This window comes from Vigna umbellata, chromosome 10 (assembly GCF_029865625.1).
Source record: "Vigna umbellata cultivar VRB3 chromosome 10, Vumbellata_1.0, whole genome shotgun sequence".
Taxonomy (NCBI): domain Eukaryota; kingdom Viridiplantae; phylum Streptophyta; class Magnoliopsida; order Fabales; family Fabaceae; genus Vigna; species Vigna umbellata.
In genome coordinates this window covers 14,504,164-14,572,619 of record NC_142174.1, presented here as the reverse complement: position 1 = coordinate 14,572,619, position 68,456 = coordinate 14,504,164, and the positions used below count along the sequence as shown (strand labels likewise).

General features: G+C 31.7%; 7 protein-coding genes and 1 pseudogene across 11 annotated transcripts in view; 2 read left to right on the top strand and 6 right to left on the bottom strand.

Moving 5' to 3' along the window:
* MAP1D (methionine aminopeptidase 1D) overlaps positions 1-8,009 on the bottom strand; it is an 8,762-nt gene extending 753 nt beyond the window's left edge. The window contains exons 1-9 of the mRNA XM_088100501.1: positions 7,791-8,009; positions 7,613-7,682; positions 7,072-7,300; positions 6,587-6,748; positions 6,473-6,514; positions 5,976-6,047; positions 2,255-2,334; positions 1,150-1,247; positions 558-605 (exon numbers count right to left, since the gene is read on the bottom strand). Coding sequence (XP_087956627.1) covers positions 558-605; positions 1,150-1,247; positions 2,255-2,334; positions 5,976-6,047; positions 6,473-6,514; positions 6,587-6,748; positions 7,072-7,300; positions 7,613-7,682; positions 7,791-7,908 — 919 coding nt within the window. The 5' untranslated portion in view covers positions 7,909-8,009. The remainder of the gene's footprint in view (positions 1-557; positions 606-1,149; positions 1,248-2,254; positions 2,335-5,975; positions 6,048-6,472; positions 6,515-6,586; positions 6,749-7,071; positions 7,301-7,612; positions 7,683-7,790) is intronic.
* A 6,351-nt stretch (positions 8,010-14,360) lies between these two features.
* On the top strand, positions 14,361-17,150 carry LOC148191978 (cyclin-dependent kinase inhibitor 5-like). 3 transcript variants are annotated; one of them, XR_015782526.1, is made up of 5 exons: positions 14,361-14,772; positions 14,936-14,991; positions 15,289-15,459; positions 15,609-15,971; positions 16,828-17,150. XR_015782526.1 is itself a non-coding variant. In XM_088100140.1 (4 exons), the coding sequence occupies exons 1-4, from the start codon at positions 14,521-14,523 to the stop codon at positions 15,676-15,678; spliced, it is 549 nt and encodes a 182-aa protein (XP_087956266.1). In that variant the 5' UTR covers positions 14,361-14,520; the 3' UTR covers positions 15,679-17,150. The 3 variants fall into 3 exon arrangements, 1 of the variants encoding a protein (XP_087956266.1); XR_015782525.1 differs by having other exon boundaries at positions 15,609-16,753; XM_088100140.1 differs by having other exon boundaries at positions 15,609-17,150.
* Positions 17,151-27,564: 10,414 nt separating this feature from the next.
* LOC124834341 (uncharacterized) lies at positions 27,565-28,826 on the bottom strand. 2 transcript variants are annotated; one of them, XM_047309009.2, is made up of 2 exons: positions 28,074-28,826; positions 27,565-27,835 (listed from the first exon to the last, which is right to left on the bottom strand). In XM_047309009.2, the coding sequence occupies exons 1-2, from the start codon at positions 28,626-28,628 to the stop codon at positions 27,785-27,787; spliced, it is 606 nt and encodes a 201-aa protein (XP_047164965.1). In that variant the 5' UTR covers positions 28,629-28,826; the 3' UTR covers positions 27,565-27,784. The 2 variants fall into 2 exon arrangements, with proteins under 2 accessions (XP_047164965.1, XP_047164964.1); XM_047309008.2 differs by having other exon boundaries at positions 27,565-27,841; positions 28,074-28,822.
* A 5,121-nt stretch (positions 28,827-33,947) lies between these two features.
* On the bottom strand, positions 33,948-34,934 carry LOC124834329 (calmodulin-like protein 30 pseudogene; annotated as a pseudogene).
* Positions 34,935-38,536: 3,602 nt separating this feature from the next.
* On the bottom strand, positions 38,537-40,689 carry LOC124834344 (initiation factor 4A-like protein). Its single transcript, XM_088100126.1, has 7 exons — positions 40,533-40,689; positions 40,398-40,446; positions 40,188-40,325; positions 39,839-40,069; positions 39,554-39,593; positions 39,179-39,276; positions 38,537-38,936 (listed from the first exon to the last, which is right to left on the bottom strand). Exons 1-7 carry the CDS (start codon positions 40,586-40,588, stop codon positions 38,919-38,921), a joined length of 630 nt encoding a protein of 209 aa, XP_087956252.1. The 5' UTR covers positions 40,589-40,689; the 3' UTR covers positions 38,537-38,918.
* A 1,251-nt stretch (positions 40,690-41,940) lies between these two features.
* On the bottom strand, positions 41,941-44,143 carry HSF4 (heat shock factor 4). Its single transcript, XM_047309004.2, has 2 exons — positions 43,610-44,143; positions 41,941-42,928 (listed from the first exon to the last, which is right to left on the bottom strand). The coding sequence occupies exons 1-2, from the start codon at positions 43,811-43,813 to the stop codon at positions 42,278-42,280; spliced, it is 855 nt and encodes a 284-aa protein (XP_047164960.2). The 5' UTR covers positions 43,814-44,143; the 3' UTR covers positions 41,941-42,277.
* Positions 44,144-51,614: 7,471 nt separating this feature from the next.
* Positions 51,615-52,866, bottom strand: LOC124834342 (uncharacterized). Its single transcript, XM_088100828.1, has 2 exons — positions 52,295-52,866; positions 51,615-52,072 (listed from the first exon to the last, which is right to left on the bottom strand). The coding sequence occupies exons 1-2, from the start codon at positions 52,752-52,754 to the stop codon at positions 51,990-51,992; spliced, it is 543 nt and encodes a 180-aa protein (XP_087956954.1). The 5' UTR covers positions 52,755-52,866; the 3' UTR covers positions 51,615-51,989.
* Positions 52,867-59,389: 6,523 nt separating this feature from the next.
* On the top strand, positions 59,390-67,680 carry LOC124834334 (CLK4-associating serine/arginine-rich protein). Of its 2 annotated transcripts, none has more exons than XM_088100504.1 (13): positions 59,390-59,722; positions 59,861-59,899; positions 60,023-60,165; positions 60,381-60,456; positions 60,808-61,111; positions 61,206-61,315; positions 61,446-61,493; positions 61,626-61,823; positions 62,096-62,197; positions 62,484-62,611; positions 64,001-64,145; positions 67,273-67,404; positions 67,495-67,680. In XM_088100504.1, the coding sequence occupies exons 1-13, from the start codon at positions 59,526-59,528 to the stop codon at positions 67,517-67,519; spliced, it is 1,647 nt and encodes a 548-aa protein (XP_087956630.1). In that variant the 5' UTR covers positions 59,390-59,525; the 3' UTR covers positions 67,520-67,680. The 2 variants fall into 2 exon arrangements, with proteins under 2 accessions (XP_087956630.1, XP_047164954.1); XM_047308998.2 differs by having other exon boundaries at positions 59,391-59,722; positions 61,620-61,823.
* The last annotated feature ends 776 nt before the right edge of the window (positions 67,681-68,456 follow it).

The following is a 68,456-nucleotide window of genomic DNA, read 5'->3' as shown; positions in this document are numbered from 1 at the left end:
ATTAAAATTTCAACATATTTTTGTTATTAAAAGAAGTTGTAATATAATTGTATATCAAGGTGGTTGTCAAAATACATTTTTTCTGTAACAAAACCTATCTCAAGAAACTTGGGCCATGTTAACGTAAATTTTCATCAAACACTTGCAGGAAAATAAAATTAATTTTCACATAAATTAAAAACCAAATTCTAAAGAAACTAAAGCGAGAAAGTTTTTATAAATAAATTCAAACAAGCGAATCTGGGATTGGAAGTGGACTGTTAGTGAGCTCCAATGTCACTTTAGGTCAACAATTTCATTCCCCTCGTCCTATAATGTGAAAGTAAGCTGGAAAGAAGTGCTTTAACTGCAGTCATTTTCATCATTGTCTACAAGTTGAGTTTTTTTATACTCCATGTCCATAATTTTTTTAAATGTTGCACTAACGTATTCAGAAGGATACTAGAAGCCATTCCACGCAACATAATCAAAGGGTCGAAGGCATACACAGTTTATAATTCCTCAAACAACAAAACACAAAAGTCGATAGCGTTCCATATTGTACAAAATAAAATTACCAATTGTAAACGTTTGATTCAGCACCATTCGTCCACTTTCATTGTTTCCTGCAGAAATAACAGTAATTGTTACAGAAACCAATAATAGGTAAGCTGACAGAAATATTAAACATTTTAAATATAAAAAATAGGGTTGCAATAAAAAAACCTTCGAAACACTAATGGGTCATTAACAAACTCGTAGCTCAAAACTGAACAGGTAATTTAGGTAATATTTGCAAACAGTAACGGAAGTCAAGTGAAAGTGAACATGGACCTTCTGTTTTGGCATATTGTTTTACAGAAAGGGAGCAACAAGAACATAAAATATGTTTTATTAATTATATTGTTTACAACAAACTTTTTTGAAGAAAAAAATTAACTTCTGACCTGTTCAATTCATTAATCAATACACAATATAATTTGATAAATCCAAAATCTAAACTTAAGTTCTAAATAATTAATGATAATCACTTTTCAGATTAATGGACACAAATTGACTTCAATATTCCTTAAGCCGAAATGAGATTCACAAAACTAACCACAGGTTTGTTGCTTTGTAGCATCTACGTGGAGCTAATAATGAAAAAAGTATACAAATAAAGTTAATTACTAAAATGAAGAACAACTGGATCGGCATGAAAAACACGTCCAACTCCATGGCCAACAAACTCTCTGACAACACCATAACGATATTTATCTGCATGATCACTAAAAAGGAAAGGAGAAGACGTAAATTATGAATCATTATATAATTGAGAATAAACTTTTCTGAGTTACAATTGTCAAATACTAGCTCAAATTAATATAAATCAGGCAATAGCTTAGATACTGCTTGATGAAGGAGCAGTTCAAGGTGGATATAGCTTGAGGGAACCATTCATGGAGGAAGTAAACTCCTGCCAGCTTCTCGTTTTCTATCAGAGATATAAAAGATGTCACAGAAGACACGAACTAAATTCATTTATAGCTCATCTTGCAACTTTTTCTGATTCTACCCTTACTATTTAAATGTATTTCCCATTGGATCATATTTTTAATGATTTTTATGTTACGCTCTAACTGTTTTATTAAACTAGCTATTCGATCTTAAAAACTTAAAATCAATAAAAAAATATAAAAATAAAGTCATAAAAAATATAAAAATAAAGTAAAAATAAATAAAGTTAAAAAATATATAAAACTCTATTACCTAAATTGTTTTTCTACGAAACAAGTAGAATTTATACAAAAATCATAAAAAAGTAATTCTATATCGTTTTACATAAATCACCTACTTCAACTAATTTTAGCAAATACATGTAATAAAAAAAATAAAACTAAATTACCTATATTGTTTTTTCTACAAAACAAAGTAGAATTTACACAAAAAAACATAAATAAGTCCTTTTATATGTTTTACATATATCACCTACTTCAACTAATTTCACCAAATACTTCAAATTCAATCAGAGCTAGCTCAACTTTTACCTTCCAGTTTATTAGATTATCACCTAATTTCGTTAAACTAAGTGGAAAAGTGGCTTTTGGGAACCAAAATTATTCTTGACACGTTAAATTAAAATAAAAAATAAAAAATAAGGGTCACGAGTCTAAAGCTATGCAATAACTATTTTATTACATCGAATCTTATTGCCCAAAGATTTCTGGCTTTCTGCGGTATAGGGAAAATAAGGGAACAAGAGAAAGAACAAATGGAAAAGGGGGTGGCATCTTACTGAATTGTCTTGCCAATTGTCTTGAATTCCACTCCCGGTGCACATATTGATATTGCTTTATCTAAGCATTCTTTAGTTATCTGTATTAACATACAAACAATCCGATCAAGCAAAAACATGACGAGGACAATGTCGCAATTCTCAAGAACAAAATAAAACACTTCACAAAATCAAAGACACATAAGAGACTTCTAGAACACTACTCAACTAGAAGCATAACAAAATACGTTGAAAAAAGAAAAGTATAAACAAAATTCATAATAGTAGATAAATAATATTATGGGAAAATACCACTTATAAGAATAAATAAGTGGCATGTCATTAAGTGATTAGACAATTCAAAGCAATAAACAAATAATAGGGAGAGTCTTCCTTATGCATCTTGAATACAATAACATCAAAAGATAAGACTATTTGAGTTAATAGAGTACATTCTACTGGATAATTTGCATCTTCAATAATATGAAAAATTTAATAACGTGGGATAATCTAACATACAGCTTTACATCTTTGTACCTATGGTTACTGCTCTGCTATGGTAACACATGCAATGTCCTCAAATCCAGTAAAGTAGCTCTCTTTCTCTGCTAATATTACAGAGTTGTAAAGCAAAGCTTAACATTATTTCACCAGTTATCTGTGCCTAATGAAATCGGACCACTTCACAGTCAGTACTTTCTTTTATACAATGAACACCAAAGCAGGAAACAGTAAGCATTCCAGGCGAACCAGTTTAGAATTAAAAATTGAAATTCCAGTTTCCTACCTAACCCAGAAACACCAGAATCGAAACATGCAAGCTTCGGCCTTTGTTGTTTCTCACAACTCACATGTCATTTGTTAGATATATTAGTTTATCTTGTATATTTTGTTCTTATTCTTTATTTGTATTTTGGCTTTATTATAAATATAGAATTTTATGTGTATTTTCTACATAAGAGAAAATAATCTCATACATAGTTTTTCCTTATATTTAATATGGCATCAGATGCAAATTCCGATCCTGGGACCTAGGGTTATGGGCCCACAAACTTATGTCGCTCGTCTCAGCCAGGCAACTACCACGCTATCGAGATCGCCGCCATTGGAGTCCAAACGTGCTCCCACATGCTGGTTGAAGTTCGCAGACACCGTCTTTTCTAGCCGTGCATGGTGACATGTGCACAATCTTCTTCGGCTCCGATCACCCTGGTCTCCTCTCTTTGGATTTTGCCTAGTTGCCTTAATTGGAGAAACTTGGATTTTTAGAGTTTCTCTCTCTTGTTCATATTGATCCTCCCTCCTAATCACCTCTTTTGGATCCTCCTTCATCTGATATCATCGACAAATTTGTTATTATTATTAACTTTCTCAAATGGTATGAGGATCAACAACCTTATAGTTCCACTGCTTATGTAGCACACACATGTACATCATTTGTTGGTCTAACTCAGTCTTCTTCTTTTAGTCCTTGGGTTCTTGACTCAGGAGTTACATATCACATTACTAGTAACAACCATATCACATTACTAGTAACAAATCTTTGTTTCCCTCTTTTATCCTCTCTCGATAATTTACCTTTTGTTACAATGACTGATGGATCTAAGGCTTTAGCTTATGGTATTGGGATTGTCAACCTTTTTCCTTTTTTATCCGTTTATAATGTTCTATATATCCCTAAGTCTCCTTTTAGTTTATTATCCATTAGTTGTCTAACTTTTTCTCTTGATTGTGTTATTTCTTTTACCAAACATCATGTTTGTTTACAGGAACGGAGTTCAAGACAAGTGATTGGTATCGGATGTAAGTCTCATGATCTTTATCATCTCCGCCTTTTACACATGTTGGCGTTCATCTCTTATTCATGCTCAGTTAGGTCATTCCTATCTTGTCAAATTGCAACAATTTGTTCCCGACTTATTCAAGTTATCTAGTTTGGTGTGAGTCGTGTCAATTAAGCGAAGCATAATTGCAGTTCCTTTTCTTGTAGTGTCTCCCAACGTGCTTCGTCCTCTTTTGCCTTAGTTCACTCTAATATTTGGGGACCTAGTCGTGTTAACTCTTATTTAAGTTTTCAATATTTTGTTACTTTTATTGATAATTATTCTGAATGTACTTGGTTGTTTTTAATGAAAAATCGTTCTATATTATTTAAATATTCCAATATTTTTTTAATGAAATTAAAACTATGTTTGGTGTTTCTTTTCGAACTTTGCAAAGTGATCATGGTCACGAATATCTTTCCTATTCTTTTAAACAATTTATGGCTTCTCATGGCATTCTCCATCAAACTTCATGTGCTTATACACCTCAACAAAATGGGGTGGTTGAGCGCATAGACATCTTATTGAAACAACTTGCACTCTTTTAATTCATGGTAAGGTTCCTCAAGATTTTTAGGGTGATGCTATTCTTAGTGTATGTTATCTTATTAATCGCATATCCTCTTCGCTTTTAGATAATAAAATATCTCATTCTATTTTATTTTCTCATGAACCTCTTCGTCTCTTACCTCTAAAAGTTTTTGGGTCTACATGTTTTGTTCATAATTTTAGCCTTGGTCTTGATAAGTTATCTCCTCGATCACACAAATGTGTTCTTTTTAGGATTTACTAGATCACAAAAATGATATAAGTGTTTTTATCTTTCTCTTAATCGCTATTTTTTTTCTGCAAATGTCACCTTCGATGAATCATCTATTTACTTTAAAGTTCATTCTTCTTCTAATATGTCTTCATCTAATACCGTCAATATTCCTAGAACAGTCAATATTCCTTTTATTTGGGGTCTTCCAGTTGTGCCTTGTCCACCACCACTATTTAGATGTAATACAAAACAAATATAAAATTATGGCCTCAACCACTTGTGAGCTTGTTTAACTTAAACAATTGCTTAGAGAGTTACAATTTGGAGATGTCACTCAAATGACACTTGTATGTGACAATCCGATTGCTCTTCATATTAGTTCTAATTCTGCCTTTCATGAGAGGACCAAACACATTGAGATTAACGGTCATTTTATTTGAAAGAAGATTGTTTTTGGAGACATCAAGACTGAGTTCGTTAACTCAAGTGATCCATTAGCAAATATTTTCACTAAGTTTTCACGATGACAAAGAATTGATTATATTTTTAACAACCTTGGTACATACAATTTGTATGTACTAGCTTAAAGACGAGTGTTAGATATATTAAATTATTATATATCTTATTGTTGGAAGTCCCACAATAGCTCTGATACCATGTTAAGAAGTGGACTTTAAGCCTAACTCAACCCCACAAAACCGGCTTGAAAGATGAGGTTTGCATCCACTTATATATTATAAATTGGCCTTATCTCTAGTCGATGTGGGACTTCCAACACTTATCCTTACCTTTTATCTTGAGTTACTTTGTTATTATTCTTATTTATATTTTGGGTGAAGTTCATATTTCCTTTATTATAAATACAACACCCTATGTGTATTTTCTACACAAGATTAATCTCATACATAATTTTTCACTATATTCAATACCATTCATAGAAAATAGTAAATACAATAGTGTAACTTTTTTCAATCTTGGTAGGAAAGAAAACATAAATTCTACTTAAAAAATATAGGAACAAAGAAACAAAGAAAGAAGTACATTACATTGAGAATCGGATTGAAACAATAAAGTTCAGGATTACAAAGAGTGTATGCTAGTTGAAGAACAAAAGCAACAAATCACAGCGATTGATGGCATGAAAACAAATCGGTACCTGAACTAGTTTCTTAGCCTCATCATCAACACTTCCACAATAGAAAGTTGCTGATGTGTCCCCGTGATAGCCCTGCAATTCAAATCTTTACATTTCATTCACCAAGCTATAGCTTAAAATATACAAATATATTAAAAGATGTAATTGCAAAACAAATGGCATAATAACTGATAATGCAGTATGCTCAACAGCTCAAATATTGAGATGCAACACAAATTTAAATTTTCACATAAATTGATACAGTACAGAGTTAAGTTAAAGAAACTAATTATGTACGAGGGTATCAACATAGTAAACAGAGATGTTGAATGTACGAGGGTATCAACATAGTAAACAGAGATGTTGATGATATCATCCAGATGGCTTAATAAAAGAAACTTGTAATGGGAATAAGCCAAGTAGCAAATGAAATTTTATAGCTATTCCATTCTCACCATCTCACAAAAGCAAAATCAGCCCCATAACCCACCCCCTGGAAACAAAAACACAAAACTTACATTTAGATAAACAGTAACATCAATGTTGATTATATCACCATCCTGCAAATAAAGAATGCGTCAACAATTTTTTAACACAGGATTTTAACTAAGAAAAAAATTGCCCAAAAGGACCTCAAGGGGGCGGGAATCTGGTATTCCATGACAGATGCATTCATTTACAGATGTGCAGACACTCTTTGGAAAACTACCATAGCCAAGAGGAGATGGGTATGCACCATTGTCAACTATCATTTGGTGAACTGCTTCGTCAATTTCATCCGTTGTTATGCCTGGCTGTCAACAGAAGTACAACTTTCTTAGATAAAAACATAAAATAGGCATTATTATACAAAATTATGATTTCGTAGATTATGTTATACTACTCTCTATGGGACAATGTTTCATTCCTAACTTCCGTTGGTAATATGGACTTAGAATCCTCATAATATAAGCAAAGAGTAAGGTCAGGGAGTGGAAAGGACAATATATCATCCAAAAAGTATTAATAAATTTTTTCTTTACGTAAATATTTCATAGTAAACGGTCAAGCTTTTGTGCAGGATCTGTAGAATAAAAGAATGTGCAATTCAATGGACAAAAAAATGAAAGGAGCTCACCTTGACTAGGGTGCCAGCATATTGAAGAACCTGAGCTGCAAGCCTTCCAGAAGCTCTCATGCATTCTATTCCTTTCTTGTCATGCACTTGAGGTCCACTCACAAGCCCTGCAGGAATCATAGAATTCACATAAGGAGGCCTCGGTATATGCTTCGGCACCTGTCGCCGTGGAGAAACTTTTCCAGGCCTCAGTCGTTTACGATTGCTGTTAGGCACTTCATCCACATTTCTGCAAAGCCAGTCATCACCAAAAACTTCATAACCAAAAGGCACGCATTATGAATTGCACAAAATGTAAAAATCCTTTCATCCAAGAGTTCAATATATTAACTAGCATAAACTTCTGAATGGTATTACTATTCAAATTCTACAGCAAACAGAAACAGTAATCGAAAAACATAATAGCTGTTCTGTAAAGTTATGAAATAAGCAACGCACGACATGAAGGGAATAGAATCCTTAAACAATATGAATTATACTACAGCACAAACATCATCAGTTGCGTTCATTCCTTTTGCAGAAAGCGTACACGCGAAGATACCTTCTATTGAAAAAGAGATTGGTCAGGCCAGAAAGCGTTCGAGATAACTGCATCGAAACATGCTTGTTTCCTGTTAAAATAAATACACAGCGATGTTAAAAAAAAATAATAATAAACCTAGAAACCAAATGAAAATGAAAATGGAAGAAGAAGCAGGAGGTCAGGGAAAAGGGAGAACCAGGGTTGAAACGGAATAGTTGAGGAAGTGGTTGGTTTCTTGAACTCCGTAAGAATCGATCTCCGATGAAAGAGGATTTCAACCTCATTTGCAGTTGCGGTGACACGCCGCTCGTCATTCTTCCTCCTTTCTAGTTTCTTCCCCTGCTGCTCCTCTTACTCCATTCTTGTTATCCGTTACAATGTCTTTTTTGGTCCTTGAATTTTCTTTTTCACATTTTTCATCTTAATTTTATTGTATTTGATTGTCCTGAATAAAAATATCGTGGCTCAACCATTTTGGGGTCTCCGTATGGGGCCTTACCTTAACCTTAGGGCAAATAGGCCCTGCACCCCTTAGGAAACTGTAGGAAAAAGAAAACACATAAAGGCATAGTTTTTTCTTCTTGCACCCTGTTATTACTAAATACAACATTATATTAACAGGCTATAAAATTTTATTTGTACGCTGTTGTTTTTGTCGTCTTCGTCATTATTGTTATAACTTCGTTTTCTTCTATGAGTTCTTTTGTCAATTTAAAGATAAAATTTGTATGTTTCTTTAAAAGAATTTAAAAGTAAAAACAAATGAATTTAAAAATAAAATTTATAAAAATTTGTGAGTGATTTGATTTGATGTGATTTATTAAAAATAAAATTTTAATAAATTAAAATATAAGAATATTATTTTATTCTTGAAATTAATATATTATTATTATTATTATTATTTAATGATGATAATAATAATATTAATATTTATTATTATTATTATTATATTTATTATGGACTGGCTTCTTTTTCCTCAAGCCGAAAGATAGGTTGTGTCTTTTTCTTCCTCAAGCCAAAAAAATATTTATTATTATTATTTGTACTTTTACCTAACTTTTACCTGTAAGACTTTAAAACTTTATTCATAAATATAGAAAATTGCAGTTGGAAATGAGAAACGGAATATAGTGGTTTAACGGAGAGTATGGTCTGTTTGCATGAATTCTGGTAGTGAAATGAGGAAAGAGACATTGCAGTAAAGGACAAGGTGGTGAAGGTTAAACAGTTGGTAGTTTGAAGTGTATGAGAGTTAACAAAAACTTTTCTCCTTTTCTCACTAAGGTCCCCCGCTCAAAATGCGGCCAAGCCCATACAACAACGACAAGTCCTTTTCTCCTTCCTTTCCTTTCATGGCCACACTTTTCGGAATCCGATGCCCCTATCCTTTTCTCCATCTCTTTATCTCACCTCTATTTAACACTTGTAAACGCTTACGTGCACCAAAAATCGAATTGAGCATATTCCTTTAGGATTTCTTTACGGTATATTCTGTAAGTGCTGTGGGAGGTTACATAAGATCGATCATAGAGTAAAACTCAGAAACATACATTTCAGAGGAGAAATCAAACTTTTCAATGTAGAACGTGCCAAACAAGGCTATATGATCTTATAATAGAATAATCTCAATTTTCCGGACAAGTGTGTTTGGAACAATCGAGTAAAAATAATTTTTGTTTATGAAAAAAGACAATTGAATTTATTTATTTATTTATTTAAAGAAAAGTTTATCCATGAAAATATGATATGTGGGACCAAAGATGAAGATGATGATGTGCAGGGTTTTGAGTTTTGAAGTTCGTAGCTGCCTTAATTAGTGCGCACTTCCAACCTGAATGAGCCTTTGTCTGCATGCAACTGTATAAAAGTTCACGCACTATGCAACAATAAGATTTTTATACTCTTTTTAAAAAACTATGCTAAGTATCAATACGATCTTTGACATCGTAACTATACGGAAATCATTTTTTATCACATATAGAAATTTACTACAAGTCAACAAGAAAGAAATTAAAAAAAAAAACACGAGAGGCCAAATTCATGTAATATACATAAAAAAACAATAATAGAAGAATAAATAATTCTAAACATCGTAACTGAAACTTATTATGAATAAAAAGTTGCACCTTGGAAAACATTCTAACATATCATTTATACAAAATTTGATTTTTCAATGTCATAGTAGTCACCCTATCCGAACACTAATTATTTTTCTAATAAATATATAAATATTTAAAGTTCATGTTTCTACAATATTCTTAATATTTTCAACACTCCTTTAAAGACCAAGAAACAATTTAAGATGAAGAAACCTTTTATCATTTTATTATTACAAAGTTTAATAAACTATCCGAATTTTAAAACAACATTTATAAGTATAAACATATAACACTATATTGTGAATATATACAAAATAATCTTCAACTGATAGTTTCGAAATTTGTTTACGTGTAAAAAAATTAATGTAATTAGATAATAATGATTATATTAATTTAATTTTAAAATTTAATAAATAAATTATATTAAAATTTTAAATAATAATAATTTTCAATCTCGTGTTAAATTTTTAAACTAAAAACATTTGTTACATCCAAAACTGTTAACTATTAGTCAACATGATCATTTGTAATAAACACTTAAAACGATGATGATCATTGCTCCCAAAACTCTTGACCCTTCGTCTTTCGATGCATATGAGTCGTGAATATCTACAAAATCAAATACTCTATATTAAAAAGAAAGTACGATAATCAATCAATACTTTTAAAAACCATAAATAAATCTTGGGTATTTATTAAAACTTAGAAAATGTTTTTTAATATTAAGAAATATAAATTTCAGTGTCTTGTTTTAAGAATGATTTTTAGTTGGATGTATAGATATTACGTCCATCAAACAATCTCATATAAATTCTTGAATTTTTTTAGATGTTTTTTCCTTTCTCATAACTGAAAACTTATAGTACATACTAATTTTTTCATATAAAAAATCATTCTAATTAATTTTCTATCAAACGATAGACATAACAAATAATTGTTAATATTACTGAATAATAAATTCATATTTTTAAATTTATTAGAGATTTTCTCACACATATAAACTGTAGTCACCGAGTAATATTCATTTTATCAGGAAATTGCCGTCTTATGATTTGTAATTGTTCCTTGCATGTCATGGAGCCAAACACTCCACATGCTTCAACTTCAAACCAGATTAATGACAGTGCTCTAGAAATTAAAATGAAAAATAATTCAATTCAGAAGTTTTCGGAGAAATAAAGAATACGTGAAACAAAAAAAAAATGGTTGCTTTGATTTTTGAGGAAAATATGATTACCTGATGATGGAAGGACAAATTCCTTTTTGTTCCCTTGGGTTAACATCTGTTCCCCACTCACCAGCAGCATGCATAGGTTTTCAGAGCCTTTTATTTCAAACACAACTATACAAAAATTTAAATTATGTACTATATCTTATACACGTGTATATTAGTCAATGTATCGGTTGAAAAAAAAATCTTGAATAAAAACCAGTAAAATTTAAAGTAATTGAAGAACTTTTGCAATCTCAAAACTTTAATAACCAGATCATTAATTTTGGTTTCGGTTCACGGTTTGATGGTCATATAAAAATCATCTTATTCCATTTTGATTAGATGTTTAATTTCATTTTAATATCTGCAGTTTTATCTATTTTTTTTATAAAACTTTGGGATGAGCATAAATGTAGGTCCTAGATAGGTAGATCTGGACTGAGGGATTTGTGATTGTTTGGTTTAATTTCCAGTAAAAGTCATCTAAATCAATACTTTCTTTTATTCAAATTAGCTACGCAATCAAATCAAATAGTTTGAATTGGTTGAAATAATTTAATCATTTTAAAACCTTACCTTCGGGGTGGCTATCGAAGCAGAGTGTGCAGCGAATGGACGAGCCATCATTGGGCACAAAGAGAAAAGTGCAGAAGACACTACTGCTACGGGTAGTTTTTTTTTTTTTTTTTAATAGAACGAGTTAATTTGTTTTTCAAATTATTAATTTGAGTTTTTTAAAAAGAATTTTGAAGAAATCATCATGTTTATATTGATTTTGAACAATAAAAATAAGTTGCCAAAACAGACGATTTTTGCGTAATTTTTGTATAAATTAAATTTTGTATCCTGAACATTTAATTTAGTTAACGTTAATTGTATTTAATTAAAAAAATTGTCATTTTTATGACTAATTATTATAAAATTTGTTGAGTACTTAAATTGTAAACTGAAATCAGAATTTTATGTGACAGTTTCAATATAATTTAATTTATATTAATTTTGAACTGCAGTGGATATTTCTTTTAACAACTTCATAATCAATTACATAAAAATTGTCTGAATAACGACTTCATAGATTACAAATTCAATTCAAAATTTAAACTACTAAAAAAAATTAACTAAAATCATTATAAAATATATGACAATTTATTTTGATTACCATTAATTAAATTAGTTGATCACGAATTTTAATTTACATGAAAATAATATTATTTTTTTGACAACTTCATTTTCGTATTTCAAAGTCCTTCGTTTAATGATGACCTTTTTAAAATAAAGTCGTATTTACACGACATGACTTGACCTTCGAGATACATTTTTAAAAAATAACCTAATAATTTAAAAAAACAGATTAATCAGTTAGATTAAAAAACCAGTTTTACATTATGTACGAAAACAATTCCAAACAACCATTTTTTTTAGCTGCAGGTGAAAGTGGAAAAAGCGATGGATCAAAGTCAAACATTGTCAAAAAGTTGGAGCTAATTTAAAACATGTCATCCACCATTTTTTACGGCAGTTTTTCAACAGCTATCATCGAAAAATACTTTTAACGGCGAATTCTGCCCTACAAGAACACTCACAAAGAACTTGAGTAACAACTACAAAAAATTAAAAATATATATATAATACATGGTGAGATTGAATCCTATATTTCCAATTCTTAAACAGGTAATAAAATCAAACCACAATTTTCTGTAAATGCAATATGAACTTTGAGATTTTATATTTACGATTTTTTTTAATTCTATTTTCAAATTTTAAATTGGGTTGAATTGGTTTTGCACATGGTGATATATAGATGATGTATGTATACTTAGTTGCAATTGATCTTTCTGACCCACGTGTATGTGGATGGTCATTGATATTCCATCCTACATTCATATCTATTACTTACCTCACACATAGAAATCCGTATGGTCCTAAATTAAATTAAATGACCATGTGTGTCATGTCCCCTTGCTCTTTTCTCCTACCATAATTTCTTGTATGTCACCATTTCAAAATTTATTGTCATCAACTAAGAATGTAGCATTCGAAAGGAAACACTAACATCAAGAAACAAAATCCCCTCCCAACACAAGGAACCCAAAAATATCGAGGCAAAAAATTAAATTAGAAGTATTTTTTTATCTTTTTTTATCAACAAATAATATTATATATATATGTGTGTGTGTGTGAGAGAGAGAGAGAGAGAGATAATTAGCCAAATGTAGGTTAATTGTATGAATTTACTCAATAGCGGCCACATTTTATTTATCAACAAATATTTTATATACCGACTAGCATACTACGAAGTTGGTTGATAGAATTGAAACAAAACGCGGTGTATTCATGACAAAGTCTTAATTATATAGTACACACGAAGTAGTAATAAAATGCTAAACTACTATATTTTTTTATTTCTCAAATTAGCTTCAAGCAGTAAAAAGTTGAATCAAATTATGGTCAAAGTAAAAATTAATTAGTTCTGAGTTAAAAGTAGAATTGATTTGGATTAGGAAGAACTAGAATTAGTACCGAGCTCAATACATGTTTCTGCAACTTATTGTTTAAAGAAAAAACAAATATAGTAAATTAAATGAAGATAGAATGTCGTGTGATCAAAGACTTAGACGGAGAATATTAATCCAAAAACTTGCTTGAGATTCTTTTATTTAATATCTTTTAATTAGTGTCCGAGAACATGTACTTGGATATCTACATGTAGTAAAGATTGAACTTTTGTTTTTTTTTTCTTCTAGAAGAATTTTATTTATTTATTTTGGTATAATAAGTTGGTGTAGCATAGTAGGGAGCAGTGACCACTCACAATACGTACTTGACGACTAAGCCAAGGAGGTGAATAGATAAATAAATAAAATATATATATAAAATATGCATACGAATTGTTGAAGGAGGAGAAAGCGCAAATGGCAGTGTACTTGACACTCAAACAAGATAATGGTGGTGGGGAGTATTAAATGGCATTTTCTTGTTTCACTGTTTATAGGAAGGATATATCCGTAATTGGGTTTATAACACAATTATTTTGCTTGAGACGGTTCTCCACCAAACGGAATTTTGGGAAGAAACGCAGATGATGGTTTCATTAGAACCGCATGATTCTTATTTTTTACTACAAAATCAACGTTGCTTTGTTTGTAGTGAGTAATTTAGAGGGTAATCCCAGCTCATCCTTCATCTGTCTTAATCTTATTCCTGTTTGGAAGCATGAGGTGTAAGACGCGGATATGGCCACCCAAGGGCGCAGGGTACAAACTTGAATAACGGCGCGGTCAGATTCCCCGTCATTGTTAACAGAAACTAGGCCACCACCACACTTGCCAGCAGCACCACTAAGAAAAAGCAATTACCTAATCCCAACCGTTGAATCCCTTTCGTCGCTATCACAATTTCGTCGTCTCCGTACTACACGCGCGCACCAACTTACTACGCTCACTCACGCCACACCTCCTTCATTCCCTCACTCTCTCTCTTACATTACCAAACTAAACCCCAAAAAACCACACAACGCAACGCAACATCGCGCACACCAACACCTGAATAGGAATCACCTCGCGAGAGGACGCAACATTAGTTGTAGTACTTAAAGGGACTCACAGTGCACATCAATGCTTGCTCAGGTCGGTGTCAGGACACGCGCTCCAGCCGCATTAGCCATGGAACCTGACACTTCAGCTCGACCAACTCCCAAGAGAAAGACCATCACCCACACCAACCAAGACCCACCTAAATTCTCCAAGTCTCCCAAAACCACTTTACGCTGCCTCAGCCCTACCTCGGCTGAAATTCCTGCCTCTTGCTGCTCCAACAATGGATCCACCAGCCTTGATGAGGACATGATCAAACTCTCAGATCTGGAGGTAACCGATTTATTATTTCTTATCTATTGCTGTCTGTCATACAATTTCTGATTCAACACTCCTCTTAATTCCTTCCTTTCGCTAATTTAGTCTCTGTATAGCCTTTCATTCACTCATTTTTTATCACCTAAATTAATGCATCGCATTCAACGTTTCCTTACAGGTGGAGAGCGCGCGAGTTGAAACGTCGACGTTCAATGGTGCTGCACAAATTGAAGGGTCTTTTAATCAAACTCATTTTATTTAAATTTGAATTTGCTTCCAGCTATAGTTCCATATCCAGACGTTTTTCCTCCAACCCATTTTTTCTCCATAATCAAGCCCCCTCAGTTCAAAACAGCACGACATAAAAAATGTATCAACAGTCATAATAATTTCCTCAATTCAAAACTCAAACTCGTTCTTCTTCTCTCTCTATCTCGTGTGTGAGTGTTTGTGTTTTTTCGCGCACTACGCATTCTATTCTATCTATATATAATTCTGAACCGTAATAGTTTTCGTGTCCGAACATTGCAGGAAAGAGATGAATCGTTCCGGCAAGCTTCTCGAAAATTCGGAGGAGACAGAGTCAGTGGAGATGATTTCTTGTCGTGCCTCGTCAAAGGCTCGAACCATGCCAACCGAGTCGGAGCTGGAAGAATTCTTCGTTACCGCCGAGAAAGACATTCAGAAACGATTTCAAGATAAGTAAGTTATAATTGCTAGAATTTTCTTCTTACTCTCTCTCTCTCACTTTTTTATTTTTTCCTTTTTTTTTCTAGTTTTAGTTTTTGACACCAAAATTAGTATATGATGTAGCTCTGTCATTCCATTTTAATTAAAAATTTATTTTGCAGGTACAATTATGACGTTGTTAAGGATATGCCGCTGGAAGGACGTTATGAGTGGGTTCAGTTGAAACCATGAAGGTGTGGGTCTCGCCATAAGAAAAAAAAACTCCGATCAATTTGAACATGCCATTTTGGTCTCTTCAATTATAATATTGCTAAGTCCGGTCTAGGTCTTTGGTTTCTTCAGTGTTAATTATCATTTACACCAACCAAGACTCTTTTCTCTTGTGTACAACTTTTTTGTATTTGAGTGTGGTTAATGTAAACAGATTGAGATTCATTTGTTCCTTGTACTGAGAAGCAGCTTAATGCTCGCTTGTGCAGAATACTGTAAACTTCCTTTACGAAGAACTAACGCTCCCTTTACCGGTTCCAACTTCTCTCATTTTTTTCCTATAAGCGTTCCCCTAAAATCCCTGTCCATTTGTGTTTTTAAACTTCGCTTTTTAGTATAGAGTACACAGAAGTCAGTGACTGTATGATTGTGTCTAGTTTTTCTATTCTTTTGTATATTTTTTTGAAGAAAAAAATAAACAAAGAAAAATGAGAAGGAAGAAGATTAGCCGACTTATAGCGAAAATGGGGAAATGAAAGGAGTGGGAGTTGGTAGTAGGAAGAGGGGAGGCCATGGGAGGGGGCAAAGACACGCACCGTGCGGTGTAAGTTATGGGCACGTGTTAGTGAGGATGAGAAAGATGATCTTATTATCCCCGCCCCGCCCCACCATGTGAGAAATTGCAGCAAACACTTTCACAAGTACAACAAATATAGGGAAGGGAGTAAAAATTGGAATATTGTTTTTATTGTTGTTTCCACACGTTACCATTCTCGCTTCTTCTTATCCACCAAGATACATAAAACGGAAAGTATCTGGTCTTGATCAGAATTTGAAATCCATAAAGAGAGACACACGCATCATTAGTTAGTTTGGTAGTTTTGTTTAATCATTAGAATTCATGGCAAAAGTGGATTCATTTGAAAGAAAGCGAAGTTAATTAGAGAGAGGAAGAGGAAGTAGGAATGAGAACGGGAATGCGGTGAGGTGATGAAGATGAGAGGAAAGGGTTGAGGTAGCAGAAGAGTGGTGTATTGTTGGGTTGAGAATTTGTGGTCCCGATGCTGCATAGCCACAGTGGACGTAGAGATGGGAGGTAGGTAGTGTGACCTTATTCGGCCGTCGTTTGGTTTTGCAATTTTTAATTAATTATTTTGCCATGTTGCGCAGGAGGACCGTGTTTGTCACGTCGTACTAGGTAGGCCCTTATTAAAGCGCTGAGATAGTGCAACAGTACTACATGGTTGTGGATTCCGTGATGTGCCTTCCCACTGCTGCTTTCCGTTATGTTATAATCATTGCCCTGCAAATCAACACCGTGTTTCGGATGAGATATCAGAATATCAGAAAATCAGATATCCTTTGACAACACAGGATCTTCATTCTTACAAACTTTTCAATCTCCCATCGGGACGTTTCCCTTTATTCTCCCTTTTAACCCCTGTTAACATGTGCACATTCATATAATAAATACACTGCTGTGTTGTTTTCTCCTTCCCCCCAACGTGGAAACCAAACACACATTTATCTCATTTTTAATTGGAAGGTAATTTCAATAAAGCGGTTTATTTTATCAATCTAGGTCAATAATTTTTCAAAATTAAATAGATGGGTTCGATAATGTCAATAAGTTGTATCTCCTTAAGACGATTTTGTTGTAAATAAGTCTTCATTCTATCGGACAATTTCTTACCTCTTAAAATGAAAATTTAGAATCACATAACCACCTATCACTGATATAAAAATAACATTTTGTAACAATTTTTTATATAGTTTACAATATATTTGATATAAAAAGTAACTGAGATGACAGAACTATAAATATTGTAAAATATTTTATATCGATTGAAACTAAAATTTGTATAAAAAGTAAAAATTTTACATGTATTCTAATTATAATTAATATAAAAATAGGCATGGTATTCTTTTTGTAATAAAAAGATTTTTATATATCAGTTCTAGTTATAATATGGATATAAAAAGTAGTTTCTTATTTCTTTTATTTGTAAATATATTAGCACAAAATTTTCAAAGCCTTTTCTTTTAAGGTTTCTTCTTGTGCATTCTTTATCATGTGAGAGTCACCAAAGCCAAGTATTCATGTCTGTTATCGTTGCAAAATCAATAATCAAGACTTCCATTAACGATATCGTTTACTTCGTTAGCGCAAATGTTGACAGAATCATAGTACTAATTGTGTTTCAACCTAAATTTTTGTTCACCAAGAATTGTGCAGACGAATTAGAGAATTAAATCATGTTCGTTTATGAAGATTTGGAAGCAACATAAAAAACTGATTTGTGAGATACATGATTTTTCTTATCATGGCTTATGTGCTCAGATTTGAAGGTATTTTACACGAAATATCCTTTCTACCCTCCTATAATTTCATAATTCCAACTTTGATACTAAATGTAATCATACTATAATCAATTTCAAATTAAAAGTATTCTATTTAATGTTAAAACGTAATTTGTATTAAAAAAACGTAACTAATATGTTTTAATTAATAATAAATAATTATTATTATTATTATTATAATAATAATTATTATTATAATAATTATTATTATTATACCACGGTTAAAATATATTCTTAAAAAATAATATTTAAACAAAAAAATACATAAAGAAAAAATAATAATTTTCTAAAAGAATATTCTTTTAATTATTTTATTAATTTTTTTATTCTATTATTTAAAATTATTTTTATCAAAAAGTATTTTATTAATTTTCTTTAAAATTATATTTATAAACTTTAAAGTATTTTTTATATTCAATTTACTAAATTACCATTTTGTTTCTCCTTATAAATATTTTTACAATTAAATATAACCTTAACAATTATGATTTAATATTACTTTAATAATTAAAGGAACTTTAGTAATCTTCAATTTCTACCAATTAAATATTTTATTTATTTGTTACATCAATCAAATCATACACTAATTCTCATAAACATTACTTATAAATTCACTCTCATTTACTTCTAAATATACTCAAATAAATAACATTAAATTCCTTTCAAATCCATTCATTCATTCTTCCTAAATTTTCTTCCAAGTAAACAAAGCCTAAAGGCGGTGATATATTTCTTCGGGACAGTTTTCTTCATGTTGTTCGCGTCGATCTTGGCGTGAGAGGTGAGGCCACCACTGATTTTGTTGGGGTGTTAATAATGAGACTAGTGATGGAGATTGACTGGGAGGACATGAGAGAAGCGATATACCGACTTTCGTGGTTTTAGGTATGTGATTCTCTAATAATGTTCCCAGTTTCTTATTTGTATATCAATTTTACAACTTTCAATTCTTTTTTCAATACCAATTCTTATTTATATTGATGTATGTGTAAATGTTGAATTCGTATCGGTTATGAGCAATTTCAATTAATATTAATTACAAAAGTCCTAGAACTAATATATGACTTTATCACAAGTTTTTCAAAAATAAAAATATAGAAGTCGTGCATGGCTATGTTTTTAAACAACATATGCACTGCTATCGTGCAAGTGAGAACAACTTTGAGATATATTTTTTTAAGCAATGACTAATGAAATAAATAAATAAATTATAATTTTTTTACTTTATAAATTTGTTATAATTTTCTTGTATAAAAATATTATTTATTTTAAGTATTTTCTAATAATTAGATTATTAAAATTATAAATATAAATTTTATTTTTTAAAAAAATATATGAATATTGTAAAAAATATGGAATTTTTTTAATGTTTTAATTTTAATTACCTAATAAAATTGTCAAAATTATTTTAAAACAAAAATGTATATCAAAAAGTTTAAAAAATGGAATTTGTATATTCATATAATTAAGAACTTCTATAAAACAATAAAAAAAAGAAATTATTTAAAAATTAAGAAGGGATAAAAAATTTTAAAAATTTAATTAATTAAATTGATATAATAAATTTAAAATTAAAATATGCTTACATAATTTTATTATTATTTTATTTCTGTAGAAGTGACGCAGAGCACGACTTCTCTTTCTTCGTTCTTTTCCTAACTTTTTTACATTTTCTAAATTTTTGATACATATTTTTATTTTAAATTAATTTTTAATAATTTAATTAATTTGTTTTCAGCCTCGTCCATACATTAAATAACCCACTACAGCCATAGATAAATAATTTATGAATTTAAAATGATGTTTTTTTTATTTCTTTTATCTTTGAAATTTGTTGTGTTTTTTTTCTTTTAAATTTCATATAAAATATTTTTTATTTCAAAATTTTCAGATAATTTTATTTTTGAAATTATATTTACAATTTTCTTAAGAAAAATAAATATATGTACTTTTAATTTTAATTTATTAATGAAATCATTAAAAAGTGTTATTACATACATTTAATAATATAAATTTTAATTTCACATTTTTTAATAATTTGATGAATAATTTTATATGTTATTAAAGTTATATAATAATATTTTCTTAATACTTAGATTAGTAAGTTAAAATTAAAAAGATAAATTTTTATCCATTCAAATAAATTAATTTTGTAAATATAATTTTCATAATAAAACTATGAAAAATTTCAAAATAAAAAATATTTTCATGTAAAATTAAAAAACATAAATTCTAAGAACTAAAATAAATGAAAAGTAATACTTACAGTTCATTAGTTAAATTATTAACAAATATTTCAAAATAAAGAATATGTTAAAAAAATGTGATTGTATAAGAATTTAAAAAAAGATAAAAGAATTTAGAAAAAATCATTAATTATATTATTAATAAAGAATTTAAAATTAAATTATATGTTTGTTTAAAAATTTTAAAAGCATAAAAACTTAAATCTAAAAAGATATAGATAATAGAAAAAATATGGCTTAAATGCTTACTTAATCCTCGAGGTGAATTTTTTTTAGTACCCGGTTTTAAAAATGAAGACATTAGGTTCCGTGATGAAAAGTGTATGAATAAGGTCATGTCCGTTAAGTTGACAGCAACGGCGTTAAGTCCATGCTGATGTGGCTGTACTTTTTCTCTTCTCTCTTCTGCTGTGCAGCTTTTTCTCTCTCTTGTTCAGCTTTTTCTTTGATGATTTGCTTTGTGGACCTTATTCATCTTCATTTTTAAAACCGGGTACTAAATAGAAATTCCCCTGGGGGCGAAGTAAGCATTTAAGCAAAAAAAAAGAAGTCAAATATTAAAACAAGGACTTCTATAAGTTAAAATAAAAAATATATAAAACTGTAGTAAGTTATAAATATGAAATAGGACTTTCATGTAAAATAGTTTAGGCAGAAGTTGCCAAACTATGGCAAGACTTCGGTACTAATTTATTTTATATTGAAGTCACCTCTACCAAACACATTTTTATTTTAGTGTAAGTAATATTTAGACAAAAGTCAATAAGTATTAGTATGACTTTTAGTTTAATTTTTTTTTAACGAAGTTGTTCAATAATTACTTTTAATTAAAGTCGTCTAGTTCTGTAATGACTTTGTTTTAAGCTTAATTTATATTAATCTTTGCAAAAATCGTGTTTGACTAATACAACTTTAACATTGTTAAAAAGGTCGTTATCTTATTTGATGATTTTATCTTCAAAAATAAAAAATCATACATATATTTTACGAATTCTTCAAAATAAAATAGTACCCACGAAACTTAACCTTTGACTAGAAATGAGACCCATATGTAATTTTTGAATATGTAAAAAAAACACCTTAATAAAGTAGGTCCAACTTTCAGCGGATCCTAATGTATATACGAACATTGTGTGACACTCTTTATTTTTATATGTTAGAAATCTCAGTCGATAGTCGATCAATTCATAATTTATATAAATACACGACAACCTCATTCTATATGAACAAAAACCTTATTCTATAAATTAGTTTTCATAAGTAAGTTTTATAAATTGAGTTAGATTTAAAATTAACTTTTAATACTATCGTCGTTTTATACTGTTATTGTTAAGTTGTGCTCGTGCGAGTCTTTCAGAGCATACTTATTTTATATCCTCACCAATCATATATTTATTTAACAGTGAAATCATTGTAACAGGAAACCCAATCCAAATTAATGAAAGATACAACAACCCCTCTTTCTCTCTCGTGTGTGTGTGTGTGTGTGTATATATATATATATATATATATATATATATATATATATATATATATATATATATATATATATCTGTGTGTGTGTGATCAGTAGGTCCCCTAGATATTCTTTTATATGACACATGTCACGACAAGTGGATGATGCAAAATGTAATTCACAGATGAAATAGAACATTGCTTATCCACACTTGCAGTTCGTGTTAACCAATAATTAACAACACAGTTGGAAACCTCAGGTACAATGCACGTAAAAAACACATCACAAATTAGTAGCAGTACTGATTTACTTTTTCAACAAATCCACGGATACTAATTATTTTCTTGTCTCGGTGTCTTTATTTATGCCGAGAGAATGCATCTATATCATAACTTTTTCGGTTTAATTGGGATTTGAGGTTGTCCGTTTTCGATCCTAGCTTCTTCTGTCTGCAGATATAATCTTCACTATGTCACTTTGTTCGTTCAGTGTTTAAGTTGTCCTCCCAGTCAGGATAATCCTGCGGAAAATAACACTTAAGTCAGAAAAAACTGCCCCTTGTGTATTCTGATAGTAATTTGGAATAAGATGATTTTATCTGAACATTAATATTGTATTGGCCTCATAATTGTCCAGCCCATTAATTATATTAATTATTCATTAATACAATATATTTGTGTAATATAATATACCAATCACCCATAAATACCATATAATTGTTTTTGATATAGTCATTAAATATATTAATTGGCCATTAATGACATCCATCTGGCTCGCGATCCCTGAATTATCGATTGGTACGAATGACACTCCTCTCAAACGGTCGACTATCCGGATACAGTACAATAACAATCTAGACAACACCAATCGCTGGTTCAAGTAATAATATTTGGTGCAATTCAGGCATCAACACTGTATTGACATTATTATTTATAATGTCGATGAAAAGGGAGCGAGATTAGAGTTTCATGACATAGGATCCAATTATTGTATATGCAGAGAGAGAAGACAGTGCATATGGGTTAATATATATTATGTTTGAGTTGAATGGATCAAAAGACAGTCTTTAATAGATATGTTTTGGAAGGACGAGGCATATGTAAGAAATAAGAGAAGGAAAGTACGATGGATGTAAAGACGCAAAGTGTGGTTAAAATGGTAAAGCTAAAAGAAAGATTGAAGGTAAAAGTGTGAAAAAGGAAAGTGGCAATAAATTACCAGAATGATGAATCATAGAAAAGAGAGAGGAGTTAGGCTTGGTGGCCCTACCAGCATTGAATTGGGAGGTGTCTGTGAAAGTATAAGGAGAAGAATATGAAGTTGATGGAGAGGACGAAGATGAAGATGAAGAGGAGGAGGAGGAGGAGGAGGGTGATGATGTTTATGTTAGTGTCAGAATATGGTTGTGGGAGTTGAACGAGTGATGAAGAGAATGGTGGTAGGTGTGAGGAACAGGATGACGTGGGTATTAAAGAAGGAAAATGTTTTTTTTATTTTGTGATTGATCTATTTTAAATATACAGACTAATAACAGTGACACATAATATATTATAAAAAATTATTAAAATGATTAATAAAATAATAATATATAGTGTATTGTCAAAATATTATTAAAAAAGGTTGTTAACAAGATTAAGTTATCGTTGAAAAAAGAAGGGAAGTGGCAGAGTAGATCTATGTAGTATTATTCATTCTTCACTTCATTTAACTTCTGCTTCCTTCTTTTCTTCTTAGTTTTGCTCCCACGTGTAATTTTGACTCACCATTTATGCTCTTTAATTATTCTTCACACCCACTTTCTACAGTGTGACATTTCTTACCTATTATAAAATGCCTTCGATCCAAATTAGTGTCAGAGATAATAGGTCTTGCAACTTTACACCTTCTTTAATGAAAATTTGTTATAAAAGACAAGTTAATATTTTAAATAGTTTAAAAGCATCTTTTTTCCTTACTTTACAAATATTATGAAACTTTTCTTAAAGAGGAAACCTTCTCATTTGAAACAACGCGAATGCATTAATTATAATGCAACGAATTTAAAGCTTCCACAAAGGAATAATAGTTTTTATCATTTTTATTTGCTGTTATGATCCTATTAACTAATGAGTTAATACCCAGAACATTCCCTCAATTTAACTTTAATAAATCCAAAAGTTAATTAAAAATGTATTCATTTTATGTTTGTTTCCAAATCAAACATGCTCGCATGTCTTTTCCTTTTTTTAGTAAATGCAAGAAAAATAACAATTAAAATTAATCATTTTCCAAACCTAAATCATAGGAATGGGTTAATTTCATAAAAGATTCTTCCTACGTGTACACACTGTAGATAGCATTGATCAACATGTTTAGCTATTCAAATATGGGTCAAATGAGATTCTTTGTGTTCATATTAAAAAGGCCATTTCTAAACTTTTTTTGTTTTTCCAAATTTATACTATAAACTGGTGAAAATAACATTTATCGTACTTGTGTTTTTAATTAAAAATTTTAAATATGAAATTAAAAATAAAATGATATTTTTTCCTTAAATTTCATTAAAAACAAGAAAAAAAATATAAACAGCTTTTTTTCAAGCCAATGCGCCAATATATTACGGTCCATTACTAATAAGGGCTTCTTCTTGCACCCCACAAATTTCTTCCTGTACCCCAAACTTTCTTATGTCCCTAAATTACCCCTATCTTTCTGGGCAAACATTCTAGAATTCTTGGAATAAGATTTTGTGAAAGAAATTTTCCGAACAGAATTTTTGGAACATATGAAATGCATTTAGCAATAAGATTTTTGAAATAAACTATTCAGAACAGATATAATACCTTTCAAAACAAGTTTTCTGAAACATACTTACATGAAATATGTTTTAAAAGTAACTTTCCGGATTATCTAAAATGCAATTCGAAAAGAGCTTGTCGGAATAAGTTTCTTATGCCAATAGCAAGGCTCCTAGATCTTGTAGAGCACATTTGAGAAAAAAAAATTCTTCAATTTTAAGCTCTTGGTGGAGGAATTTGACCACATTAACCATAGTAAAAAGAAAAAAAAAACATTAACCATTACCAGAGCACAAAATAAATTGAATTTTACGAACATCATTTTCGTTTCTTCATGCACATTCATAATTTCTAATTACAACCCCATAATTTTTAAAATATCCAGTTTATCTTTCATAAAAGTCACTTTTGCCAAGTTTTCTCGAATTTCTAGAACGAATTTCAAAACAAACTTTTCAAAACACTTACATCTTAGAATGAATTTTTCAAAATAGAATTTCTAAACTAAGTTTGAACATATATGATATCTTTTGAAAAGATTCTGGAACATATAAGATATGTTATGAAACATGATTTCTAGAACATATAAAATGTATTATAGAATAAACTTCTCCTCTTATTCCTCTTTTCTCATAATGCAACGATTATAGCTAAAAAATGTGATTATGGGTATTCAAAGATAAAATTTATTATGAATATAGATACTTCAAACAAACAGATATTTTCAGACAATAAATAATACATAACTTATTACTAACTTATAAGTAAATTGGATTTAAGTATTATATTATTTGTATTCGAAACTATAATTATTTATAAAAAATTAAAATTAAAATTATATTTTATTGTATTAAATTTAATTAAAATTGCAATTTAATTTATATTTTTTAATATTATTTAAATTTTGTTTTAAAAATTTATAATTTATTTTAAAGTATTTATATATATTCAGAGAGTTTTAAAAAAATTATTAGATATTTTTTAAATAACTATTTAACAAAACTAAACAAATAACAAGTTAGATTTATTATTATGACAAGTAACAAATAAATATATTATTTGTGTCGGATTTAACCCGTTTTCATTCTAACCATAAAAGAAAAAATTTGTACAGTAGTAACGATGGAAACAGAGATAACAACATGGTTCAGCGAAAAAGATATTTAAGTCTTTTCAATATTAGAATAGGCGTGCAAGTACAAATCATAAAGGTACAGAAAGAAGAGAAAGCCCAAAACCAAATAACAGTATAGGCCTCTTGAGAATTTTAAGTTTACATTATTATTTTTATTTTTATTTTTAATATTTATCTTATTCTTATTTTAATTTTAAGATTATTACAAAACATAATACTATAATAAAAATTAATATCTAAAACATAACGCACTAAACTTCAAACATCAAAATATAACTACTTTATAAAAGATGTTGAATAACCCCTCATTTAAATTTACTCTGAAGACTAATGGTAATTTCTCATCACATTCTTGTTTTCATAGTCAAATTTTTTCTTTTCATCGTTTTTCATTTTCTCAAACCCAAACAAAGCTAGTGATGTAAAATTTACCTTACCCTCTACAATTTTTTTAGCCATAATATTAATACTAATTATTCTTCATATAAAATAGTGACTCACGTTATTTGAGACTTTGAATGTATATAAAGTATATTTAACATACTTTATAACGTATCTATATTAATGATATAGTCAGGAATCAAACCCTGCAATTACCTTCCCCTCTTCATAAACTACTTTTTACAATCTAATTTTATAACTCATGCTTTTATTTTTCTCTTGTCGCATGCTAAAAAATCTGTTATAAAAAATATATTAGTTGTTTTCACATTATATAGCATGTTAAATCAATTTTTTGTTTTCCAACTGGATACCAATATTAGTTGCTATTATTTAAGATAAAAGTTATTTAACTTTAACTTTTTCTTTGTACGTAAAATTTAACATAATATAATAAATGGGTTTTGACAGTCTTGAACTGATTGTTTCAGAAAAAAGATGCAGAATATTGCACATGTCTCTTTCACACTCAAAAACTACAGTTAAACACAACAAAATCTTGCAGCAGTAATGATTTTATATATTTCTACAAAAATTCTCGTGAATGAAAAACTAAACTGCAAACAAAAGCATTTCTTTGAAGTGAATAGAAAGGAGAGGGAGGAAACACTCTTGTGAGGAACTAAATTAAAGAAACAGTGTTTTTGTCCTTTCTTCTTCTATATATGCATCACTTAGCACAGCATACTCTAAATAAATTTTGATTTTGTTCATTTAAATGAATTTTGAAAGAGTGATACAAAGGATTTGAAGATAAATTTTTTTTGTTGTTTATTTGAATGAATTGGGAGATAAATGAGAGTAAATTTTTTTAATTTGTCACGTCAATCAAATCCTACACTAATTATCAGAAACTTTATTTCTAAATTCACTCTCACTTACATCCGAATCTATTCAAATAAACAATAACAAAATTTACTTCCAAGTTCTCTCACATCTCTTCAACCATTCTCTCCAAATTCATATTCATTCAAGAGTGAAGAAGGACTTAGCGAAGAACTTGGTGAATTTTCTTCACTGTTGGAGCAAATTTATAGAACAACAGTTTTTGTTCTACTAGTACATTCTACAAAACGTATTCCCCCTACGCCGACAGGTAAAAATAAAGTTTCCATTTCAATCGAAAGAAAGAAAAAACAAAATATCAATAATGATAACTGAATCAAATTGGAGTTATATATATATATATATATATATATTCTAACATTTTTAATTTGTAACATTTCTATAACACTATTTTCTTACTCTTTATCCCATTATACAGTGCACTTCTTTTCTCTCTTCCCCTTGTAGACATTTATTACAGTGATTTTCTCAGTCTATAGGCTGCTGGCATTAGATTTTCGAGCATTCATGATATAAGGGACATTTATTTCGTAGTGATCAAATTTATTTTCCTTAAATATAAGCCAAATGTAGTGGTTAGGGGAAATTAATGTGGATGAAAATATTTGTCAGTGAAACATGAAAATGCAAGATGCAAATAATATGTACAGCTAATAGGCAAATTCTACATTCAAGAGAAATTACACGAGAGAATAAAAGAAAACAGCCAAATCCTAACACAAACAAACTTACTGAACTCATCATCCCAATGAAGAGAAAAACAAAAAAGAACACGACCCTTTTCCTCCTTCCACCTTGACAGCAAAGCAAGAAAAGGCAAAAAGAAACAAAGAAGGAAGGAGAAAAAAAGAGAAACTCCATTCCTCTACAAATATTCAACACTGTCACCGACCCCATTTGAGCCTCCTTCATGTAGCTGTTCCTGGATTACACCAAAAAACAAAGCCAATTATTAGACAAACACCTAGGTAGTGATTACATCAAAGAAAAACCAAAATAAACACAACAAACAAAGCAAGCCCCATAGGTGGAGATTGTTGTTTTATATATCATATGACAGTATGAGTTCGTTAAAGCTAAAATCTCTAGAGATAGAAAAACCGAAATAAATAAAATTAAAGAGAGAGAGAGAGAGAGAGGTATTAGTTTATGACCTGAGAAGAAGTGACATTAATGGGAGGAGGTTCATTGAGCAATGCAGACCTTGGTTCTGAAGAAGGTTCAGTAGTCTTGTGAGGCTTCTTGGAGCCAATGTGAGTCTTTCGGAGACCCAAAAGGCCCTTCCACCTTGTTGAGGAGGCCTTGGGTGGCCTGAGAGAAAAGCCCTGATCATATTCATCATCATTTATGAGGAGCTCTTCCTTGAGAGTGGTGGTGGCCCTTTGCTGCATCATGTGGTTGTTGCAATTGTCCTTGTACGACAACAACCTGCCCTTGAAGAAAAGCTCATCAGCACTCATCATGGAGTAGTTTGTGACCGAAAATTCGAAGTCAGAGGACACTGCAGGCGCGTCTGATCTCGAGCCTCTTTGTTCTTGTTGCTTCATGGCCTGCTGCACATCCACAAAATCATTTGAGAAAGAGATTCTAGGGCTCATTGGAGCGCACTGATGATGATGATGTTGTTGATGATGGTGGTGGTGGTGGTGGTGGTGGTGCTTATCATCACGCTTGTGCTCGGAGTTGTTGTACATGTCTAAGCATGCCATCAGATTTCACAACACCGCATCTAAAATAAAAAGAAAACAAAATGGATGCATGCGAGAAGTAGAAACAATGAACTCCACTTGGGACCCCCTCTTTCACACTGTTGCAACCCCACTTACAGCAGATGTTTGTATTTATATGTGTCACAGAAGGGATCTTCCTTTGGATTTTTCTTCCTATCTTTGCTAATAAATACTATTATTTACATGCATGGCATGCCTTGACATGATGCTTTGTCATGACATGTCAATTTGGCCTTCAATGACGGTCAATCTTCAAGATTTGTACTGTCTCCAGTTTACACTGCTCTTCTTGGACACATGTGAATTGTGAATGCCTGGAACTGCCAACAAATTAAGTATTTTAACTGTTTATTTATTTTCCTTCTCACCTTTTACCCCATCACCATTGGCTGGTTGCAACTGGTGCAAAAGCTCTCCTTTTTAGGCCTATCCCTTGTGTTTCATGTTGTAATATAAACAAAGTTTTGGGAAGATTCGAAGAACTTGCACTTTTAGCTATGCCATCTCATCATCCAATGCACAGTAAAACAAAACATACATTATGCTTTATCCATTATCCCTTTTCTTTTCTTTTGAATAACAACCAATGCATAGACAAAGGGTTTTGCTTGCTTGTTGTTCTCCTCAAAGGGTGTCAAAATTAGTATAGAGGTTATGGAGAAGGAGAGTTGATATATAGCAGTTAGCAAGCCTGCATTATATATCATTTGAGTTACAGAAAACAACTTTTAATTAAAGAAATAGGGTATATTGAGATTATGCAGAGTTAAATGGTTGGAATATTTTGAATGTATGAAAGTTTGAAGGCTCCCACCACCACCACCAAAGTGGCACAGTGGCAGAGTTACAGCTTACAGTTACAGAGAGGACCGGCATGCGCAAGCATATATGCTGTATTCATGCACATTTCATCTCTCATAATTGACCCAACTTTGACTCTAAAATCAAACAAAGCCAGGGAATGAGCTGGCGACATTAACGGATCAAAGTGACCACGTGACTCCGGATTGTCTTTCAATTACATAATCATATTCAACTTCAGGACACACATTTTATAATTCAAATTCAACCCACTAAATCCTCAAGAGCCAACACACATACATGGCTGAGGAAGATACAACATTTTAGTACCATCACTTACTAGATCCAAATCTTCAAATAAATAATATCTATCACTTAAAATAAGTTATGAATAATGTTCGTTTACTTTTGTTCTGAGTTGAACTCAATTTATTTAATTCGTGCTGGTTAAAAAGGATAGCCAAGTTGTGTTAACTTTTCCCAGATGGTTTGGTTTGGGAACATGTTCAAGACTCGAGTTTTAACTAAAACAAATAAAAAGTACACAAAAAACTACAAATGATAGCAGCTGCACAGACATAAATCCAGTGTAATGAAACAGACAGCACAATATATATATATATATCAGAAGAAAGATAAACAGACTCAACCATTTTCAACAGCATTATTCCTTAATGAGTCCAACCATAATAAGTGAAGTTTGCTCACTTCAAAACCTCTATTCCAAGCCAAAGCCCACAAGGGGATGTTTTAATATGTTCAAGGTGTATACATACATACATATATATATATATATTTGATGTCAAAGTTTTAACTGTAATGTCATATTCAAGTGTTGGATGTATCACTATATATCTTTCTCTAGCCAGTACATGAGTTGCTTGCACCAATTCATATATGAGGTTGAATCTATATTGTGTACGCACCAAATGGCTTTGCATCCTAATTGCAACTTCTGTTATGCGAATCATAGGGAGGAAACAAACACAGCTAGCGTCCATGAATCGACAAATGTAATCAATCATACAAATTGTTACTAATAACAAAATATCATTATCTGTTTTGTAAATGGTAGAGAGAGAGAGAAAGGGGTGAGAGGGGTCGTAATCTTGAACTCTTGGACTATTGTTTAGAAGTAGAATTACTAGTCTTCAGGACCAAGAAAGCCTGGTAACATGCAGGGAAAGGACACAGACCACTAAAAGTTTATTAAAAAATTTCAAAAATTAAGCTGCAGCAAAGGACAAGGTTGTCACTCACGTGGTTCAGTTCTTTTGAAGTGATTCTGCTAATGGGGTTATGACATGTGTCTGATTCCCACAAATGAAAGCCCTCGAACATGGACCAGTCAAACACAATCGGCAAATTCTTGGAGATTAAAAGGCTGTTCAATTTGTCCTCATCCCGGTTTTGGTCTTCCATTTCCATTTACTTCTAAAACTACTTCCATCTTATATTGTCTGTGATACCATCTAAACCTAACTTAATTTCACATTAAAAACTTCTTCTATATTTAATGTCTATGCTCCTTTCCCAATGCCAGATCTCAACAACGAACTAATTTCTAGCTAGATCATTCTTTTGTGTCTATTTTCTTCATAATAACTTGCTTGTGCACAATTTATCTAAGTTTTTTCTTAAACATAAACTAATTTTGGTTGAATAACAGGAAGATTATTTCATTTAATACGTAAAAAATAACTCATTGGTAGTGTCTTAGAGATGAATTATTCCCACCTCGTGCTATAGTTTCTAATGATAAAAACTTTGGAGAAATTCAACAACAATGAAAACTGAACCAGACTTAAAAAATATAATACCACATTCAACTCAAAATCTTACTAAAATGGATTTATTATTTATTTATCTTATAAAATGCTTGATTTTCAGAAAACTTAACAGTTTTTTTGTAATATACACAGAATGGTTTGGAATGGAAGGTGATTGTAAAATTCATGCAAACTGTTTGATCATTGAAAATGGGTACTGTTGAGCATGGTTGGAGGCAATAGTATATAAAAGACATGTGTGAAGAGTAATGAATGATTGTTTGGGAGACAGGTATGGACCTACATTTGAAAAAACACCTTCCAAAAGTGCTCATGCTGTTAAGAGGCTTTCTTTCAGCCAGTAGTTGCACTGTGATATAAGTTAAAATAGGGCAAGTCACGCCTTCTAAATCTATTCATTAATTAGCCTCACATTTTGGGGCTCTGATATTCATTTATATTTTTTGCTAACTTCGCAATAATATGTCCGATATATATAAAACATTTTTCAAATTTGAAAAGTTGATGGATATAGTTTATTATCTCTATTTTTATTTTATTTATTAGTGTTAGAAATAGATAATGTGCTAGTGTCGATCTTTCTTTAATTCATAATTTGATAATGTCATTATTGATTTGGACGTGTCATTTATCTACTTTGATGTGTTTAAAAAATAAAACGAAACTCTACAAATTCACTAGGAATTGAATTTACCAATTTGCCAATCATGATTTTGGCACTTTAAAAACAATATACATTTTATGGAACAGGCTATAAAAAAAATGAAAAAAAAAATCATATGATGTATCAAGCCATTAATTATAATATAGCATACCCTTGCTTATTATTTTTAAGAAATTAAAATGTGAGAATACACAACAACTTTTAAATTTATCATGGATAACTTGATCCTCCGACTCTCTCTATTTTACTTTATTTTATAATATGTCTAAGGTTAAATATATAGTATTTGTCTCTAATTAATTACTCACTTAGGAGTATGGATTAAGGATTTTCTTGAAAAAAAAGTATTTCATGCATGTGTTGTTTTTGTAAAAAGGATAATTAGTGGGAAACAATTATGTCTCTCTAAAATTTACTAGTACGTGGAAGATATTTGATAAGATTATTTTTGCATTTTTACTTTGATTCTTAAGTCGAAGAATTAAGCATATATAGATGTAAAAAAGATAGAATTTTAAGTTTCGATTTTTAATTGAAACATATTCTTCATCGATTTTTGAAGAAATCAAAGTCTACATATAAAATAAAAAGAAATAGTCTGAAAATTTAAAATATAGAACTGACTGTAAATTATTTAATAATTAAAAATAATATACGAAATTATTTTAATGCAGGACGAGGAAATGAGAACAACCTTCGCGTGGCAAGGAAGGAAAGAGAGTGCAGCAACAACGAATTCGTGTTTCGCAATTGTAGAGGAATGACGTTGGCAGTGACCATATTAAGCAATGGTAAAGTGAAACAATGTGTCTTCCGTGAAGAACCTCGATATAAAATGCTTGAATTAATAAATAATTCTTACGAAACAGAACCTCGTCAGGGAAGATATAGTGTTACGACATTTATGTTGTAGCGGCAAGAAAAGGGAAGAGAACACAAGGAAAAATAATGAAGTAATGCTCACTTTCTCAATGAAAATGGTAAAGGAAAATAAATAAATTCACAGCAATACAATGAAACAAATATTTTTAGTGAGGATATAAAGTATTTGAAAAATTAGCCTTAATAAAAAAACAGACTTGTGTTCTTTATAAAATCGAATTCTATTATCTGACATAAAAATAAAAATTAAAAAATAACTATAACAATTTTAAAATTTGAAATGATTTTAGATTTCTATTCTAAAATAATTTAACTTTTTTTAGAGAGACAAATTATGCATCACTTAACCCACCAATGGAAAGGGGAAAGAACACTTTCAATTTTCAAGTATTTTAAGGTAATAGAATTATAATCTATTACCAAAGTATTATTTCCTTTAAAAATTTGAAATATCCTTAAAAGATGTTTGAAAAAAAAAGATGTATTTAAATTTTTAAAAAAATGATATTTTGATATAGGTTTTTTAACAATATTTTAATATAAAATGTAATTTTTTTCACTTATTCATTATTTATTTATTATTATAATGTATTCTAAACTTAATAAAAAAATAACAGTATATTAAAATATTGTCAACAAAAAAAAAATTATAATAATGTATCATTTTAAACTGGATAAACAACTTCAAATGTAGAAGATGAAAATGCAGATTCTGTATGCAGTTGTTTCCTTTGAATTTCCGTATACACGATTTGTACATAGATAGAATAAAACGCCGCAACAGGCGATACATGCTCTCAAAGTTCAAAACTCACACGAGCAGCTGTAAGCAGAGATAACTTTTTTAATTATAACTTCACAACACCAATCTCATCACTTGCTTATGCTTTTCCAAACTATTCTTTATAAATTTGGGCCCTTCATTCTAAGCCTCAAAAACTGCAACCAAAACTCCATGCACCTTTAGACAGTGCAAAGCCAAATGTGCATTTCAGAAATATCCAAGTCCCACGAACCTCTATCCAAGACTTATGCTCCACCCATAATACCTCCAACCCCGGTAATAAATAACTATACCCTCTCTAGGAGTTTTTTTTTTCTAATTGCAATGGAAGTTGAAGATCTGATTCATATCGAGTGAGATTACAACTGGGCAGAGAATCAAACACAAAATAACATTAACATTTACCATATACATTTACATACGAACCATTACATCTGTTACTAAGTTAATCTCATACATAGGACCAACAAACTACTCTAACCTCACTAGCACTTAAGAAAAGGAAAAGAAAGAAAATATTTCTTGAGACACGAATGACAGAAACACTGAACACTTAGCCTAGTTTCTGCCCACTCATCATCATCCTCGTAAACTCGTTCAAGTCAATGAAACCATCTCCATTTCCATCCACTCCTTTCACCATTTTTTTGCATGCACTAAGGCTGCAACTCTCTCCTAGCCTCTTCAGAACTTGGGACAACTCCTGAGCACTGATCTTCCCATCACCGTTCAAATCAAACAATTGAAAAGCATTCTTGATATCCGCTTCTTTAATCCTACCCTCTCCGTTGACCATCTCCACGAACTCTTTGAAGTCTACGAAGCCATCCCCATCAGAGTCCATCACCCTAAAACCCTTCACTGCTTCAGCTTCCCCAATGCCCCTATCTAAAGCCCTTGCTGCAGCCTTGTATTCTTCAAGTGAGATCTTCCCATCTTTGTTGGTGTCAAATTTCTCGAACACCCATTTCATTTCCTCTTCTTTTGGTTGGAAACTTTGTCCTTCATTATTCGATCTCTGTCTTGAAATGAAGCTGTTCTTCTGGGCTAAATGATTCCGTGAAGAGGAGGGCTTCCAGGAGAAGCTATAGTTGAACTTGAGGAAACTCAAATTCGACATGTATATGTTTCAGGGTAAAAAGATACACAGATATCAGGCTTTAGTATGATTATGAAGGCTACTGCATCATGGTTTATTTATATAGATAACCTTCCTCCTTTGGATTCCCTCGAGGCTCAAGATATTGTTTACAAAGAAAAGCAGTAGAATCTGAATAAAGACTCATTCCAATGCCCGGAGTTTAAACTCTGGCTGATATATATGTTTTATGCTACATTCTTTAGGAATATTGTTTCTCCTCACACGCTCACGCTGTTTATTGATGAACACTAGTTTGGTGAAGTTAGAATATTTTTTTGATTGGTCAGAGTTGACATAGGTGGGTGTTGTGTTAGGTTGAAATGCAATCTACGTTAGACGATTCCCTTCGATCTTTTTGGTAAAACCGTGTATTCATCACATACAGAGCTGAACGAATCCTATTCTTTTGTCACTTGTTAATATTTGTGATGATGTACATGAACCTTTCTTTCTTTTCGACTTGATGATTGGAGAGATTCATTCCCGTTACGTAAATTTTTAATGTATATGCAATTTTTTTATTTCATTCGTATGAAGTTCACACTGGATGATGACACTCATCTGAAGCTCGCCCATATATTCTCCTTACCACTCAACTATTTGCAATTGAAAACTTTCTTGAGTATATATTAACTCAATTTTAGTTGAGCCACGAGTTGTATAGATGCAAGCATCAAAGAAAAAACATGACAATGACAATAACAAGTGGCAGAGAAATATAAGGCCATGAAGAGACCTAATATCTGTCATAGTTTTAAACTGATCCCTCACAATTCTTAATCGAACAATGTCTTCTTCCTATTCATTCATGGATAGAGGAGCGTTTAATTTAGTATAACTGATCATGACACAAACCTTATCCTAGGTAATTGCGAAGACCATATGATATTTTCATTTTCAGTTTATTTCAACAATATCTCTCGAAATTTTTTACTTTTAAATTGTATAATTAAAAAAAGTTTAAACTCTCGAATGGTCCTCATATTTGTATGAAAATCTCAGTTGGATCCTCATATTTGAAATTGTCCCAATTGGGTCATAATATTTGCAAAATTGAGCCAATTTTACCCTATCCATTAAGTTGTCCCAAACGCCCGTTAACTTGAGCTGAACTGTATTTTTTTTATAGCGTGACATTATGCATTAAATTGAATGAGTCATGTATTTTAGGATCACCAAATCCACGTGGCGACGGTACTTCTTCTTCCCTCCAACCACTGATTACCTTTCACCTCTTCTGCTCCTCCGCCCAAGCTGCTTCCTTCCCACTCCCACCCTCAAACCCTCACTCCCGAGACACACACCCTTTCTCCCTCTCAAAGTAAAAAACGTCGCCATTGGCGTTTGTCGAACTCCTCTTCTCCTACGTGAGTGTTTGTCCAAAGACAGCATTGTAAAAGATTGAGAAGGCAAAAAAAAAAAGAGTAGAGAAATGAAGGATTCTACGAAGTTTAGCTCTCCCTCCTTGTCCAAGAACAATGTGAGCAAATTCTTAGAAAACCCACTGAGCAATGCCATATCTGTCACTATTGGAGTCGCTGAAAGCGGAGGAAGAGGAAGCATCGTTGATGCTGCATAGTGCTTAGAGAACCTCTTCTTCCCCAAGACGAAGATAAAACACTTTGGATGTGAGGGATCCTTTAAATTAAAACATATCACCCATTCAATTAAATGCACAATGTCACGCCATAAAAAATTTACACCTCAGCTCAAGTTAACGCCGTTTGGGACAACTTAACGGATAGGATAAAATTGACTCAATTTTACAAATATTATGACCCAATTGAGACAGTTTCAAATACGAGGACCCAACTAAGATTCTCATACAAATATGAGGATCATTTTGAAGGATTAAACCTTTAAAAAAAAACTTTTGAATTACCATTTTCTTTCATGAAAAAAAAAACTTACGAGCTGCACAATCTTAAAATATTTTAATTTCTAGATTATGTAATCCAAAAGTTTCTTTGAGATTACAATTTAAACGGTTTTTGTGAAAAAAAAATCTTTCAGATTTTACAGAATTAAAGGCTTTCTTCCTTAAATCTATTCATGACACGGCACATGGATAAGAGTGACGCTGACAAGGTGGTGATGGCAAGGGGGCAATTTGGTTTTTTACCATTTTATGGGGCTGCACATAGAAACTGTGAGGGTGCAGAAAGAAATGACCATTACAGTTTACATGTACCAGGCATGCTGTTCGGGCTACAGCAAGCCCATCAAGTGGCCCATGAACACATATTTCAAAGCAAAGCTCATCCAAAACAGTTATGGGTATCCTACATAATAAGGGACAGAGTTTATGTTGCCGCCCAGAGTTGCCTGCTATTAAATACCCTCACGACACCATCCATCGATTAGTGCTTATTTATTAAAATCTTGCATGATAGGAACAGATTGATGGCTTCAGTTATTGATTAAAGTAGTAATGTCGGGTGATATTACGAACAAGCACAAATGCAGTTTAGATGAAGGAAAAATAAAATAAAATAATTATTTTTTCAAACAAAAGTTTAAAACTTTATTTGTACAAAATTAAAAGAAATAAAATCTAATAAATTTCGAAAATTGTTTCCAAAAGAAACGTTTTACAAATTTACAAACAGAAACAGTCAAGAAATGTCTTCTCAATCTTTTATCTTCTTCAAATATTCTGTTCAAGTGCTTGTTTGTATGACATGAACGTCACTGCCTGGACCTTTCACCAAGACGTTTCACTATACTATTACGATTTATGATGTTTTTTAAGATGACTGTCACTGCCTAACTTCATCAACGGGACAATTTGTGTCCCTTTCATGTTTTATGCACAGGAAAGCTGTGCGGTTAGAATTTTAGCCAGAGTACAGACTCCATGTCAAAAAGGTGCTTCAGAAAATCAACCTCGTACATTGGTTTTCATTTCTAATGCATAAAAATGCCCCTCATGTTTCTTTGCTTGGAAAATTACTTTTCTTCCTATTTTGGTTTACGTGGGGTCCAAAGTCACCTGCAAACTTTAATTTGATTATTTTACTAATCAATTTAAGATCACCTGCAGATGCTCCTCACTTAATAACTAGACATATCAGACATAACGTAGGAATAAATATTTACAAATGATCTAATAGTTAAGCTAGCAAAGTCTGATAGACATAAAGTTGATAGGACTAAATGTTTACAAATCCTCTAACAATAGAGAACCTAACAAGCTCGAATAGAATAATTTTCGATATTACTTTTAGAATTTAGCATTGTATTGTCGTTCCTATAAAACCGATTTATAAATTGAATATTATCACTCACTTTTATATTAAACTTGGTCATATCACTAATTAGTGCAGAATCTTCAACCTCCCACAAGAAATTGTCCAAATTCGTGGAAGCCTAATTGAAAATCGCACACCCCTACCCTGCAAGAGCTAGGCTAATTAGCTCATTAGCAGGGTGATCTCATCGAAAACTGTACACAGTATTAGCACACTTCTTGAATCTGTCTGTGTTTCTATTGCTTCAGTGTTTTCCCAAGCAATGGTCAGGACAAATACAAGGCCTATATTTCAGGCACTTTTATGCTATAAAAGGCCTCTTATTTTTGGCAAAAACTAAGCACATAAATGGCACTGTAAAATTTCACGGCACTTCAACTAGTAAATTTTTCCTTGGCATAGTCTACGTGTTAATGTGAGTGTTCCACTGTCTACATTGCGATACATGCACCACAAATACGCCATGTCAGCATGATCAGTGCTTAGTTGTCAAATGATAAGTTTCCTTCTACACGTTGGGCATTTTACCTCGTGTTTAGCATTTCGCCTCATTCTTAAATTTCTCCCGAAGATATAACCACAAAAGTTATTTCCATTCATCTTTCCGAGAGAGAGAGATGGAGAGAAAACTGAGTCTCAAGTGCTTCCTCCCCTCAAATACCACTTTTATCATGTTAAAGTATATATTACAATTATATCTCCGAGAAAAGAGATGATTAAAAAGTGTCATTTCTATCAAATTTCTGTGTTCTAATTTTAAATATAAAAGATGTAATCTAGAATGAAAATCTACACATCCAAAATACTAATAAAAAATCAGTATTTTTTTTGCAGCACTGGCTAGTGACCACTCTCAGAATATTCGAAGAAATGAGCGAGCCTCATGTCTTCAAACATTCAGGAATGCAAGCGATCAAACTTTGCTTTCTTCAAGAAAGAGCAAAGACTAAAGATCTTCATAAAATGTCAAGAATCTGCAATGTTATAAGATATGTAATTATAAGACCATTGAGGAACCAAAAAGAAGTTTATACAATAGTTTTAAACTAACTGGACAGGAGGACCAATAGGAAAACACAAAAGAGTGTTTCAACCAACAACGTATAAGACAGAATTTCTTGCTCTGAAAAAAAACTAATAGGTATGAATATACTTCAACAAAATCAGAGTGAGATGACTGTCATGTGATCTTCCCATAGTTAGAAGGAAAACTTACTCGCATAGGCATCTCTTGCATGACAATATTGCTGCTCTCTTCAATACTTTTTAGAGTCACCACTTCCCCACCAACTACCATATTAATAACAATCCCGTCTGCACATTACTCAGGAATGTTAGCAGCAATACAAAACTACAAACTATCACATACTTGGACAAAAGTTAAGTACAGTTCCTTAGCTCTTATTTGTGTTGGTTTCAGTCAAAATTGAAAACTCAGCTCGATAATAAAGGCTTACTCTAAAGGATTAAACAAAATTTCGAGATAAAACTTCAATTTTGACAAGGAAATAGAACAGATAGCATCTAAGGAACTGTATCTATGTTTTGGCCAACTTAAAAAAAGTGCAGAAGTAGGCCATAAAGAAAGGACCGGCTGTTAAACAAGTTGCCAATCGCCTAGCGTATGTCTCCTGCAGGAAACACAAAAATAACGAGGAACATAAGAGAGACGATACAGATACTCAGGTACCCAATTTCACAATACATAAACAACTAAATCTGCATTCTTCTGGTAGTAAACATGACACATACGAATGCAGACAGCGATGTTGAATATTAGCTGCATAAATTAAAATGTGTAGTAAAGAGAGAGAGAGAGAGAGAGAGAGAGAGAGAGAGAGAGAGGGAGAGAGAGGAAGAGAGAGAAGAGGAAAACCTTCTTTGCCGGTAACTCGTAGTTAATGAGAAGATGAGCATTCAAGGGAAGTTCGCCAGAAGAAAGGAGAGGGAGGCAGGCGTCTGTTACAATGATCATGTGAGATCTCTCGTCTTTCCCAATATCATCCTCGTCCGGCGCTCCACCGTGATTCGACTGGCTCCACCGTGCTGTTACCTGTCGAAATTTCTCTAAAAGAGAAGCGCGTTCATCTTCAGCGAGATCACTATACTGACATGCGGAAAAGGGAAGCGGAGGATACAAGAGCGAATTAGGAGAAAAATTTAGTGTAGCGCGTGGGAATTGGGAGGAAGTGAATGAGTTGATGATGGGAAAATAGGAGAGAGACCAGAGCAGAGGAGGAAACGAAGGGGAGAGTGGAGAGAGAGGAGCAGAGAGAGTCGAGATCGTCGCGCGTGCTGCAACAGACCACGATGGGCAAGGATGGACGTCGAGCCACCAGATCCACAAGTTCGATTACCGTTTGCTGCGATATGTCGATCGTTTTAGATAATAAAAAATCCGAACAAAATTTGAAAATGAGAGAGAGAGAGAATACCATTTTGAAGTGGAGCCTGTCAACTGCGAGGTAAAAATGACGCGGGTGGCTGAAAATGAAGGAGAGGGGAGAATGTGTATGAATGTTAAATGGAAGTTAAAGGGGAAACGGGCAGGAGAATGGAAAGAAGAGTACCCAAACGGTGCCGTCTGAAACGGCGGAGACGAACCGTAAACGCTGTCCATCGCCATAGTAGAGGAGAGGAGATGCTTCTTCACCCTGCACTCTCTTTCTCTTCCACGCTTTTAATGTTTTTGTTAGGTTTAAGAGTAATCCTTCCTTTTAGAAAAAAAAAAGTTAACTAACACCCATGTTTGTTAAAAAATGTTTTGGTATCATACAGTTCCAAATATCGTAAACACGTCACACACGTTAATAGATACATTTAAATGATTTTTTAATTTAAAAAAAAATCTTTATCACGTTATCATTATTATCTCCAGATAAACTTAATTCTTTTCCGAAGAAACCTTAGCCGTCATACCATCCAGCATCGTCACTGTCATCATCGTCGGTAGCCGTCCTCTTCAACGCATCACACGCCACCACCAAAGTTATGCGACGAGAAACATTAGGTCTCCACAATTTGCTTGCAGGTCTGATTGTGGTTACAGGTGGAGGCAAGCAGCAGCGCGATTAGTTGTGGAGAAGAGTGGCGATTCCCGATCTGCAGCAGCTGGCGATTTGGCTGGTGGATAGTGGTGGACGATTCTATGGTGGAGATTGGACGGCAGTGCTGCCGACGCGATGACGATTTGGCTGGTGCGAGGGTGAAAATGGTGAAGACTGGTGGTCGAGACATAGAAAGGGATCGCGTTGGATGGTGGCGCGAGAACGAAGGTGAGATGCGAAGGTGATGAAGGTGCGACAAAAGGGAGAAGACGTTTTGGTGGTGGCGTGTGATGTGTTGGAGAGAACGACTACCAGCGAGGATGGCGATGACGGCACTAGATGGTGCGGCGGCTAGAGTTTCTTGGAGAAAAATTAGGGTTTGTCTGGAAATGTGATGATGACATGGCATTTGCACCGTTATGTTTTTAACGAACATTTTTTAAAGAAATATGAAATTTTACTGAACTTTCTTAAAAGATATGATTATTTTGAACCAAACCCTAAAAGTAGGGACCAAAATTATGTATTAAACTTTTTTATTATTATTTCTTTTGTTATTCAAGTTTTAAAAATGTCTTCACGGCAATCATTTTTTTTTATGTTTTTTTTCCTTAAATTACTTTTTTTAACGCAAAATGAATATGTTAATTCTAACAATTAAATTTTAGGAATGTTAAAATTGAAGTTGAAGTATATACGTGGCTTAAAATTTGATGACAACCTAAACTTTATAACGAGGATGAACAAAATTCACTACTCAAGTACATGACTTATTATTTAGTGCAACCTTTCTCTCACAGAATCAACGTGTTTAATTTTAGGAAGGGAATACTATTCTTTTTGACCAGTCTTCATCTGAATCTGCATTTCAATGTTCACATACGGCGGTGTCTTGTACTTTTGCATTTAGTTTGTCGATAGTTTCACCAAGTGAAGTGAAAGTAAACCCAATAATATTTACAGAATCCAAACATAATCGTTAACATCAACCAAGCTACAGAATGCCTTACATAAAAAAATAAAAACATATATGGTACTGTGCTTTCCAATCATACAAGGATTGACCTAGGTATATACATCATTAAATTTAAAATTAAATTAAAATAATAACACAACCTAGACACGTGGAGGAAGTAGAGCAGAGGCTGTCGCATTTGGTCTTTTTACCCAAACATAATTATCGCTCAGCCTTTTACTTTTTCATTATCCTATTCCTTCCTTAATTACCTAAAAGGAAAAAATCAAATTGTTCTTTGTTCGTTGATTGGTCAGTTGCAAACCTTATTGCTAGTCATGATGAGATTTATAGGTTCAAAGTCAACAACGGGCTTGGACTCCTTGAGGCGAGGCCCACCGAAGCCCATTTGGTCTTCGCGCGCTCTCTTGTGGTTGTTGTTTCTTTTGTCTGCTAGTGTATCCTCTTTCAACCAAACACCAAACAGTTTCAAACACTCCCCACCACCTTCTTCACCTACCGCCTTCTCAGATCCGCAACTTCCTTGCCGCATGATGCGATCTATCTGATCAGGACCCACCATCAGACGGTTCTTGAGAAAAGCAACGAGCTCATCGCACTGCTTCCTCGCACGTGCCAGCTCGCAACTCAGCGTTTCGTTATCCTTCTTCAGTTTCTGGTTCTCGCTCGATAACTCATGAGAAGCTGTTGTGTTTGTTTCCACCAACCCCGTGTTCTTCGAACCGGAGGAGGACGACGAGGTAGAGGTGGACCCAGCGTCATCTCCACCGCCGGAGTTTAACGGAGAGCTACCACCCCCGCTGGATTTTCCGGCCTCCGGTGGAAGCGCATGCAATTGCGGCACGGTCTTGCGGCGTTTAATGTCGCAGAGAAGCTCCTTGTGCCCTCGCTTGAAATGTTCGTTTGCGAATTCCCATTTATCTGGCACAATCTTTCGGAATCCCTGCAATCTCAAAATCGCCGATTTGTTATTATTATTTTTAATGATTGGCTGTTAATAATCATCATCATTATTAATAATAATAAATGGTAATCATATTTATTGATTGATGTTTTCATTTCCCTTTTTCCCAGAATAATTATACATTTCAAGCTCATTAAATTTGCTCTTCCCTATCATATATCGGATAAAGTATACCATACTTAGATATCAATTTAACTCAAGATTTTTTGCAGGCTAAATGTTGCACTCCAAATGTTTTCGAATATAGTAGAAATTAGTAAGAACTTAGTAGAAAACCATTTTTTTAATTCAAATGTCTGAATAATTAGTATTAAACTTTCAATAACGATCACACAACCACTTATTAAAAAATATTTGTATATTTTTATTTTAATCATTTAAATGAATGAAAAACCCGATAAAGTTTCTTTAATCAATACAAAAAAATTGATCGCTTAAAAAATGAAATGAAAAATATGATCATACTAAATAATTCTACATTCTCGGTAAACAAAGTAATCCATATTTATTTAAACCACTTTATCTCCTAACTGGCAAGTTTTAATCCCTGTTTTTAGTTTCTAGGATTTGCCTGTTTACACAGAAAAGGGCAGAGTAATTGATGATCTCACAGGTATAGGTGGAAGTAGATGTAAGGAGAGAAAGAAAGAAGAAACATACGTAGGTGTTGAGCTGGCGAACAAAACTGGAGAAGTTATTGTGCTTGAAACATTTAGGAAGCAAATCCTTGGCAAATTCCGCATGTTTCCACACAACAAATGTGTTCCCACTGTCACTCCACGATATCACCTCGTTCGTCCCTGGATCATCCACCAACTCATACGTCTTCGTCAAAAACGGTGCCGGCACAGATCGTTGCGACATGATTTCACCCTCACAAATCTCTTCTTATTACAATTATTCTAAATAAAAAAAAGTATAGAGAGAGACAGAAAAAAAAATAGAGTGAGAGGGAACTTATTTAGGAGGAAGAACTGAAAAGGAGGAGAGCTGTCAAAAACTCCCAATCCCAGCAATAAAAGCCAGAAAGGAAAAAGCGAGAGTGAAGGAAGTTTTTGGAAGGTTTTCTGGAATGATCAGAATCCATGAGTCAAAATCTGAAAATCAATTACCATAATTTCACGACACAAAAGGATAAAGTACCGTGAATACTTTTGTTATTCTCCTCCTCGAGGATTCTAGGACGAGAGAGACTCTTAAATAATACGGAACCAAACATATTCCAACCCATGTGACGTGTGGGTTCTAGAATTTTTTAGAAACTTACACGGATAAAAGAAAATGGCAATGTTTATTTTGGACCAAACCAAAACTCAATCCACACGTACGCAATAACAGGGAAGAAAACTTTGCTTTACACAACAGTGGATTGGATAAGGAGGCAGCAGAAGAGAAGCATTATCACACACGCTTTTCACAAGGGTCGTCTTTGGCTTTCTCTCGTGCAAATTGCGTTTTCACTTCCTACATTTTCTAAACTGAACTTTCTAATACGCTTACATGCTTGAAAACTTTTCCATCTTAGTTATTGCTTATCATGACATAAAATATATTGTTTTAATAGACGGTGTAAATATTTGTAAAAATTACAAAAATTAATTAATTTAAAAAATATTATATTCGGTAGAGTTAATTTTATATTTGTATTTATTTTTGATTGGAGGGTAAAGGCAAGTGGGAAAGAGGGCTTTCTCTCTGCTCTCACCTAACTCTGCATTCATCGTTATTGATATTTTAATTATTATTATTACTAATGTTGTTATGATTAACTTGTCATGTTTCATCAATTGGTCGCCCCATCCACTTTGTCCATTTTTTTTGTTAGACCTTTTCTTCCTGTTATGACCGCCCAACAAATATATAATGAACTATTGACAATGGAAGAAAAAGAAGACTAATGCGATACAAACACACATATGCCTTTTATTTGTCCTCTTACTTTATTTGGACTTTTATGTTCTTTCCTCACAAATTCCTCCCATGTAGTTTTCACACTAAATAATTAACACATTTTAAACTATGTACTTCATGCCACACTTTCCTTTGTTTTCACTGAAATTAATTACACTTGGATTTTTGTCTCTTCAAGCAACTCCACTTAAGTATAATTAATACCTGATTGCCTAAGTTAACTAATCTCATTTATCAGTCTTATTCAAACCACTTATGTTTCAAAATAAGAAAGATAAACCTTAGGACTTAATTAGTCTAGGTTAATGATGCATTTGACTTTGACAAGACAAACATTTCTTAGATGATACCCTTGTTTCTAAATTGTGTTTCAGGACACTGTGTTTGTATCCTCAGAGAGAAAAATAGTCCTATTAATTCTTTCGTGAATAACTTTTTTCCACTTAACTTTAGTTAATTAAAGTCATGAAAATATCCTATTATAAATGTATATTAGGATGTGTGTTGATATGATTAATCTTGACAATTTATTACATTATGTTTCAATTGAATTGTTCTGAGGGTCGGTCGTCCTTCCTTGTTCTGCTCTTTTTTGATCTTCAATCATCTCTGAGAAGGTGATCCACTCCAATGGATTGTTGGCCTGCAGGAGTCTGACCCTCAAGTCAGATATGTTTCATAAAGAGATCTATATTTTATTGGGATTGTAAAAGATGATTGTACCTGACATCAGTTGTATTATTTATAGAGTTTGTGACAGTCAAGTCCATTGATTAGTTATCAGTGTAAGGGAATCAAACCCAATAATAATATCATATATTTGTAATGAGTAAGGCAATATAACCTATTAATACCTGATAATTGTCCATGATAATTGCCCATGAATGATCATTAACTAATAAAGCTTTAATATCATAGGTTTCATTCAAATTACTCATTGTCTACTGCTCAATTTACGACTAAAATAAGTTCACACTCTGTTATAAATGTTAGTAATCGATGCCGTATACAACCGTACTAAGAATATTTTATTTTCCAAAAGGTTCTTATAATTCTGTGTAAAAAAAAAAAACTAAATCATAACATATCGTTTTACCCGTCATGTTATCTTTTTAAGGCAATAATAATTCATAAAAAATTAAGGATAATTTTATTTTGAATTATTGGAATGAAAAGAAGAAAAAAAAATGTCGTCACTATGTTAAAATGTTTCTAAACTTTGACATTTCAAGGTTTGTTTTACCAATAGTCATATTCCACATATTTGAATTCACATTTGTGAATTCAAATCGGTAATCTCTTGTATATTATTATTAATTATGTCCAAGTGATAAAAAAATCATAAAATATCTTCATTTCTGAAGTAAATTATAATTAAAATAAGATAAAAAATGCTAATAATGTGTTCAATTGCACAACAGTAATTTACAACGTTTAAAATAGCAATAAATAATTATATAGAAAACAAAACAAAAAATTAAAAAACAAGTAATTATTTAAAAAATTGAAGAACACAATATCTTGAAAAATAATGTAAAAGATATATATAATATTACTTTAAAGCAAAAAAAATCATTTTTCATGAAAACAACAAATAGAAATTGAAAAATAAAATCTTATCTTAAAATTAAATTATTATATTAATTATATTTTCTTAATTATTAAATTAAATGTATTTAATTATTAAAACAATATTCAATCAATTTCTAATTAAAAATATTAAAAAAAATTACCATAAAATGGAAATATAAAATTAGTCCAAAATTGAATACTTAATTTGTCCAGTTACTTCAATTGAAAACTAATTAACTAATTCATAATTATGAATTAAATGAAAATATCATTTAATTGAATTCATATTTAATTATTAAATTAAAATTCAATTCATTTCTAATTTAAATTAAAAAAAAATCATAAACACAACTTTAATACCATTAATTGTAAATACAAATTTTTTAAAAAAATGAAACATGCAAAACTCAATTATTGTATATTCCTAACTCTATGGATTGAACTTTAAAATTTAATTATTCATCGATGAAGAACAACTGATCCAAAAAGAAAAAACTTATGGAAAGAAAAATTTTAAAGTTAAGAGAATTTTTAACACTGAAAAATTAAAAAATGAATTAAGTGTTATAAATTAGAGAGTTCAATATATACTATGTATAAAGCTCTTGTCAATGTCAAATATGTCTAAATATAAGCTCCAATTATAGGTTTAAACTCAATTATAAAAAAAGCCCAAACCAAAAGTAAAATGTTAAACCCGCAAAAACTCATCATACACAAAAATACAATTTTATCTTAACTTTCAAAAATCATTACAAAGAAAAAAAAAATCAAATTTAACAAATCATGTACTTATTTCAAAATCCAAAAATGTAAATTTCAAATGATAGTGAATCAGTTTAAAGTAATGAGTAAGCAAATATCATATTAACTAAACATATAAAAATTAATATAATTATGTACATTGAATTCAATTTATTACAATTAATTCAGTTTATTCACAATTGAGATAAATTATTCAAAAATTAAAAGGAAAAGAAAGGTATTTTGAACATGTGATAAAACTATAAATATGTATAGAAAACAGGTGTTCTCGGTATTAATTAAAGAAATATACGGAATTTTCTAATTTTTCTAATTCAAGGTAGAGAAAATATAATTCAATGTGGCAAAATATAATTGCATATAGAATTATCATGAATTAAGTGCGTAAATCTCTTTGATTTCTCTGGCTTTTCTTTCTGAACATCCTCAAGAATTATATCCTAAGCACCAAAGGCTTTATCTTAAATGGGTGATATAGTTAAAAGGAAAAACAATTTGACTGAAGTCAAATACTTTGATACAGAGGAAATGTACTTGTTAAATCAGTATCAACTACAATATTCCACAAGTTCATTATAGTTCCACACCACCAAACGAATTACTATACACACCTTTTGCGTGGAAAATGTGAGTCAAACTTTAGGAATAAATAATCATAAGAGTTTCTTCGCATTAAATAAAGGGTATGACTTTCCGACCACTGCTTTACCGTAACACATTTCAAGCTTTCTATCACAGTTAAATTTTAATAATGTGTTTGGATATTTCAACAATTATATGAAATTAAGTATTTTAATTACTTATAACTAATTTCTTTTTTATTATTTTGTTGGGATTGAAGAATTGAAATATTTTCAATTTTAATTTTTTTTATGAAATAATTTAATTTTTAGTCTAAGGCATACTCAATTTTATCTTTGAATTTGAGATTGATTAGTTTGATTTTTTAATACTAGATTACTCGACTTTTGGTTTAAATCGACTCTAACATAATCAACTAGGGTCGATTGATTTATACTTTTAGTACACGATAATTTATTTTAATTTTCGACACAAGTCAACTTGAATTGACTTTTAACATTAATTGACTCAATTAAACTTTTGACACGAGTCAACTTTAATTAACCTTCGGCCGACATGACAGTAGTTTAACCTGAGTCAACTCAAATCGACCTTATGCTAAGGTCGACTTGGACCGACCTTAACTTTGGGCATCTCGACCCAACTTTTTGTCTAGGCAACTCAGTTTGACCTTCCCAACTTGGTCAAACCATTAGTCCATAGTGAATCGACTCAAGCTTTGGACTAGGCTAACTTAGCCCGACCATTGGCCCAGGTCGACTATACTCGATCTTTGGTCTAAACTGAGTTAGATCGACCATCAACCCAGACTGTTATATTTGGTCTAAGGCGACTTAATTCGGTTCAGACCAATCTTTAGTTTGAGCTGACTGGACCAAACCTTTGACCTGGATTAATTCAACTAGACCTTCGACTTTGACTGGCTCAACTTGACCTTTTTTTCGAGTCGACTTCAGTTAGACCTTTGACACGAGTCGACTCGGCTTGAACCTCGACTCGGACTAACTCAACTCGACCTTGACTAACTTCACTCGACCATCAGTCTAAACCAACTTGACTCAATTCTGCTTGGATTGATTTGACTTAACCTTTGAATTGAGGCGACTGCCCTCGACCTTTGTGAGTGAAATGAAAAGGAAGGATAAATTTTCTATTTTATTCATTTGAAATACTTTTTTGTAAAATTGTGAAAATTTATTTTTTTTTCTAATTACTTTATCCAAATATGTCACTTTAGTATAAAGACTTTTTAGAATTTTCAAATAAATGCATTATCCTTCTGACTTATCTGAAAACGAAAAAAAAAAATCAAATGCTTTAACTATGACAAGTCTTATGTGTATTTAAGTTTACACTAAACCTAACATTCTATTTGTACTTGCAATTTTCACAAAAATGTCAAATATTTTAAGTGTTAACTGCTGAAAAAATGTAAATAAATTAATGGCATATCTTTGGAAGCAAAGAATTGCATGCTTACACACTAACACAAATAACAAATTAGTAAGGTAATAGTTTAGACTTCATATTGTCTATGTTGATAAAGAACAACAATGTCTAGATACATTTTTATGTTAGCCAGACGAACTTATATATCGGAGTAATGTAAAACAAAACCATCCTCTTAAATTTTATAATTAAATATTCATATCATATCTAAATAAGTTGATATTTACTTTAGACTCTATCTATAGTCTAAAATCCACCTATGTATTCAAGGTTGCGCGTTAAAATCAATATTTCATAATACATCGAATATCTTGATTAAGATTAACATAAATGTATATAAAATCAGTTTTTAAAATAATCACGCATTTAAGAAATAAAAAAGTTTGTTCACTAAAAAAAACCAATAAAATTGCTTATTTTAAATTAAGTGGATTAAGTAAAAGACATGAAAAACTGAAAATAATTCACTTTAAAAACACTAATTGTTTAAAAAAAAATGCACAACCAAATTCATCCATAAAGAACTAGTTGTAGCTGCGTCTCTGAAAAAAGCACCATACTAACAAATTCTTTCACGTGTTTTTTCTTCTTGATACTCTTTTTCTTACCATGTTCTTTGATACTACTATACGCGATAATACTTGGCAACATACACGTGTAAAGTTGCATGATTTTAGTCTTTCTTCTTAAGAATATGAGCACCAATAGTTGAGACATGAAATGATAAATTTTTTGATGAAGTTAGTTTGTTAAATTTTACTTTTGCTTTTCTTATAGTTCTTTCAATTTTTAATTTCAAGAAAATGTAATTTGATTCAATTACTTGCCATTAAGTGTAGGCGGTGTGAAATAATACTAAAGTTAAATTACATTTTTTTTCTTTTATAATATTTAATCTATGATTTTTATTTTTACTCATAAAATTTATTTATTTTTATAGAAAAAATAAAATGGAAATGAACCTCACTTCTTCTTTACTAACTAAATAAATTATTAAGTCATTCGCGTGGTCTGAGTAACAGTGTTTATATATTATATCAAAAGTTTAAGGAAGAATATTTACTTAAAGTAAAATTAAAGTAAAAGAAGAAGAAATAGGTGAGTAAAGAAGTTAAACGATGAGGTATACACAATAAATTACAATATTCTTATTATACATAAAATAGAATATAGCAATGGTCAACTGAGATTGAAAATTAATTAAGTGAATTATGTAAAGGACAAACTTCCGAGAGTAAGAAAATGTCAAGAAATAATTTAAGTTTGTATTGAATGGCGTATTCCAAAGTTCTATTTTCCAGTCACATATATCTTGTCAAACTTTATAAACATATTATAGTCAGGTGTTAGGAATGACACAAGAAAAAAATCAATGTAAAAATGTTATTTTGAATATTTTGAATTATTATAATTACATTATTAATGTAGACTGTACTACTGCAGTCATCGATAATTTCAGTTCAAAAATAGAACTAATTACAAGGCTGAAAATCTTGTACACGAACAAATGAGAAAAATAGATATACAACAATATCCATGTTTTACTTCACTGTTCAAATCCTCTGCTATGCCAGAAAGCATGAATTCGTAGTTTCTTTCTTTTATGTTATATACGCCCAAGTCATTCATCTAACCTAGCATTTTCCAGCTACACTATGTTAGTCAAGATCATATAGTCAGACATTTGGTTAAGAGATATTTCGTTTCTCTTCAGGTTATAATTTTACACTAATTTCAATGTATTTTCTTTATATCACTATTTTTTTTATATTTATAAGAATATTTTCATTTTTTTATCTCTCTATTACTATCACTCATATTCACCTCAAAAGGATGCAGGTCCAGCATTTGCCTTCATCCTAACCCTCAAATTTTCATGTATGGCACAGTTCTTTTGACATAGGTGTCCAACACACAACTGCCACTGCAATTTCCGTTATGTTAGTAGGGTGGATTGATTGACTGCATCCTCCGCGTAAAAAAGTCAACACTGGAGACTTTCCATTCCTTTCCACTGCCACTCTGTCTCTGGAAAAATGGGTGGAAAATAAGTGATGACAGAGGGTAGCTAGCTAAAAGTACAAAAAGTAAGAAACACGAAGTAGTCATTGCCAGCAGCGCAATATTCTCAGTGGATGATACGGAGAATGTTGAAATTTGAAGCTTGTCTGTCTTACCTTTCACGAAATACATAAGTTGAGTCGTACTGCTACACAGTCCATGTTAGAAAGCAAGCTGTATCCCTTGTTCAAGTTATATTCTTCACTTCTCTCTCCAACCTTTCCTTGTTTTGCTTTTCTACAGAGTACCAAGCAACAAGGCAAACCCAAGAGGAAAGACAAACTACATATACCAAAAATGAAGAGAGCAGAACAGCACACAGTACTTGATTCAAATACACTAGTAGACCCAAGACCTTTTCACTTTTCTTTTCACACACCCAGTACAAACACAGAAACAAAGATAAAACTAAATGTACGTAAGTCTACCACATGACATACATAATAATACTATAATACTATAATAGATCTAACTTAGTCATCACATATTCCACAAGTACATTACAAAACAAAGTTCTGCCGACACTTCCACATGTATTAACTAGTTTGCTTCCCTCATAATCGGGTGGTTAAATAGGGTCCGCATCGCTTTGCTTCGGTGGGAAATAGTTGTCATTTATATCAATCACACACAGCTTCTATTGCAATGGTTTAGGTTTAACACCTCGAATCAACAATTATCATCTCATCACATAACCCATTCAGCTAGAACTTTGACGCACTGCACATCCAACAACCTGAGCCCACTGCCTCAGTCTCGTCTTCACTGTCTGAGGGTTATCACCTTCATAATTAATTCACATCAAACAACCCAATAATTCAGAAAAAATATCATCACATCTTAATCCACTTCAATCACAATCAACACAAATTAAGCATAGAAAGACCAAGATTTAAATGTCCTTATCTATATTTCTCAAAGAATAACCTGAGTTTATTTATGCAAACTTTATAATTCTGCCATTATTATAGAAAGCAAACAAGAGATCAGCTAAGTGTTAAGTACCTGTGGTGAAGATGGCAGAGTGGGGACTGCCATGCGGGGAAGGAGTGTCTTCGCAGTCAGATGCGGCAGAGGAAGACGGCGTGGTCGTGGTCTTGGGAACGAGGGATTCGTTGTAGTGTTTGTTGACTGCGTGGTACAGGCCGAGAGCGGGAAGTGTATCGGAGAGGCGGGGATCGAGCTCGACTTCAGGAGAGGAATCGAATCCAAAGCCCAATTCGATACAGGCTTTGAGTTCGTCCACGTCTTCGTCGGTGACGCTCTTGCTGCGACGGTTCTTCCAGTTTCCCTTGCGGCGGAGCCAGGCCTCATCACGGTAGGCGTCCGGTGACCACGATCGCTGCTTGAAGAGCGGCGGTGCGGACTGCAGGAGCGGTGGGCGCTGGAGCAGGAAGGGTGGCGGTGGCGCATGGACGTCCGGTTCCGGTTCCAGTTCCAGTTCCGACATGGGCGTGGAAAACATGCACAGCCCCTTGGAGTTGGGGTTGTGCGGAGGTCGAGGGACCTCGCACGATGAGATAGGGAACGCTATGGTTGTTAGGTTTCTCTCTTTCGGCGCTTTTGAATGCCAAGGGACACCACAGGCTTTATTCTTAGCTGCTGGATCAAACCCACACCTCTGTCCTATTCTCATTGGCCCACGTCATTAATATATATATTATTTTTATGTCCTATTTTCTTGCTTGACTTACAAATATTTTCATTTTAATCTTCTATATCTATCAGTCTATTTATTTATTACTTATTTTATTTGTCCAACCAATAATAAAATATTATTTGCCTTTAGTCTCATTATTATTACCTTCCCCAGAGGGGTATAATAATATAATAATGCCTTGTTGACGGAAATAATAATAAGCTCCAGATACTCAGATTAATTGATTCCTCTACCGAGATTAACTATACGTTAAGTTAAGCATAATACTCGATTATCTTTTAAATTATATTTAAGAGCTTCAATTTTACGATATATGGGTCTTGTTATTTGCATTATTGATGGAATCCTTTACCTTAAAAGCAATATCTGGCTATGACGTGTTGGGAACTTGGGATCCAGGAAATTTTCTTGTTAACCATGCATGTTTCCATTATTATAATAATAATAAGTGACAGAAATTATATTTTATGTTTAGCATAGTTTGAATGTGTGGTCCACTAGTAAGATTACATTAATTAAACTATACACATGCATCATTTTACTTTGTCAAATTCAACCACAATTAGGCCATAACTTACTCATGTAAACATCAATTTCCATTTTTATTTTATTTTATATTTATTATCAACCTGACTTTGTACTCTTAAATATGAAGATACTGTCTCTTTTGTCTTTTTTCTCTCCCTCTATGTATCATTCTTAATTATACCATTTTTAATAAAATTTCTACTTTTTAATATATATTATCGCATTTGTGTGCATGCATTTTCTAAATATATATAAATATTTATATTTTAAAAATAGTAATTAAAAGGATAAAATTAAAAGAACAAAACAATATATAGTTGTAGATAAAAATATAGATAAAATAATTTTTATTAATAAGTAATATTTGTAAATAAGTTTTTATTATGAATGATTATTTAAATTTTAAAAAATTTACCAAAATAATAAAATAACAACTATTTTTTTATAATGAATAATTATTTGAATTAAAATAATAATTACTAAAATAGTAAAATTCAAATATAGTTATTTTATTATAAAGAATTATTTAAATTTAAAATGTAATTATTAGAATGGTAAAATAAGAAAAATAGAATAGAACACTATAAATTCTTTAACCAGGATTATCCTTAGCCAGTCTGGTCAAACTAAAACTTCTCTAAACTTTTATATCATTGTTCACACACATCAAGTGAAAATAATATTTATATTAACAACATGTGAATTAAAAAATTAATTAATGTGACTGCAATTTAATGATATTGGTAAAAAGCTTTTGATGCATGAGTTAAAATTTTGATCACACCATATAGTTTTGGTTGAATTATTATATAATAAAATGTTAAATAATTTTGTACTATCTATATTTTAAAGTAAAATTAAAAATTATTTTATATCAAATTTAGATATATATTTGTTTTCAATCTTTAATAATAAATATATATATATATATATATATATATATATATATAATATATAATAATTATCTTGAGGTAATTACTTTTAACTTTTTTTTCATGAAAAACAACATTTTAAATTAGATATGAGCCATAACATGTTTAATAATAACTCAAATTTTATTTTGAAATTGATACAATTTGTAACATCCCATAGTCTCACACTCGATAATTCATAGTTTATATATATATATATATATATATATATATATATATATATATATATATATATATATATATATATATATATATATATATGTTTTAAACTCATATTTGAACTACAAATTTATAAATATAACTCGAATTCTTCTACTTTATTCTTTTATCTCTCTTCATTTACAACATTCCTTCATCTGCTCCCGTATAACGAATTATACGATCATCGCACATACACAGACACAAACAAGTAGGGTGAGCTAACATCCAACAAATCATTTATAAAACATGCATAATTACTTTGATACACTCAACAAACATCATATAATAATTATGTCAGACATCCTCATATCATCATACAACAATACTCAATAGACACTCATTCGGATATACGTTGATGAGCAGTCACGGGAGGTTATGCACTTGTGATGACTTCTACTTCTTCTTACAAATACACTTCCAAAATACTCCATACCAGTCACAAGGTTAGTCCTCAACACTATGTCCAAAACCGGCACATAGACCAAGACCTCTTACCCCTCTCACATATAATTCATCATTCTCTACTTGAGACTGGATTTTTATTAGAGTATCAGGATAACCTCCAACAACATGACCCTCAACATCAACATATACACAAATACCATATCATTACAGAATCTCTCCACGAGACTCATACCATGCTCACATTCCTCAACTCATATTATATCATTATGAAATCTCCCCAAAATACTCATATCATGTTCAGATGCATAAATTCAAATCCAATATAATAAATTACAATCATCACATAAATTCAAATCCAATATAATAAATAACAATACTAAAATATCACCATAAATGGTCACTGGAGAAGAATCAAATGTTTGACGAATCAAACTCACTATAAACGCTAGTACATATGACTAGTCACAACTTACTGGATTTGACCAGGGTTGCTCTATGATCAGGGATGTACCAACTCCGAATTTTAAGATTCCTCTATCCTACCATCACAATTATAATTCATAATTCCATATCTACCACAATAACATGAAATCATCAGAAATTTTCATTCCAACAAGATATGTTGCACAATAATTTAACAGTACATAATCTGTTCAACAAGATTTAAGTTAAAAACTTGTCGAGTAGACTTCTAGGAAAGATAGGTGCGTCATAATGGATAGCTTAAGTACCAAGTCTTTCCTTAGCCAAAGTGTTCCTCAACTAGTTTTAACAAATTTCTTATTTACAGATTCAAAACAACAACATATAATATTAACACAGAAATTCCATATAGATAGATATACAATAAGCACATATGTTTTTCATTAACAGTATTCACACAAAATTTTAAGACATGAATAGTAATAAAACAATACTAAATCATAATATAAAAGTTTAGAAAGGTTAGCTCCCCTACCTCTATTCTATACTTGATCTCTTGCTCATAATTTGTTTATCCGAAAACCCTCAAGAACCTCTACTCTTCTTGCAACTAAATATTTCTTCCTAACTCTTTCTTCTCTATTTTTCAAGCTCTCACTTGATTATTCCTCTCTTTGTGCGGAATAATCTCCCCTCATGGCTATTTATAGTCCAAAAATTTTACTATTTAACAATTTTTTAATATTATTTATTATTTTAATATTATCTTATTATATTAATATTTTAATCACCACTTGGCATATTTGATCCCTCAATAATGCTTTCAAATGTGGAATGCTCATCCACTATCAATATTTTAATTTTTTTTTTAAACAAAAAAGTAGAAAAGAGTTTGAACTCATATTCTTGAAATCACCACAATTTTCTACCATTTAAGCTACCAAAATTTCTTATTTAACTTATTAATTATATTTTTCACTCACAAATAAATTTATTACTACTAGTAATAAAATTGTTTCAATTAAAGTAAATATTTTTCATGGGTCTTAGACAATTAAAACAGTTACGTAATGTTTATTATTTCTAAAGTTTAAAGTATACATAAATTTTAATTTTGTATAAAAATTTAAGACTTCAAAATATATTTAACTATAACATAAAGTTAACCAATAATCTCATTAACATCTGAAAAGCTAAAACATGTATTTATAGATTAAGTTTTGAATTTTATATGTTATTTGGTGTATGTTTATTTCTTAGTCATCATTATAATAACAAAATAAACTTTCTTGACACCTTTTGATTTGTATATCAAATATTAAATTATATTACAAAAAAGTACAAATTCATACTTTCTCTCAGGTAGAAAATTTGTATCTTTATATTTATATATATTTCATACTTTTGTGCTTATTATATTAAATATTAACTAAATATTGTTTTTGCAAAAGATAAAAATAACATATAAAAGTTGTATTATTAAATATATAGAGAGAGAATAGAGTAAAATTTTGTAAATGAAAAATTATTTTCACAGAATATTTTATAAGCTGCCTGTTAAATTCTTTTAACATCCCAAATTTATTTATTCACAAATCAAACTTAATTGGTATATAAAATAATTTCAATTTGTAAAAGTTATTTTATTTTTTATTAAAATAATATTCTTTCAAAAATTGCTAGAATAGGTCATGTTTTTTTAACTAATTTTAGTTTGTAAAAATTATTATAATTTAAAAAATACTTTATTATGACAAATATACCATTAATAAATTATCAGAAAAATCACATAAAAACATCTAAAGTCGTTGTTATATGTATATATTGTTCCACCATCTGCTATGAGTGGGGTTTGGTCCATCAAACAAACCACCTTAATATATATATATATCAGCATAAATCACGCAAGAAGGTATATACGCAATATTCCCATCATAAAAATATAAAAAATGACCAAATTGCGAAGTGATAATAATTGAAAATGATATAAGGTACACAGATAAAACACTAATTTTATTTAGAAGACTTTAATTTAGTGGTGCAAACCGACCAAGTGGTAGTTTAAGAGAAACGTCAGTAAACCATGAAAGCCACATGAAAGAAATAATATCTATTATTAGGACCTACATGCTCCATTCTTATTATTCCTGTTGCTGATTAATTTAGCATATGTGTACGGATATCCCAATAGATGACATGTCATAAGAAAGTGATAATTTTGTGTATATATGTTATTTAAAAAAATATCATTTTATTTTGAGTTATTCATAATTAATTATCTTTTATTTCTAAAACTGAATTATTTAATAATATTCTCTTAGTTACCGATTGTCAGATTAAGTTATTTTAATAATCTGTCATTTTCATATAGTTCATATAGTTTCTCAATTTACACTTTTCTTTTTCTTTTCTAAAGTTTCTAGTATAAAAATAACAGAAAAAAAGTTGAATATTACTTAAATACTTTTTATCAAGATAATGAAAACTCTGATAATCATGAATATACTTTTTAATCTTTATAGTAATTATTTAAATTCTGAAATTAATTATTCTTATTATATGTATAAAGAACTTGTTATTGTATTTATATTTAAACATAAAAATAAAATAAGAACTTTTGAAAGTGCTTTTATACTGTGTGTACACACTTAACCACAAAAAGAGGTCAACTTAAGGAGCATAACCTCCCCAAATCCTTCAACCTATAGGTAATGGAGCAGTTTAATTTAATTTATTTGGTTCATCTAATATTTTGGGATAAGCTTTTATGGGTTATATTTACAAGTATTATTTTATCTGGACGTGATGTTGTATGGATTATTATAAGCTTTATATGTTATATTATTTCACTTTACATTTATTTAACTAATGATGATAATTCTTAAAATCGTGCCATTGCAAGTTAAATTCTTATCACAGTAAAAATATGTTCAAAATATTTATATTTTATTTTATTTATAATAGATCCTTTATGTCGTTTCAAAAAAAATACCAGCTGTGTGTTTGGATGAACATTTTTTTTAGAGAAAATTAACTTTTATAAAAAAAAAATTGAAATATTTTACAATAAAATATATTATTTAGATGAACACTTTAAAAGAAATTATATCTTTGAAAAATTATAAAAAGTAGTTTTACACTCATGTTATTTAAATTTAAAATATAATTTGATCCTTAATTTATTTTTACCTTATAAAATTGAGTAGTTATTTTAAAGAACAAGACTCGCTTATCGTATTATTTTATTTTATTCACATTATATAATTATCTCTACACACAAGTTAAGAAAATGTATTTCTTTTACGATTTTCTCAAAATTTTATTTTTTATCATGATTATTTTATTATTTCAGATTCAGATTTAAATGAAAATAATTATTTTTAAATTATAGCCATTACTATTAAATCTAAGTAAAAGGTATTCATTATTATTATTATTATTATTATTATTATTATTATTATTATTATTATTATTATTATTATTATTAGGCAAAAACCTCCAAATTCAAATTAAAGATAAAGTATATATATTTTCTTAAAAATATTAATTTAAACTTTAAATTAAAGTTAATTAATTATTATTACCAAGCTAAAACACTGAATTGAAATTAAACATTGTTTTTGTTTAATATATATACTATTTTCTTAAAAACATCATCACTATAATTATATTGGTATTCTTAAATAAAGTGATGCTTTAAGAAAAAAATTAAATAAATTTAAATGCCATGTTTAATTTTTACATTACACTTCCTTCAAAACTATAATAAAAAATAATTTCTATATCTAAATGATCACACATAAAAAACATTTATCCCATAAGTTTATAAAAGTTATAAAACAGTAATTAATTATTAATTAATAATTAAGAAAAAAAGGGAAGACCATGACAACAAAGGGAACCAGGTTCAGTAAGCTATGGTATTTTCATACATTGGGCCTTTCCTACATTCAAAAGTGGGGGACTAAGTCCGGGTCCAGGATCAAAACCGCGAAAACTGTGTGAAGACGAGGTGCAAGACCGCTGTCTGTATTGCAGGAACCAAAATTAGGGTTCCAAACTGCATTGGAGAGAAAGAAGAGGAAGGATGTGGCACGAGGCGAGAAGGTCGGAGAAGAAGGTCCACGACATGATGGACGCAGCTCGGAAGAGAGCACAACGACGCGCCGTCTACCTCGCCAAGAGGCGAGGCGATCCGCAGCAATCCATTCAGCTCGTAGGCTTTCGCTGCCGAACCTACCGAGATGATGCTCTCTATCAAGCCACACAGGATCAGCAGGGCCTGTTCGTTTCTTTCACTCTTCTCTTTCAATACCTTTATTTTTATCCCGTTACCGTTGCCAAAGCTTCTAATCTATTCAGTTGTGTTCTGGGATTAATTAATTTGCATAAGGTTGATGTGGTGAGTTTTTTGTATGTCAGGATACCTTGGAATGGGAAACAGGATGTATTGATTGACAGGTGCGAGCCTTTTCTTCTCTTATGTCTATTTCATTGATTAATTAATTGATCACGCTTACTTCATTGCATTGAATTTTATTAGTAGTGCTTCATTTAATGTGAATCCTATGAGTGCATTTGCAGATTTGATGGCCGTGCTCTCCTTGATTTCATTCGCGATTCTAGTCATAGACGTGCTCCAGAAAAGTCTGAAGAAGAAGAAGAGTTAGAAGAGTTTGTTAATTTTGAGCGTTATCGGGATTTAGTAAAGCATCGCCGTAGAGGATGTCGGTACTTTTTTATTTCTCGACAATGTGTTTGATTCTCTTGTAATGACGACCTTTGATGTTTTTGTTACTATTATTGATTTATTTTTTGTCTTTTAATCTATTTCATTGATGTTCATTCATGATAAAGGAATAAGATACAAAAGGTTTCCAGGGTGGTCTGATTTCTAGGTTTTTGAGGTTGAATTTACAAACTAGGGTTTTAATGTTAACAGTTACTGACGAGGAGGCTTTGCAACATGTAAATCAAGAGATGGAAGCCAAGGCTGCTGCCCCGTTTACATCAGACAGGTTGGATGATGTTCCTTTCATGCATATTCAACTATTTTTTAGTCACTTGACATCATATATGCGACATACTAATTTTTAAGTTCCTAATCCTTAATATTATATGTAAGCAATGTCTGCTGACAATATGTTGCTTGAGTTATTTCTAGCTTTTTTACTGTGGATATGCTGATTGTTTCTATCTTTTTAGATGGTGTTTTGGAATATTAGTTTTGTTATATTGTTTATGCATAATTTTTATTCCATTTCTAAAACTGAATCTTAGCAATTAGTAACAACAACTGTATCCTTATATGATGTTGAGTTAGTATACTTCATAGCAGATGATCTTACTTTATTTATGTACACCTGTAGATCTAATTTACCACAGCCTTCTGCAAGTAAAGGATCTTACTCACAGGTTGGGTTTTCTTATGATGGGAATGGAAAAGAAGAAACCCATATTTCAGATGATGATGATAATGATAATGATAATGAGGAAGATGAAGATGACGACGACGACGAAGATTTTAATAGTGATGATAGCAATGATGAAGGAATGGAAATAATTGCTAAAGAATATGGGGTTAAAAGGTATGGTTGGCTTGTCTACATGGATAAGAAAGCAAAGGAGGAAGAGAAAAGGCAAAAGGAGTTGATCAAAGGTGACCCTGCAATTGTAAGTGCACAAGTTCATAGTAAGATGTTTTCGTTCTTCATATTTCTAGATGACCTTGTGGATGTTTTACGGTGATATATTATAAATTTTGTAGAGGAAGCTAAGTCGTAAAGAGAGAAGGAAGGCTTCTCAGATTGAAAGGGAGAGAGAGAGAGAAGCCACACGGATATCAGGAACTCGTGTGCTGCATCATGACCCCTACCGGTAGAAAAACTGATATTTCCGTCCTTCAGATTGAGCGAAGAATATATGAAATTGTGCTCCTACTAACAAATGGGATTGCTGATTATTCTTCCATGCTAGTCATAATGTTGAACTGAATATATACATGCAGGGAATCAAGGCAGAGTCCAACATATGAAGCCTATTCTCGATCTAGAAGGTATGCCACGTTTCTCCATTTCTATCTGAATGATGGCTGCACATATATCCATTTTCCCTATTACTCGTACTTATTGGGAAGGAACTTATATTGAGTGTTTTTGTCAATTTCTTTGTGCTGGTCAAGGTCCAGATCACGGTCCTACTCTCCATCTCATTCAAGGCGTTATTCACGGAGTAGTCATTCTGATGATATTCACCGAAGCAAACCAAGGACACCTAAAATAGAATACATAACTGAATTTGGGAGCTCTGGAGCAGCAGATGAACCCAGGCTTGAAGGATTTTCTCCACCAAGATCTCCTACATCTCAAGTTGATATGTTAAACCGGTCGGAGCACTGGACCTTTAATTCTTGCCAAGATAGATTGGACAGTCTTTTCTCTGCGCAGCATATCTCCCATATTGTTGTCTGAGGCAATTTTTTGTGGTTTAGAATAGATCAGGACTAGGTTTGTTGGGGTAACTTCCAAGAGGAGAAGGGAGGAGGCTTCCTATTTGAATCTCATTGTTCCCTGAAATGAATTTTGCATAACTAACTCACCTGTGAACTGCATGGAAATCTTGCAAGTACTTTATCTGATACCTCTACTGTTTTTGCAGGCCTTCATCTGGTTGCATACTCGAGGCATTGCATGTTGATCCTGCTTCTGGTGTATCAATTGATAAGGATAAGGGCACTAAAGTTGCGAAGCCATCAGTAAGGTATGCCATCACCCAATAGTGTACATTCAAATGGACATTTATATTGTGGATGGTTTTTGCAATACCATCTTCTTTACCGAGCATGAAATTTTGTATAAAGTTTGGTCTGCAGTCAGTTACACTGTCAGCTGGTCAAAAACACAATAGATATATTTATTTTTATTATTAATTTCTTTCAGCTTATTTTATCTGGTTTTAGAAAGGGATATTTCACTTTTGTTAAAATGTAAATATTCTGAATATTTATTTATTGTTTTAATTGTTGCTCTCTTTTCCCCATCCACAGTGCTTCTTCAGCATTAGCAAAATTAAAGGCTGGTGGGTCTGGTGGGCCCTTAAAACAACAAGGGGAGAAGAAAGAAACTCCTCAAGAAAGACTTAAAAGAATCATGAACAGACAACTAAACAAACAAAGTATGTCCGCTTGCACAATTTATTTTATTTACAGATCAGAGAAGTCTTCTATATGCATTCTACTAATTCTTTTAGGCTTTGTTCACTTTAAGGCTCTGTTCTTTTGAGTGGATTTGAGAGGATTTGAAGATAAATTTTTTTGTCGTTTATTTGAGTGAATTTGGAGGTAAATGAGAGTGAATTTGGAAATAAAATTTGTGAGAATTAGTATAGAATTGTATTGACGTGACAAATTAAAAAAATTTATTTCCAAATTCAGTCTCGTTTACTTCCAAATTCACTCAAATAAACGACAAAAAAATTTATCCTCAAATCCTCTCAAATCCACTCCCTCAAATCCACTCAAAAGAACAGGACCTAAAGGATGAATTTGAGAGAGAGGAAATTGATGGATTTTAGGAGATTTGAAAGTGAATTAATTGGTTTTTTTAAAGAGATTTGAAGGAGAGTGAGTAGATTTCGATGTAAAGTTTGTGAAAATTAGTATAAAATTTCACGGATGTGATAGATAAAAAAAATGGTTTAATTGGTAGAAATTGAAGATTATCAAAATACCCTTAATAATAAAAATAATATAAAATGATAATTGTTAATATTATATATAGTTGTAAAAATTATATAAGAAGAAAAAAAAATAAAAATTATTTTTTAACATGAAAAAAAATTGTGTTATTATTATTATTATGTTTATATTTATTATTTTTATTATTATTATTATAATAATAATTATTATGTTTATTATTATTATTACTATTATTATTATGTTTATTATTTTAATTTTCTACCTCTATTTATGAAACGTATGATTGAGTCACTATGAAATAAATGAAAACAAAAATAGAGTGATTTTAACCTCATCCCATCTCGAAATAAAATAATAATCTACATGCATGAACAACAACCTATATGAATGAATGGTATTTAAGCAGTGCTGAAAAGTATCCTAATTTATAAAGTATGACTTAATTAATAAAAAGTTTGTTCTTATAAAGATTTTATGTTTATATATAAAAAAGTTAATTTGATAAATATGGTTACTTTTACATCACGTGTTTCCTTGGATGCTGTTGCTAGAGGCATGCATAAGTTGCGTTTGGGTGAGTGCTAGTTGGATCCATGAATACAGGGATAATATGGGATAACATGGACATTTGATCATGAATCATTTCAAATCCTAATATCATGAAAGATTGAAAAATTCACTTATCTCGCCATTCTTTGCTTTTACTCGATTGCTAATCATTTCAAAAGAACATGAAATCAGCTTAAAAAAATCCATCTTCGCAAATTCATGTTAATAGTACCATACTTGCGTTAAGGAGCAAGTATAGCAGTTTTTAGGTGAATTTTGTATCAATTTCTAATGTTAAAAATTGTTTGCCTGTGCAGTTAAGAAAGATACTGCTGCTGAACTGGCCAAGAAAAGAGAACAAGAACGGCAGAGGCAGGAGAAACTTGCAGAAACAAGCCGATTGAGTCGGTCTAGACGGCACAGCCGCAGCCGAAGCAGGAGTTTCAGCCGTTCCCCTCCAAGGTATTTTAAACTCACTTTGCACATGTTCGATGCTTTTGTGCTGTTAATGGACTCATAAAATAGCTTACCATTGTATTTAATGGAATGGTCAGACTGCAAGAATTTGGTCTAATTGCATGAGTTTTTTTTTTTATCAGCAAAGAGTTTATATATATATATATATACATATATATATATATATATAAAACAGAGTACTTGGGGTACTGTAACCCGTATATATTGAATTTATACAGTAATCTCCAAACAATATTTATGATGCTAATTTACACACAGTAATCTCCAAAGTTTCTATTGATACTCTAGTTGTTGCTGTTTGTCCTGTTTCTGCTTCATGTGGGACGTCTTTTGTCTTATACTTGCTTAAGGTAGTGTGCCTATGGTTAGACCTGTCAAATAAGTCCCAATTATAGGATTTGACCCTAGCCCACATGGGTTGGGGCCAAAAAAGCCCACAGGGCCAAAAAAGCCCACAAGGCTAAATACCTCCAAAACCCTATGGGTCAGGGCCAGCCCATGGGCCTTCTTTTTTACCAAATTTTATGTAGAGAAAAAAAAATTATGATCCAGAAACAAATACAAAAACCGAGAAACAAAAATTTTATGCTACAATTGGTAAATACCCATACAGTAAGATAACCATTGGTTAGTCCCAAGAAAGACACAAGCATAATCATCCATCCCTGGTCACCATATTTTCCTGTGAAGTAAAATGCTGGAATCAACAGGAATCTAGAAAGCACTGCAATGAGTAAAATAAGATTGCAAGTCTCTGCAGAATACACATCACGAAGAAGAAATAAATCAGCATTAGAAAAACATGAACACAAAACAACTCTGCTAACCCAGCATAGTTGATCAATTCAAATACAGCAGATAACAACCACCCAGCTGTGACAAATGTTCTTGAATAGCCAAAGAAAGTTTTTTAAATGCTGAATCATTAAGTTGGTGTAATTACAGGTTGAGTAGAAGTGGTAACAGTTGCACTTCCACATTTTCCAATTGTCCCACACGATATATTATTTAAGATAATATGACAATCTAAACGCAGTAAGAACTGAAAAATTACATAAAGAACTTCGCCATAAACGTTCCTGATCCATTGGCAATTTTCAGAAACCAGAAAAATGCAGGTAAACTGGCAACAGAGTTCAGAACATCACGATATTTTTCTTTAAAAGATCAGGAATAGCATTTGTAGTTGACTGTAAAACAGCATCAGTGAACTCAAATTTCATACACAAATATATCCAAAAATAAATAAAAAAGATCAAACATTTGATAAGTAAAACGTCAGGCATTTGATAAGGGGAATATATTTGGATATTAGATCAAACACATTGTACATTGGGATCAAAACAAGAGGGTTCCTAAAAGAACCTCAGATGATGAATCGTGTGAAAACGCATTTAGATGACCAAAAGATTGGGAATTAATACACGCTTACCATGTTCCTAGCTGGTGAGATCCAGTATTTTCATACAAAAATCCAGGGAAAATTGATAGTGTTAACACATATATTAGAAACAAATCAGCATCGTTACTAGACTAATTAAAATAATGTATTTCTCCGGCAAATGACAACGACTAAATTGATCTCTTCCTTTGGTATTCTATAATCTTTTCCCTGTAACTTCCATCGCTTATCTTCTCTTTTGAAAAAAAAAAGAAGATTAACTTTATTTTTACAGTTTTTTCTTCATTCTTCAAATAAGGGTTGAGAATTTCTCAAAAATCACAAAACAGGAGCGATAAAGAAATTATGATGATAACGAACCTGGATGAACTCAGGACACATAAAAGACAAGTCTCCGACCATAAATTATGAAGCCTGGGGTATTTTTGTTGATCGTACAGATCGTCGTTGTCGGGGAAATTGAGGTTGTTGGTGGGAGTGTTGAGGTTGGTGGCGGTGTCGGTGTGGGGTTTGTTGGGGCCTTTTTCCATGGAATCCATGGATTTGAAGTGAACCCAGGAGGAGGGTGAAGCGGTGGTGGAGTTGTTGATGAGGCGAGGGAGAGAGCGTAGACATTGGATTTCGTTGCGGTAGCGTTTGCGGAGTTTTTCCATTTTGTGGTGGCACTAGACGACTTTGGCAGTGGGGGAAGCGTTGGGGCGACCTCTTGCCGATGGGTGGCTTTGAGGTTGGTGCGGCCGAGGGAGTACCACATGTCGCAGTAGGCGTCCATGAGGGCAGAGGTTTCCTCCGGGGTCCAGCATGGTAGGCGAAGACGGCGGGAGGAGGTGGAGGGAGGGGCGGCGAGAGTGAGGGGGAGGGAGGCCGTCAAGCCTAGTGAAGTGATTGTTCAGACGAAGATGGGAATAGTCGCACGTTTTGGGACCGGGGGGCTAACCCGGCCCTACTTCATTCACAACCCATCTGGATGGGGTTTTGGGGCCAGGGGCTTTGTAAAAGCCCCCTAAAGTATGGGCCAACAAAAATGGGGCTAAATATAAAAAAGGGCCAGGGTCAGCCTTGGAGCTTAAAGAAAAACTGACAGCTCTACCTATGGTTGCTTTGCCTCCTACATAATTCAGGTTATGCCTAAAGGTTGTTCCCTTCCAAGAGTTTGGTCTAATTGCATGACTAACATCAGTTTTCACCTCTCCTTTATATTTAGACCAACTAGGCAACTTTTTTTGGTTTGAAGTCAAGGATGTCGTTTTCAAGTAGATGTAATTCTTGTCGTTTTCAGCTGTCAAGCTATCTTTTAGGTATTTCAAATCCTGTTATAGCAAGTGTTGTCGCCAGTTCTAATCTGTACTAATATTATATTTGTGCAAAGTTGATGTCGTGTCTTGACATTTAAGAACAATTTTTCCTGCCCAATGTTGCTGACTAATCTATACTGCTCATCAGAAGGCCTTTCTTTCAATCAGAACTGCCTTTTGCCTTTACTTGTGCACGGGAATTGCGTCCGTTCTGTGATACATCTTAGGACCTTGTATACTCAAGGGATCTGTAATTTGTTTGTAGCTTTTAGGTAATATGTGAATATATTGGACTTTGAAGATTAGTAATTATTGGAATGAGTACCCATCAGTAGAAATTTTCTTTTCGGTAAATGGAGTTGTATTGCGTTTTCCTATTGGTTTACTAATACTGAGATGATATGAACACTTGCAGAAGGTACAGGCGCAGTAGAAGTCCTAGTAGAAGCAGAAGTTCCAGAAGATATTATTCTAGCTCCCGATCTCGGTCCCCTTCTCGCACCCGTTCCCGCTCACGTTCTCGGTCTCCTTATTCTCGATCTCCTAGGTAGTGTTTTGTTTTTCATTTGTCTGTCCCCTGAAATTTATGCTAGATCTTCTAAATCATGAAAAACTGACTTAGAAGATGACATTTCAGGATAAGAAACAGATCAAGGCACTGAGGCAAAGCTCTATGCGTGTAGAAAGGCTGACGAAGTTTGTGTTCATTTGTTTATAGTATGGATATTATTAATATATGGCGTGAAACTGTCTTGGTTGAAGCAGCGGTATGCTACCTTTCTGAACATTTCAGTATTTGCTAATGTATAATAATTTGTCATCATGAATCTCGTATCAGGTGCATATTTATTGAATCAAATTGTACAACGTAGGTTCCTTGAGCAAAAAAGAATTATTTTAACTATAATATAACATAAGTTAGAAACCCTTTTAAACCTTAAACAGATATATTTTCCTATTATCATTTAACTTCATCCGTACGTGCCACTGGGGAAGACGGGCAGTTTCATATCAGATAGAAAGAATTCATATTAGAAAGTCATGAATTCAGGAAATTCTGCTTCTTTGCTATGGTTAACTTTTGTTTGGTTAGTAAAAGGATTAATAATATTTATTTAGGTTTTCTGAAAATCAGGCAAGTGTTTTATTTTTATTAAAATATTTATTAAAGTTACATTTTAACTTACGGAACTTAAATATTTGGTGAAAATTAAGGCTAAATCATTTTGGATAAACAGTTTCATGGAAATGTTATCCTTTAGAAAGAAAATCGGACATGAAAGTTTTCCTTTTGTATCTTAAAAAGTTGTAGGATACAAAACTTGGGGTATTATATCAAAAGATTGAGGGAAACGTCAAAAATATGTATTGACTATGGGTAAGCTTGGGGTATTGATAGCAACCGAGCCCTGTACTACGAACATTGGGCCTATTGCCGTTGGTGGTCCAAAACCTCTAACGAATAACTAATTTGAACTTTCTCAGGCAAAATCTATATTATCCCCACTATTATTCTTACATAGCGAAAACTCATTTTTACTATATTAAAATTATATGATTTCCAAAAAAATGTAGTTTTATAAGAATAATATTAAAAAT

Bases quoted from the DNA above. Each gene is read 5' to 3' on its own strand.
- LOC124834342 (XM_088100828.1), bottom strand. From the start codon at position 52,754: ATGTTTTCCACGCCCATGTCGGAACTGGAACTGGAACCGGAACCGGAC. The intron at 52,073-52,294 runs GTACTTAACACT...TTAATTATGAAG, and splicing joins CTCTGCCATCTTCACCACAG to GTGATAACCCTCAGACAGTG.
- HSF4 (XM_047309004.2), bottom strand. From the start codon at position 43,813: ATGTCGCAACGATCTGTGCCGGCACCGTTTTTGACGAAGACGTATGAG. The intron at 42,929-43,609 runs GTATGTTTCTTC...TTGAGATTGCAG, and splicing joins TTCGCCAGCTCAACACCTAC to GGATTCCGAAAGATTGTGCC.
- LOC124834334 (XM_047308998.2), top strand. From the start codon at position 59,526: ATGTGGCACGAGGCGAGAAGGTCGGAGAAGAAGGTCCACGACATGATG. The intron at 60,457-60,807 runs GTTGGATGATGT...GTACACCTGTAG, and splicing joins GCCCCGTTTACATCAGACAG to ATCTAATTTACCACAGCCTT. The intron at 62,612-64,000 runs GTATGTCCGCTT...TTGCCTGTGCAG, and splicing joins CAGACAACTAAACAAACAAA to TTAAGAAAGATACTGCTGCT.
- LOC124834341 (XM_047309008.2), bottom strand. From the start codon at position 28,628: ATGGCATGCTTAGACATGTACAACAACTCCGAGCACAAGCGTGATGAT. The intron at 27,842-28,073 runs GTCATAAACTAA...GGTGTAATCCAG, and splicing joins TTAATGTCACTTCTTCTCAG to GAACAGCTACATGAAGGAGG.
- LOC124834344 (XM_088100126.1), bottom strand. From the start codon at position 40,588: ATGGCGATGGACAGCGTTTACGGTTCGTCTCCGCCGTTTCAGACGGCA. The intron at 39,594-39,838 runs GTTTTCCTCTTC...TGTTTCCTGCAG, and splicing joins ACGAGTTACCGGCAAAGAAG to GAGACATACGCTAGGCGATT. The intron at 39,277-39,553 runs GTCCTTTCTTTA...AGTAATGTGCAG, and splicing joins GGCAACTTGTTTAACAGCCG to ACGGGATTGTTATTAATATG.
- LOC148191978 (XM_088100140.1), top strand. From the start codon at position 14,521: ATGCTTGCTCAGGTCGGTGTCAGGACACGCGCTCCAGCCGCATTAGCC. The intron at 14,992-15,288 runs GTCTTTTAATCA...CGAACATTGCAG, and splicing joins GGTGCTGCACAAATTGAAGG to GAAAGAGATGAATCGTTCCG. The intron at 15,460-15,608 runs GTAAGTTATAAT...TTTATTTTGCAG, and splicing joins CAGAAACGATTTCAAGATAA to GTACAATTATGACGTTGTTA.